A 71,380-nucleotide genomic window follows, 5' to 3' on the forward strand; every position below is an offset into this window, starting at 1 on the left:
AGACGACAAAGGACACGGGTGTGACCAGAGTTACCATATATGCTATCCAAGCCACCTTAGGTGTGACGGATGCGTCTGATTGCTCCTGCGATGCGCCTTGGACGGCATTCCTGGGAGTCCTTTCCAAACATGAAGTTCGAAGTAGACTTGTGATGTATTACAACAGCCACGCGTTTAGGATGGATGGATGGAAGGTAGGAGCGTCCCCATTTGAAACGGGGTGATGGCAGTTGCCACCACGCTCAGCTTCTTATTTTTGTTTAACTGTGTTGTAAGGTATTAAAATTAGCCATTTTCTTTAAAAACGTCTTCCTACAATTTTAACCTTATGTCACCTCTCTGATTTTGAGCCACCGATCCTCCGATCGCTTTTTGCTAATTTCCACCGCATATTTATTTACATTGTTATCTCTGAACCCTAGGGCCTCAAGAAGCGTGACTGTGCCCGTATCGACATCGGGATGGAGACAATCACATTTCAGTATGAGTGTTCTATTGTATCTACAGATTTGATGATGATGATGATGATGATGATGATGTCCTTGAGTTTGGCGCTTACCCACTCGCGGGGATTGGCCAAGAGTCGGGCAGAGTTTGCTTGTGTGTTCAGAAAAGGAGGTAAAAATTACCACACACACTACGTGCGTCTTCCTCTTCGTTAAATTTCTTTTTATAGCTGCGCGTTCTAAGACATCCTGACCTAGCTTCAAAGAGCAGGGCACTGCCTCTTGAGTTATCATAAAACGCTTCCTTCCTGACCTGTTGTTTCCGGTATCGATATAGTTCAACACTATGCTTCTTTTCCATTGAATTTATCCAATTTTTACCCTCCGCGATTTCACCCTGTCGTTCAATGCTCTGTCTTTCTCCGTCCTCGTGTCTGGCATACTTACTGGTTAGCTTCCTAGTTCTTTTCCGCCAGTGTGAGGCAACGCTCTTTCTGTATAGGTATTTAAATACCTTAGCTGCCCACCTGTTATCGTCCAATTTCCTCAGGCGTTTTTCGTATAGGATTTTACTCTGAAGTTCCCGTGCTTCGAACGATGCCCAGCCCCTATCCACCTGTACTGCTTCGTTTGTGATTATCCCGTGGGCACCTAGTGCTAATCTTCCAACAGCTATCTGATTTACTTCTAGCCTCGACTGAACTTCAGCCCTTAAGCACAGGACCGCATTCCCGAAAGGATTCCAGTGGCGCAACCCCACCTGTCGTGCACACCTTACTAGACCAAGATAATAGTACTCATTAATACGAAAAATGCAGAGAACAAAGAAAAAGAAACCAGAGCATTACCGGATTAAAAAAAATGACATATAGAGAAAAATTCACGAAACTAAAAATTGCTAAGAACTACGTAAAAATGTAAAAAAAGAAAAACTACGAAGCTTTGTTTCTGAGATATTCGTGCCGGTTTCCTTTAGGACTGAGGTTGAACAGAGCGAATAAAACAAGAACCCGAGGAAACAAATACCACAGACAAGTGCTGACTGCCAATTGGAAGTTTATTTGAAATTCTCCAGCCATTTGATACATTTTTTTCAGCATAGGCATGCGTACACCAGTCGCAAACACATCTGCAATCAACAACATCCTAATCTTTCATGCAAAAAAAGCTATTTCTTTTTCTAACAAGGCAAAATAGGAGCATTTGATACTGTTTTTTCAGCATAGGCATGCGTACACCAGTCGCAAACACATCTGCAATCAACAACATCCTAATCTTTCATGCAAAAAAAGCTATTTCTTTTTCTAACAAGGCAAAATAGGGAGCGCTTACACATATAGCTTCTACCTTTCTAATGTACTAAGCCTCTATTATTTCTCTTTTCCTCTTACCTTTTCTTTTCCCTATGATCTTTTTTTCAGATATGGGAGTGCAGGGACGCTTATTACAATGTCCTGCTAAATGACTCCCAAAGCCATTCTTTAGGTTACTTTTGTGCTGACGAGCTCTTTCATTGAGACACTGTGCCGTTTGACCTATACAAGTTTTTCCACAGCTCAGCGGTATCTGATAGATAACGTTGCGCCTGCAGTCAGTGAAACGAGATCTATGATTTATGGTGCACAGGGGCCTCTCGCGCGATTTCATACGATTACATATCGAGCAAAGATTGCACGGTGCACTGAAAAGCAAATTAACATTATTTCTATTGGAAACTGTTTAGATTGTGTGACAACTTTTGCAAGTATGGCACCACGTGCGCCGGTCTCTTGTCTTCATTCTTTTCTTTCAGTGCTGGTTCCGAAATTAATCTTTTTTTTTTTCTTTCTGCAAGATGGCTTCGCGTACTGAAGTGATGACAGAACGGGGAAAGCCTGCGTTCTGTAATTGGGTTATCTGATTTAAAAAACTTCGCTCGCACTCATGCTCACACGACTTAGTGTTGCCTTAATGCACGTGGTTGCTATGCCTCTCTTAATCAATTTAGAGTGTGCGCTGTCGTACCGCAACAAGGTTTTTCTTAGATCTGGGATGATACCCCCAGCATACATGCTCGTCCAAAAAAAAAAAAAAAGATTAATATCGATAAACTGGATGCAGTTGTTATTCATACGTGAACATAAGTCCTGCCGATGTAGCTTCGTGCTGCGTGTATAGAGGTGGATGTAAATTCTTACTTTCATGAGCTTTCCTCCACCTTGTGATATTCCGCAGAACTGACTCCGCAGAAAGATTGCCCAAATCATATAGGGTGTGCCATGCAGCTAATGTTAGCCAAGCTGTTGGGAAAAAAAAGGATTTAAAGAACGTGATGCAAGATACGATCTTAAAACTCCTGTATTCGGTCGTCAGACCTCCGAAATGTAACATCGCAAGTCGTATAACCGTATTTCGCGCCGTGATTTTTCTGAATTTTTTGGGATAACGTTAGCTGAGACACATCACAAGGCTCTTTCGCGAGGTCTTTAGCTGGAGCAACTCCTAAATAATCACCTTGTGAGGCGCCTTTTTTTAATTTTTTGCACGCATCACAACGATTGTAAATAACTATCGCAAGCTGGGCAAGTAGGAGGAGATTCATTTTGAAAAATGCGCAGAACACGAGAACGCTATACGATTGGACAGGCAAGGTTATAAGGACACAGCGCTCTTGCTGAATAGATACTTATTTCGGCGCAAAGTGACAATATAAAGAGGATGCATGCGGCACGTGCCGGCACTCTGCATGAGCAGCGCACGAGCGTTGCACTGCTGACATATAGAGGTCGCGGGTTCGACCCCGACCGCATTTCGACGGAGGCGAAATGCAAGAACGCGCGCTTTTAGATGTAGGGGCACGTTAAAAACCTCAGGCGGTCAAAATTAATCATGAATTCCTCGCTACGGTGGGCTTCATTATCAGATGGTGGTTTTGGCACGTAAAACCCCAGAATTTAACTGTTTGCCTCCATGATGAAACAGACAGCACCAAATTTAATCGCATAATTACACCCTAGATCTAAAGCTTTTTTTTCTTTTTTTTTTTGTAAACGCAATGGCAGACGGTCTGACACACTGGTCACCTCACTCATGAATATATAGGGAAGGTCTCCAAAGCCAAGATTTGTCACGACCAGACAATACCAGACCGGGGGCTAGGTTTCCAGACCTACAGTCATTCGGGAAATCTTTTTATTCAGCTAATACACATGACCTTCACGTTGTAGAACATTTCGAACGTGCCGCTATGTGCAGGAAGCAAGTTCCCGGGAGGAATGGTTCTGGAACCAATGACCAAATTTCCCGCCCGCTCAAAATAAATAAATAAGTAAATAAATAAATAAAATGGTGTAAGCCTAGACTGTTCCCCAAAATCGTTTCATGGGGTTAATTAATTATTCTAGTGTTCTAGCTGATTCTTACTGTTGTCCTAAATAATGTACACATATTAACATTATATACAGCCAGAAAAGCTAAGTGGATATATATTTTTTTTTATGGCGGTATCTAATTTATCTTATTGCACAGAAATGTGCTGGCGGAAGGATGTTGTAATTCAAGCGCAATGTATAATACGGATTATCATTTTGAAATTATTTTTGGCGTGTTAGCTTAGACGTTGATCATCGACGATCGTTAAAGCGTGGGTCAGCGGCTGCGCAACAAGTCGGGGGTTGATTTCAGTCGAGTCACGATGGTGGTGGAATGCAGAAAAGTCTTCATCGAGATCCCAGTAGCGAAAAAAGATCGGCTATCTACACAGAAATGGAGCTGCCACGCAAATTTGCCTCCCCCGCTGCATTGCAAATGGGTGTTTGCACACCCGATTGCAATGTATAGCGGGAAAGAAAGGAAGTCCATTTCGTCTCCGCAGAAACTTAAAATTATGCGGATCCCATGCACTGTGGGAATCGATGTAAGCGAAGCTTTCTGTGCTGTTCGCGTTGACTGACGATAATTAGCGGTGATGTCTACGGCGCATGCTTAATTTCTTCCAACTTTTAGTCCGACACGAGAGTGGTGAGTTGGTGTTAAACCTTGCGTGAACCACTGCTGTTTCTCTGCGTAGTACACAGAACGCACAGGAGGATGTGTTTGCTCAAGGCGCTGCTTTGCGCCATAGTTCCCAACCTCCGAGAGGGTTGAGCACGTTCGTTGCCTCACATAGCACATCGCATCGCGGCAGAAGTGTTAAAGTTTAATTGAATTACGGGGCTGCGTGTGCCAAAACCACAGTCAGATTATGAGACACGCCGTAGTGGCGGACTCGATCCTGGCTAATTTTGACACTGGGGTGTCCCTAAAGGCTAAATCTAAGTGCACGAGCGTATTTTTTTTCTTTTATTTTACTCCGTCGAAATGCGGCTGCAGCGGTGGGGATCAAACCCGCGACCTCCAGCAATGTCATAGTTGCAAAGCTGCAGTGGCGGGCACAGAGCCTCCCCCCTCCTCTCCTTGTATGGGAACTGCGAGCGATAAGTGGCAAGGCTGTTATTTACTCGTGTCTCGACGGCGTTTGTTCTACCCATTCCCTGCCTCCTCTTCCCCTCCTCTGCTTTTGGAGGTGGGGTGGGGGGCGGGTTCACGGATAATTACAGCTGTCAAGAGGCCAATATGGAGGCGCGTAGTCAGCTCCAGATGGCATTGTGTACATTCGACGCCATACAAAGGTTCAAACGAGTTTCTCTCTTCGCCTGTCGTCTCAGCGGCGCTCTTGTCATGTTTACACACGCTCTGAACCAGCTCCTGACGCGATGTGCCAAACGGTAACAGCTGCAATGGGACAGTCGAAGGAAGAGGCAAGGAAAGCTTCGCTTTAAAAACGAACTTGCCTAGAGTTGTGCTTGACGTCACATCCCAGGACCGAAGCAGAAAATGAGAGCGCGTCGACTGTTTCGTGTATATCCGTGCTATTGTAAAGCTCGAACGAAATACCCTCGACCACAGAGTGCAGTAGGACCAAGTATTACTCCGATTCTACAGCACCAAAACACTTCAATTTGTTGTACAATCTACTAAGGGTGGATCATATTGTCCCTGGTGGAATTTTGATTGCGAGCGAGATTTTTGACGTCGGAAAGCTGCGTGAAAAAAAAAACATTTACAAAATCAATGCCCTATTAATTGGGCTGATTATGCATATATAGGCACGGTATTTAAGCGAACAGTCTCAAAAGCTAAGGAGAATTATGATCTCAAACACTAAATATATATCTCGAAGTCTAGCAATAAAAAAGCCCTGTTTTAAGTTTCTTCGATGCCTTAATGTTATATCGGCGTCCGTGAATATCGACTTTGTCGTTCTATCAAAAAAAATAATTATGAGTCACTTGAGAAAATTGCTCAAGGACTTGCCGGACGTTTCAAGCATTAATTGCAGATAGGACTAAAGAAACCTCCCCCGGGAGACGACTGTGTAGAAGTAACAGCGACAGAGCTTGAGGGCATTACTAGATCATTACCGGCGTCAGCCCCAGGTCCATATGACATTACAACAGGAATGCTAAACGTTTTGTTTGGTTATGCGCCTACTAATTATAGTAAATTTCTCTCTCAAGCATTCATGAGTTCCAAGAGAGTGGAGAGTAGCTAAAATTATTCCACAATTGAAGAAATGAACAGCTGGAATTAGTCAACATAAGACCAATTTCTCTTAATATAAAGGGTTGTTCACCGCCTTATAACAAATTTTATGTAGGATGATACACTTCTCAGTCCTTATCAGATTGGATTTCGCTCCGCCCACTCCATATGGTGCGCCCATGCAGATTTAGAGAGCCGCATTAAACTTGTACTTACATCTTACAACTTCTCTTACAACACCTTACATCTCAGCTAAGGCTGTTTGCAGATGGGTGCGTGTTATATAGGGTGACTAACAGCATGGATGATGCCAGTCTGATTCAGGAAGACCTCAATCTAATTAGTGGATGGTGCACTAAGTGGCGCATGCAGATAAACCTAACCAAAACAGTCAACATGACATTCACTCGAAAGAAGAACTCTATAAATTTCTCTTACACCTTGAATAACAGTTTAATAGCTAAAGTAACACAGTTTAACTACCTAGGTGTTTGGTACACCCCAGAATTATCATGGCAGAAACAGGTTAACTATGTAACCGCTAAGGCAGGGAAAATGTTAGGTTTTCTTCGTAGGAACTCCAGAGCATTCAGCACGTCTACACGAGAGCTGCTATACAAAACGTACGTAAGGTCCGTCCTTGAGTACGCTTGTGTAGCATGGGATCCTCCGACGGCACGTGACATTGAAAAACCTGAGAGGGTACAGAATGTCGGTGTGCGATACGTGTCAGGTCGATACAAAGTTAATTTCAGAGTTACGAGTGCTAAGGAAGAGTTTAAATGGGATACCTTGGAGGTACGACGCAGAAGGCTGCGACTGAAGCTTTTCCATTCCATTATCTACGGTACAATTGGTATAGAAAGGGAAAAAATATATAATGCCGCCTCATTACCAATCGCAACGCGTGGACCATGCGCTAAAGGTACGAGAAGTTCAATGCAAGACAGAACTGTATAAGAATACATTTTTACCAAAAGCTATACAAGAATGGAATAGGTTACCTGCCAGTGTCGTCAAAGTCGTGTCAAATGATGTATTTTTTGCCCTGTTGAAGTGACTCAACTAGCCCGTTTCTTTTACCTTTAGGTTGAATTGCCCATGTATAACTTACCGTGTTTTGAAAATTCTGTAACTTCTGTTGAACTTTTGTTGCTTTTTCTCACGTCGGGTAAAAAAAAGATATTTTGTGAACGTTTATGACTGTTTGGTAACCCCCCCCCCCCCCCCCCACTATAATGCCTTTTGGCGCCTGTGGGTACTGAATAAATAAATAAATAAATGAATAAATAAATAAATAAATAAATAAATAAATAAATAAATAAATAAATCGCCGCATACGAGAGTGTGCAGCTTTGGTGACGCTAGATGTAGCAAAAGCGTACGATTGTGTAGAATATTGCATTCTATTCGATTAGCTTCAGTCCACGGAATTCCCGAAGTGTACAACCGCTTGGATCTATGAATTTATGAGGGATACGGAGTTTTATTGTTATCAACACGGTATTTCGACGTCTAAACACAAGCAGACAAAAGGTGTACCACAGGGTGCCGTTATTAGTCCCCAATAGTAATTAACAGTTTGCTTAGTTCAATTCCTTTGTCTCCGGAAGTACACATTTATGTTTATGCGGACGATATCGTATTCTATATCCGCAAATAATATACATCCTCTACACCAGTCGTTGCAGAATTACTTAGGAATGCTGAAGACATGGCTACAGGGGTTACGCATCTCGTTAAACATTAGCAAAAGTACGGTACTGGTCTTTCCGTTAAAGGGCCCCTGAAACGGTTCGGACAAATTTTGTAGACGTGTAGGGTACAGCTGAAGTTAATTATTCGCACCACAATTTGTGTGAAACGTCTCATATTAAGAGAGCTACGGACGATTACAAGTTACCCACCTCTGTTGTCATGCATTTTCTCCTCAACTCGTTCGCCGAGTCATCATCATCATCACGCGTTACCTAGCGACAAGCCAAGCTGGTTCTTTAACGAGCCCATGAACGAGCCCGTCCCAGAGAAAGAATGCCCGTCTGCTACGCTCACATGAGCGTTCGGCTGTTCGGCTTCCCGTTTGCCCCTTTTTTGGTATAGCTCGGGCTCTCAGCGTATGTTTGCGCACCCGTTGCACTTCTACACGGCAAGGTGAGAAATATTGTTTGACAGTCTGCGCTGCATTTCAAGCAATTCAGGCTTTAGGCGCGCTGGTCGCAGCTGTCGCTGTGACGCAAGGAAAAACAGCGTCGTGTATTGAAGCTCATTGTGACATGTTTGTGACGCTTTCTATGACCCCCCCAACGATATTATAGCTTATTTCGGTACTATTTGGGGTTGCAACCGCACCGGCCGCTGTGACGCAGACAGTTCGGCCGCTGTGGCGGAGTTTGGGAAGTTTGGCGCGTAGTGAATCTGGATCCTACTGGGGCATGTTTGTGACGCTTTCTCTGAGCCCGCCCCCCCCCCCCCTCCCCCCTATGTTATTGTAACTTATTTCATTACTTTTTGGAGTACGTTGGCAGCACCGGCGTTGTGAACGAGAAGCACCTCGGCCGTTGTGACGCAGTTTCGCGTGTATTGAATCTTACTGGGACATACATGTATGTGACGCTTTCTCCGACACCCAGCATTAGTGTAACTTATTATTTTTTTTTGAACTAAAGCTTTTCGTTAAAGCTAATTGTCCTTGTCGCCCGTACACCACTTTCGCACTTGTCGCGTCTTCAAGCGGTTTATATCCTGATGGCATATGCTTGTAATTTACGTTTTTCAACAGATGTCCACCTGTAGCGGTTCGTACGGCAACTACTGTTGTGTACCGTGGTGCCAAAACAACGGAAGAACGCAAAAGAAGCCTGGAACCTGCTTCTTTCGCATCCCACAGGACAGCAGGTTTGTTGTGTTACAAGTTTTTAGCGGAATGTTTCTCCTGCTTTAATGGGAATACCTAGCCATGTGGGGTATTTCCGCACTATAGTATAACCTTTATTAAACCGAAGCAATCGGATGAGAGGCATTACCTGTATATATACTCTTAAATTAGTTCGGGAGTTGGAAAATGTAATGAGCATTTCCAGGTGACAGCAAATTGACCATGTTATCGCAGAGCAATATAATGCAAGATTTTGTGTGGTATAAGCAGCTTGACCATTGCACATGTCAGTTACGTGTAGGTGCATGTTTTTGTTGGATTTCTTTTTATTGAAAAATCGCAAAATTTAAGCTTCTATCACTCGGACCCAGATGTCACGCAGGCTGCTACAGCTGTTCGGCAGTTTAAAAACTAGTGTACTCTTTCTTTTTATTAAGGAAGAACATACTGCTTCCTAAATTTCTGATGCATCATGCATGTATGCACTCATGTTGGGTTGCAATCGAATATTTATTGCTTATTGTTTGAGCGATACAATGACCTGCTGTTTTAAAACATGTGTGCAGGTCGACGGCATGGGTGACGTACTCCCGAAGGGCCGATCTTGTGGAAAAGCCAGTTAGCTTATTGTACACTTCATACAGAATCTGCAGTGACCATTTCACTGCACAAGATTTCATGAATCCAGGGCGCACACGGCTCAGAAAAACGGCTGTACCTACAGTACCCAGGTACCCAGGTATGCAATGTGACTGTAAGTTTCAGCACCGACTTGATGCTTGGTGCGTCTTTGCTGTAGCGTGTGTGTGTATGTCGCTATCCCTTCATAGAATTGTTAGTAGTACCAGTTTTGTTGTTTGGCAGCGTTTGTTCCTGCATGAACCAGCGTCAAGTAGACAACATTTTGATTTAACTCTTGCAGATTCTGCTGATGTGCCACCTGTTGGGGCCTTCGCAGATACATCACCTCAATACATAGTGCCAGAGGACCGTCCAGAAGAGGCTATATATACCAGCTCCTTTATGTCTGAAGACCCTGCTGTGCGAGGTGCTTGTAGTGCCTAGCGTTTGCTAGCGGCACTCTCACTAAAACGCAAATTTATAAATCTATGCAGGCTATGGCTATCCTGTAAGTGAGGAACAAGCTGGTGAGGACGTCCTAGAGGAAACATCCGAGAACGGCTCCCATGTTGTCGAAGGTAAGTTGGCATTATCTTTCATTTAACAAAGAATCTGCAGTGACCATTTTACTGCACAAGATTTCATGAATCCAGGGTGCATGCGGCTCACAAGAATGGCCGTATCTACAGTTTACTCAGGTATGCAGTGTGACACGAAGTTTCAGCACTGGCTTGGTGCGACTTCGCTGTAGTGTGTGTGTGTCTCAATCCCTTCATAGCATTGTTAGTGGTACCAGTGTTGTGGTACTTACTCCTGCATGAACCAGCATCAAGTGGACACCATTTATATTTATTTAACTATTGCAGATTCTGCTGATGTGCCGCCTGTCGGGGCCTTCGCAGATACATCACCTCAATACATAGTGCCAGAGGACCGTCCGGAAGAGTCTACATACATCAGCTGCTTTATGTCTGAAGACCCTGCTGTGCGAGGTGCTTGCAGTGTCCAGCGTTTGCTAGTGGCACTCTCACTAAGACGCAAATTTATAAATCCATGCAGGCTATGGCCATCCTGTAAGTGAGGAACAAGCTGGTAAGGATGTCCTAGAGGAAACAGCTGAGAAAGGCTCCCTCATGACGGAAAGCCATGTTGCCGAAGGTAAGTTGGCATTAAATTTCATTTAACAAAGTGGCAACGGCAGGCAATTTTGCAGGAAGCCTGCAAGGGATGTCTGGCTGCAACAGCCCCGTGAGGGAGCTAGGTGCTGCAGGATGCCAAGTGGACGTGTCTGGCAGTGATTCTACTGGAGCTGAGCATTGTGCTGTGCATGGTAACTATCACGTCAAGTGTTGCTATTGTTGACAATTACCTTTGAAAGGACAGTACGCATGCAGTAACTGCAAGGTCAAGATGCAATCTTTATGCAGTACTATATCCCACTGGACGTGTCGTCGCAATTTTGGCGCAGTCGCAAAGTACAAAATGTTCTTAAGGCAATCCTCCTTGTGGCGTAAATTTTGTCATATATTTTGCTATGAATCCATCTATATGTTGCATCATTGTGTGGCTGAGAACACATCTATACCTGTCTGTACCATCTGTAGCTGTTCACAGCAAATGTGCCGAAAGCTTGATAACAGGTACTGCTGCACATTATTTCCTGCTACTTCTCGTTATATCACAGACTAACAGAATTAATTAATGCATTTCTGCAGAAGCATGAGCTTTGTAAATGCATGGTGCTATTTCTGTTGAACAGCTTCTGTAAATACATGGCCTACAACCTATAAACTATGCAAGCTTTGCTTCGCTTTAAGAACACAGTGGTGGTAACTGCTGATGCTTTGAATTTGGCTGTGTGTCTTGCTCTGCAAGTTAAGAAATATTTGTCAACATGCCAGCTACCATTGCTTTGTACTGCCGTGCAGCTATATTGGGACTGGGTGAATGAAGTACCACAAAATTGTGCCAGACATGTTCTCCTTAGCATTGTAGCTCATGCACTGCACGTGATGCATAAGCTGTTGCATAAAGTGTTTCCACTGCAGTACGTTACCTGTATAATATTGTACTTCTCTGCCAGCAGGCTAAAATTATTTTGTACTTCTTGTTTGTGCAGATGCCGTGTCCAAGATGTTCGCAAGCACCAGCAGCTGTATTCGCACAGCTGCAAGCTCAGAAGGAGACTTTCCTGGTAAGTCGTTGGTTGAGGCAAAGCTAGTGAGTAGATCTGTACGTTTTCTTTGAGATAGTGGCTGTTATTTGGCTCATTGTAAAATGAAAAGTTTGGAAAACAGTGCAACTTCGTATTCTTTGATTTCCGTACTATATTATTGGGCACCTTCGTGAGGTAGTGCATGTGGCTTTGAGACGAAGAAATTTTCATCCAGTTCTAATTGGGGTCATGACGGCTCTGTTTACGAATACTATTTGTGAATCATGATGATTATATTTCTTTAAAAAATCTTAATGTTTTGCTTTGCACGTTTTGCAGTCTCATAATGCACTGTCGAGTATGAGGTAATCAGTAAATTAGTGTTGTATCAAGGACTTGTTGTACACTTACCTTTATTAATACATGTACTATATTTTTTGTCGGTTGCAGCTGCTTGCAATGGTGCAGCAAGGAAATTTCCTTCAAAAAAATTTAGGAAAACCTACCGATTCCAGTCCAAGGTGGCAACCTACCGGCGGACCATCACACGGTTATGGAAGCAGCAGCACAAGCTACCGCTGTCAACTTCAAAGACACTAAGCCTTATCCATTCGCGTGTGACAAAGGAGGTTTTTAAGCTTCTATGTGCACACATGCATCTTCAACAGAAGGACAAAGGCAAGCGGTTCCCTGTTCGGGTCAAGACATTTGCTTTGGATTTGAACTTTCGTGGACCACGAGCTTACTAGTTTTTGGCACTGATTTTCTCTATGCCTATACAGCATACAGGGTTTGCTGACTGTAGAATGACACAGGCATGATTAATAAAATTAGATTATAATGAGAGGAAAGGGCCTGATTTTTATTAGTCATATCATGAGAAACCAACAAACAGACACCAAGGGCAGCATAGGGGAAATTACATGTACTCATTAATTGAATTAAAAAATGAATTAATGGAAATGCAAATGGATGAAAAATAAATGGCACTAAGTTGGGCATGAACCCATGTCTTCGAATTACGCGTGTGGTGTTCATACCAGTTACTCATACCAGCTACTGCGGTGCTGTTTTTCCATCCGCTTTCAGGGGTATTTATGCTTATCTACTAGAACTAAGGCTGGGAGTGTTACCAAGTGCCGCACCTCGCGGCCTTGACGGCAGATGTCAAACATCCTTTTTTGTCGCAGGCGTCACGTGTATGTGATCTTTGATTGTTTGCTTCTCACAATATGACTAAAATTATTTAATATTTCAGCAAGCACTCAAGCATGAAATGAGTGCCATCGAGTGCACACCCTCATGTTTGTTAAAAAAAAGAAACTTGTCTTATGATGCGAGTCAAGAAGCTTGTGAAAATGTGTTGCTGGATACGTTAATGTTAGCATGTCTTATTTGTGGTTCCCTCTGGAGGTGCAACTGCACATCTGTTGAAGGGTGTCAAAATAGTCCTTTCAAGATGCTATTCATTGTGAACAAAACAACTGCTTGCAGGTTGAAAACTGCGTTTGTTTATAGCGCAGCTCTCGGGCGCCCATTCCTGCGACGAGTGTCGTCGGCATAACTCAGCGAACAAGTGCAGCGAAAGTTGAAAGAGCGAACGCTGAGTGGAATATGAAAGGTGCAAGCCGCGAACAGCGGAGACCAATGACAGTGGGCCCCTCAGTGACGTGCACGTGGGGAACGTGTCATGTGGACCTGCCCAACCGTTGAAGTGAACTTGTAACTGGTCTCAGCCATACCGCTTGTTTCGTACTATCTCCTGCTTATGTCATCTGTTGTTCGTGCTTGTTTTGTCATGGTTTGCGATTGTTTTGTAATGTGATTGTATGTATGGTGCGAATTATGTAGTACTTTCTGGAAGCCACGTGGTACCAGGGGATCTTGCAGAATGGACGTTGAGGGGGAGGGGCTGGGGGTGCGGATTTAAGTTCAAAGAGTGCGTAGACCTCTCGAGTTATTAGTTAACGAAGGACCAGTGGCGGTTCTGAAACGTCAAATCTGTTAAGACAAAAATATTCATTATTTATGCAGAAAGTGGCACAAATCTACTTGCCTAAATTTATTTTGCTTGAGCATAAAGTCTAGTCGGTTTTATTTTTTTCGTTTTTAAACTGAAATGTGCGATTCATTCCTACCAGGTCATGTATTGTGTCGATTGCCTAAAGGCGTTACTTTGGCAATGTCTTTCAGTTTGCTTGCAGTGCTTAAAATGGGTCGCGAATCTGTTTTGTACATTTATGATGTAAAATAAAGATTACTGTGTTTTCTCTGCAATTTTCTGTATTGCACTCGTCGCTTGATGTTTTATGTCTGCGCCAAATGGGAACTGTGTACAGTGTCGGTGTTGTTGTATTTTATAGAGTCAAATAAATATTCACTTGAAAGTTTATCTAGCATCTGTTTTCTGGAATGGCACTGTTGGACAAAGGCTGTGGGACAGCTGCGTTGATTGCTGGCAAAGAGCAATCGTATATTCGCACATTCTACAGAATGCAGCTTGCACCCCCCTAGTGCATAGGGTTAACAGTAGAAACAGCCGGTGACTGCAACCGGCGTAACACGTATTAGCTAGCGTTCAAAACGCGCGCGCCCGAACCCGAAAGAATTCGGCCGCTAGTGTCCGCTCTTGTTGAATGTGTTTCTATATCGCAGTAACATGGGAAAAAATGCCAAAAGACTGGACACACTGGAAATGTTCGTTTGTCTATGGTAGTAACATGTCACAAGAAAATGCCAACCGATTGGAAACACCAAAAACGCTATGGCTAGTGCATCACGAAAGGCAAAAATGGCTGCCAACGTAGCGACAGCGTTGTTTTGAAGCCCACAGAACCGAGGTGGTCACCTGCGCGAATTACCCGTGAAAAACAACGAAAAGGAGTGATGGGATCGTCTAAAAAACACAAGGACAAGGATCGTGAGCGGGATAGGGACAAGGAAAAGAGCAAGGACAAGAAGAAGTCTCGTCGTTCGCGCTCCAAATCGAGGGAGCGAGACGGCACCAAGGAAAAACATAGGCACCGCGACCGCAAACGCGCCCGTGCCACTGTTGACGATGAAGGACAGCCCGTCGAAAAGGTCCGCGTCAAAGAGGAACGCGAATTGTCGCCCAGACCTAAGCAAGAACAAAGCGGTTCGGAAAGTGAGTGACAATGTGTGCTGACTACTGCTGTACGCTGTCGTGACACACTTAGGGACTAATTTTAACGATGATCTTAAGCTCAATTGGTGTGACACCTAGCTACACACACGCTTTGTCGCACTTCAGCATGAAAACAATTCCATTCTGAGCCATATCTGCGGTAGTTAGCTGCGTGAAAAGCTTTGGGTTCGGTTACGCGAATCTTTCATGCCATGGTGTTTTCGATATTTTCTTAATGTGATTTTTACAAATAGCGGTTTTTCACAGAGTGTACCTAAACACGAGTCTAGTTACAGCACACAGTTCGGATATTAAAAAAAAGAATCGTGTTTTAGATAGAGCCTAGGATACGTAGTGTTTCAGGGAGGAACCTTCTCTGTCAGCTTCGATTCTTTGAAACAGAGTTGCGGAGTGGTAACTACGGAGTTAATTTGATTTCGGAATCATTCCACTTTTTTAAACACCCAAAATGGAATGATCGCACCCGTCGGACAGATGGAATGGGCTTGCACGTAGTCGTGAAACCCGAAATATTTATTTTGAGATAACCAAACTCGCAAACTTGCCATATAGACTAAACTAGACTTGTTATTCTACTGTTTCTTCTACCATCTACCTATCTGTTACTAGTACGACTGCTGCGGTAATTACGAACAACACTATATTATGCACATTCTACACTTCTGAATGCATAGAACCCTTTCTGTATTACAAGAATGAAGTGCCTTCAAAGACAGCAACTTCTAGTTCCTAAGAAATATGCTTCGCTTTAGCAAGAGCACATTTCACTTACGACAAAAGGATGGAGGCCAAATACTACGTCGCCAGTGATTGTACCTTGCACAAGTTCACAATAATTGAGAACGCACACCACATCTTTTGGCACACTGTCGAGTATCCAGAATGAGGGATGACAGCAAGTCGGAGAGGTGTCTTGTAAAAAAATTGGTCCCCATTAGCATGCCAGCAGACGTAAAACAAAAAGAGATCGCCTGGTAAACCTTATCAGTGTGTTTCACTTTTATGTTAGTTCTCAAACCTACAAAATACTGTAGCTGAATGCATGGTGCACACATTGGTGCAAAATTATTTTCTGCTTTGCCTTGCATGATTGAGTTTTGAATGAATAGCAGATTTTTGAGAACAGTGTATCTTTAGAACACAACCCTGCTTATGTCGCAGTGTGCAATGTGTTCATGAAATGCCTAACACATGTGCAGCTATAGTGAAGCAAACTTCAGTGGCCACAAGCTGGCAGCTGTAGACTATAGTACATAAAAAATCAGGGCCCCATAATGTCTGAAATTAGTGTCGAGTTTGAAGAAAACTGCGCAAACACGATGAGTCTAAATTTCACTTATGAACGCCTCGATTATAATTGCCAATTTTTGAAATAATGTTTTTTTTTTAAGAAGCCTAGAGAGTGAGCCTTCGCATTGTCTCCTTCCTATTTTCGGTGTGAGGAGGGAGGCACTTCGGAAAAGGGATCGCACTTCAGGCTGTTGCTTCAAACTGACTTGCTTCGAAATATATTGATTGCAAGAACTGAATATATTTTGCAATAAAATCACACATTTGTGATGACTTCTAACTCATGCAGCTAGCATGTTAGTTGACAATATTGGATAAGCACAACAATAAGGTTTTTGTCATTACGCTTTATGTATTTCTTTGTCTAGTCCTATGACACCTGTAATTATCTTAAGTGTGCATCTTCTATATGTGTTTGTGAAATAAGGTTCTTTACATATAGATAGTGTATTGACAAGGCATGTGCTCTACTATACAAGTGTTTGCACATTACTTCTTTCTTTTGAGGGCTGGTGATTCCTTTTGCAGCACATAGGCAGAGATTCTTGCAGAAACCAAAATTCAGAAAAGTCTTATTTTCAAGAAGGTATGCAGGTCCAACGTACACATTGGAATCTGTGTGAAGCAATGCTTTCAGGAAGTGGTTAATCAAATGCTATAAATTTGCACATTTCATTCCTGCATTGTTGGTGTAACTGAAACGGGCACATGCGCATGTGGTCTCGCGCAGCGCACCCGATCTACGCAATGTGACTAGCACCGATTGCCTTAAAAAGCTAGTTGGTGATGGCACAGTAGACGCATACGTGTGATTGTGGCCTAATGATGAAAGCATTGAGCTGCTCTGTAACGAATTTCAGTCTCCCAGACAGAGGTTTGATCCTGCCATTGGGCACATAATTCACTTTTTTTTCTTTTTTGATAGCTATGAACTACATGACAGGACATCAGCACATAGCCACTATCAGGAAAGTCTGAAAGGGTTTGGCAACAATGCACTGCAGAGATAACAGGCCACGAACATGTTGCTTGTGTGAAAAATATTGTACGTAACATTATTTGTAATGTCACTAAGACTTCAAAAATACATTTTTAGTTTCGAGGCATGCAAGGTCCAAGTAAAAAATTATAAAGGAATCATTTCATTTACTGGAGTTGGAGGAATGGAATAGATCGCCTCAGCCACACCAGTAGTGGGGATAGTCCAACTCTCACCATCTCAAGGAGTTAAAAGGAGTGGAATTAATGGGGATATGCACTCTTCGGAATGGAATGGGGAGCCCCCACTCCATAACTCTGCTTTGACCGTCTGGATTCGAATCGGGTGGACATGAAGCGCACCAAGTGCTGCCTTTAAATTAACATCTTGTGTGCCTATGAACATCACATTATTACTACAGTAAGCAATCTCCTACAAGCTACATAGCACATTTATGCAAACTATAACCGAACATTTGAAATCGGATATTTTTGTATACAATTACACAGCAAAAGGTATACATGATATGAAAATGTGGCTTACATACTGCATTGCTTTGTTAGCAGTCATTTCTGCTTTGTCAAAGAGTAGCCCTGTCTATTTAGCCTTCATAAATTGGTCTATCATGTTTGCCAGTCTTGTCAAAGGTGTAGAGCTACAAATTCTTTTTCTAATTCCTTTCTATTGGTCTGAGTGCCTCCTGTGTAATCAGAGTGAAGGTCTATAATACCTTAGCAGTCAACAAATGTGGTAATTTCTCGCCTCCTTTTTCAGGTGATACTGGACACCAAGACAAATCTTCTCTTAGCATTGACGAGACCAAGTAAGTTTCTTATACCGATTTTTAAGCTACCTTTGGCTAGACTGTCTGGTCGTTCGTTGACTGTACATAACTTTTCCTTTTCAGCAAGCTGCGAGCAAAACTTGGTCTGAAGCCTCTGCAAGTTGATGGAGGAGGAATCCCAGGTGCCGTTTTTTTCACTACCACCAACTTTCTTTTTCTGTGACGATGTCTTTCTACTTGAGGTTCACACAACCCAAATAGGACATGCAAATATTTCATACCTCGAATACAAATGATTAATTTTCTGGCATTTGGATCACGTTCAGTTACATGATCTTGTATTTCGAATGTTTTGATTATTCATTATATCTTTGTTTATAGCCAGGTATGGGAGCAAAGCACATGTTAACTGGGTCTTATGAGAGATAAATGTTACTGAAGGGCAGCAACACAAACACAGACACCGGAAGGAATAAAGAGTACAGCCCAAACACTATCAACTGAGAGGTCACTCAGTGGCATAAAAGAAGAAAGACTTGGGAACTTATCTGCCCACGCTCAAATTGAGGCAGCCCCAACCCGTCAATAATGAACACATGTGGGCACGCGTGAAAGATAATAATTGAGGGCTGACTTATGCATGCACTATTGCTATTAATGATATGCCAAGCCTCGACTGTAAAGCAAACTTCTTCATTTTGATGTTTGAACGAAACTATACAGTCTGCAAAATTTGAAGTGCACTTGCAGTCACAACAGTGTAACAGAAAGCTATACAGTGTTCCACCGGTCAGTCAATGTTAATACTCATTTAATCTCTGGCTGATGCAATGTGATTGATGTGGCATGAAGATTCATGCAAACTCTTAGTTTCATGAAATAGTTGTTTACTGGCTGCTAAAATGACCACTGTTAAGCCAGCTCAGCTGAAGATACTTCTGCTATCCTGTAGCCTCAGCACTAGGACAAACAAAATGCATGCCCTGCTTAAGGAGGTTCTTACAAGTTCAGGTTTGCTCAGTGCTCAAGAGTGAGTGGCCAGTTCCACTCAGTGGCCTAAACTGCTTAAGAGTTCAGGTTAATCTTAAGAGCGAGTGGTCCATTTAGCTAATGTGTGAAATAGAACATGATCTGCACATTACCTTGCACTGGCCTAAATAAGGATATCTTAACATTGTAGACTTACTATCTTGATTTGTATTAGTTAAAAGAGGCAGTGAAGCCAGGGAAAGCATAAGGGAAATTATTTGTTATGTTTAATTGAAGCCTAAATAATGATAATAAAAATGGAAATAGCCAAAAATAAGTCAACAAGAAAAAAAACTAGGGCTTTGGTTTTGGCAGCTTTGATGGCATGAGGTGGCGTACAATAATTTATTGGTCAGTTGCCTCTTCCTATGCTCGCATATTATGTGATGCCTTTGGTTAAAAAGACGTTCCACGTTCACTGCTGTTGCCATTAGTGATGCTGGCTAATGGCAATACAAAGTAATATTGTACCCGTACAGAAAGTCCCTCCCCCCCCCCTCAAAAAAAAAAAAAAGAATATAAGGAAAAAGAAAGAAAGTGGACGGGAGGATGGGGCTACTGCAGTATCTTAAGAGGAAGCTTTAGCTCGGGTGCTCCTATCTAAATACATGTAAAAGGAGAATTCGTTTTTCTCGGTAACCACTACACCAAATTTGACAGGGTTTGCTGCATTTAAAAGAAAAGCTTAAAATATAGTGACTGTTGGTTTCGAATTTTCGATTTAGGTCGTGAGATTTTTATAAAAATTTGGCAAAAATCGCAAATTTTAAGAAAACGAAACTATCAAGTTTACAACTGCGTAACTCCGCAAGAAAAAATGATATCGCAATTCTGTGAATTGTACCTGATAGCACATCTAAAGCGGACAAAATTGATATGTTACACATGAACCTCAAAAAATGGAGTAATGTGTAATTACAACTTTTGCAAAACCTTTGTAAACAACGTAACAAATTCACGTAAGATGTAAACTGAAATATCAAATTTGTCCGCTTTGAATGGTCTAATGGATGCCGTTTACAGAATCGCGATATCTGTTCTTGATGCAGAGCTATTATCTTGTAAACTTCGTGCTTCTATTTTTTTCTAACGTCTGAATTTATGAAAATCCGTTTAACAAAATGCAAGCCCTAAATCAAAATTCCGCTTCCAACAGTCACTAGAATTTAACTTTCTCTCTCAAATGCAACAAATTTCATTAAAATCGGTCCAGGGGTTATCTCAGAAAAACGTTTTTGCGTTTTTACATGTATTTGAATAGGCCGCGTCGGAGTTGGGCCCGAGCTAAAGCTTCCTCTTAAGTTGTAAAGCATCGCATACATAATGCAGAAGATGTCAGTTTGGCTCTCACCTGTGACAAGTTACCTTGTTATCAACTTTAATTTTCCTTTACCGTATTACTTCTACAATTAAAATTAGGTTAGTTTCCTATATGCCTTCTCTGGCTTCATTGTCTGCTTTCATCATATGGTTGTAACTAACAAGAAATCGAGTCCCTTGGAGCTCCTTATCCTTTCTGTATCTTTAATTATTATTTTTTATTATGTTGATTTATTTGCAGTGAGGTCTTTTCTCCTTGGTGGAGCTTGCCAAATTTGCATGACTATTAAAGTAAACTGCCTTGATATTGGGCTGCTTTCCTAAGCAATACAGCAGTAATTTGTAGTCTTGCATTAGCGTGTGGCCAGCCAAAATGTTAAGTGCAGTTGTTTTGTTCATTACAATCATTGTCATGATTAAAATTGTGGTGACCTTTGTTTCATTTCATTTATTATCACCTTGAAGGCCCAATGTGATTACACAAGGACGGGCAATGTTATGTGTTCTACAATTCAATAGAGTTCCATTGATTTCTATTGAATGGCACTATGTGTGTGTAGAGACACTGGTCATATCTCTTTGCTCATTGGCCATATCCAGCTTTCTTTTTCAGTTGTAAGAAATACTAAAAGAAAATTGTGATGTTCTTAGATATTTTTAAAAATTTTTTTGCGACCTTTGAGTATTCCAGATTATTTACTCAAGTATTTCTGCTCACTTTCAAAAATCACACAACTTGTATGGCTATATTCTTTATATTCTACCATGTTTTATTCAATGTATTGTGGAAAGGGGATATTTTCCACAATCTAATTCAGGCCTCAGTACACTGGCGCGCACATTGCTGATGTTTATATATAACTAGTGTCCAAGTCTTTAAATGTCTTGCACATTGTGCCGTCGAGCTCCTCGGTTCCCCTTCTTCTCTCGTTGCACATTGTGCCATCATTCTTCTCCATCATGTTTGTCTCATTCACAGTTCAGTGCCAGTTGTCCAATCTCTCCTTGTTATTAGCACTTTCTATATATGTTATTTTTAGCCACTATTACTGCCTGTCTCATGATACAATGCACTGAATAAATTACAAGTTTTAAGAGGAACCTTTTTCTGGGGGCTCCCATCTAAATACATGAGATTGAAGAGATTCTTTTTCTCGGCAACCACTGCACTGATATTGACGACATGTATTGCACTTAAAAGGAAGCATTAAGATATAGTGACTGTAGGAAGCACATTTTTTGCCCATCAATTTTTTTCAGAATATTGCTAGAAATTACAAAATTTCAAGAACTCTCCTATCACGTTTACAACTGTATAACTCAGCAATGAAAATTGCTATCACTTCTGTAAACTGCATCTAATACCATATCTAAAGTGGACAAAATTGATTATTACTTACTGCAATGAAATATGCCGCTTAAACTGTGCTAGTAGGACTTCTGCAAAATCCTCGTAGACATTGTAGGGATTTTACGTAAGCTGTAAATTAATTATGTAAGGTTTGTCCACTTTAGAAGCTCTAATGGCTGCAGCTTACAGAACTGTGATGTGTTTTTGGTGGCGAGTTGTGAATATTTATGAAATTTGATGCTTCCATTTTTATTGCACCCTACTAATTTTTAGAAATATTTGTTAAAAATTTACAAACACTAAATGAATATTCTGCTTCCTAGAGTCACTATAACTCAACCTTTTCTTTCAAATGCAACAAATTTAATTCAGATCGGTCTGGCAGTTGTCCCAATTTCTGCATTTTATATTTGATATAAATAAGGGAATCAGATTTGGCCCCGAGCTAAAGCTTCCTCTTGAAAAAAGTCAGGCCAGATAAAGTACCTAAGGTGCTGCACTCACTATAGGCACATTGGTTTAAACATTGATGATTGGTGGGGTTTAATTTGTCAAATAATGCAAGGGGTACATACAATGCCACAATGTAGAACGACTGACTGCTTGTAATCATTCAGAGTTCTTTGACATGGGCCGAAGTTTCTGTTCACTCGTCTTTTTGCTATGGTGCCACTGTCATAGTCATCTCTCGTCATGAATCACTCCTGTGGTCACCAGTCATGGTCTGTCGCACAACCTTTCTCAGTCGTTGGTGCGAGTGCGTCCTAACCAATTAATGCTTTAGGCTTCCTGTTTGTCCCACTAAAGAAGGTTGCTTTTGCATGGGGATATCAGTAATGCTCTTCATGTTTGTAGGTCTTGGAGACGTACCACTTGGTGATGCCAATGAGGATGAAGGCGAGAAACGAAAGGAGGTCTTTGTCAAGACTGAGAACATGCAAGAGAAGGTGGAGGCACAGAAGCTGAGGGAGAAGATCACGGCAAACCGAGAGAAGCGAAAAATTGCTGAGAAGTACAGGTGAGTGCAATTATCGGCCACTGGGTTCTCAAAGTTAAAGGGACTGACAACTGGCCAGAATGTGTTGTGAGACGTTGATGGAAATGAAATGACCATGATTTATAGCGATGGGGGGGGGGGGGGGGAATCCAGAATGCTGTTTATGATTTAAGTAGGAATTATAATTTTAAACTGGCAAAGAAAGTCTCGAAAACCAGGAAGTGGCAAGACCTAGCAGTGAAATCTTTGTACTTTGGTTGTATAGTCTATGAGATTACTGCACGTATGTCAGCTTTTATTAAGTACAACATAATTACTGCTTAAAATTGCAGTTGCAATATTATTGGACACTTGCACTTTATTCTACACTTCGGAAGTCAAAAGTGCACGCAAGGCTACGGCAACAAGCTGAACTGTGTATCATAATGTATCATGTGTAAAAGCGTCATATCATTTTCGATCTGATTGGTTGGACAGGAAACCATGAAAACATGTAGCTATTATCACAGAAATACTTTAAAACTTTGTGCCATGTCAGGCATCCAGGGACTGGGTGATGTAGACGTAACATTGAAGGAATGTTTATTCCTGCTGCTTGGCAGGCAGCAAGCAGGATACATACTGAGCGCGGTGGGCCCATGCAAGCGTTCTTTTAAAGCCAACACGGGCTATCACATCAGCAATAGCCGAAGAGTGCACATGGGCATAGAATACGCGCTAACAACACGTATACGTGGTTTCGAGCATATACAGCACTTCGGAAAACATGAATAGCAGGAATATGGATTTGATAAACAAAATACTTTCTCACAGTTACAGCCACACTTCTCGTCTGCCCCCCAGTAATGACGGCGTATAATTGCTGTTGCACTCGCCTATCACCGTTTTCAGCATGCTTCCAGTGAACGACTACATCACCACTGCAGATAAAAAAATTCTGATAAAAAATGTTCCACGGTGTTTTCCGTGTTACCACTTCATGATTAGTGACATCATAAGAAGCCAACAAACACTGACACAAAGGACAACATAGAGGACATTACTTGTGCTTAATGAAAAAAATAAACGATAAATTAATGGAAATTAAAGTCCACTTTCCATACACCTAATTCCACTTTAATCCACTTTCATTTTTATTAATTTATCGTTTCTTTATTTCATTAAGCACAAGTAATTTCCCCTATGTTGTCCTTGGTGTCAGTGTTTGTTGGCTTCTTATGATGTCACTAATAAAAATCGGGCCCCTCGGTTAACCCCCTTTCTGCTTGTTTATCACTTCATGATTAGACACTCTGACTGGTAAGCTTTCCAATCCATTAAAAGGGACCCTGAACCACTTTTTATCAAAGTGGAGAAAGGCATTTGAAGTGAAAATAGGCTAATTTAGAAATACTTTGCCGTAAAAAGTACTTCACTGCGTTCAGCAGAAGCGGAGTTATTGGCAATCAAACACAGCCTCTGCTGTGCTCCTGTTCCTTCTTCAATGCCTTGCACTGCGAAGGCTACGGTGTAGTGGGGCGTACTCACAACACTCTGCCTTCTATATGTCACCGTGGCGCGCAGTTCAAATTTCATTTTGGATAAAGCAGACACCATGACTTCCTCCTTTGGTGCCTACGATGCACTAAACATAAGCCAAACGTGGTTGCCATCAGCGAGCCGCAGTGCTCTTAGCCAGTGGGCTTCTGGCGACAACCCGCAGCGGCCGCAGTATCCATGCCATGTAACCGACCGCAGCTTGAAGTCAGCTATCGGCCAGCAGCAGCCATCTGAACAATTACAAAATGAAGCATCCGATGACGAAATAAAGTGTCCAGAAGAGAGTGAAGACAGGGCCCTCTGTTGAAAAGAGAGCATTTGAGAGAAAGGTGACTTCGCGATCCACTTGCGAGCTCCACACACTGTGTATGACAGCAAAACTTGGCTCAGGTCTTCACAGCAGCGTATGCTACCCGCAGACTGTGTTATTTCACCAAACCCGAAGGGTGGTTGAGGGCCCCGGTTGTCAATCCCTTAAACCTATTGGCTACCAAATATGATACGCACCGCACAGACCTCCATACAGATTTTTCCCCCGTTTCCGTGCTACGCAAACTTCCGTTGTCATGCTCGTTATGTGTATAGTACTCTACAGTAGTTAACACTGCAGAAATGCAAATCATTGTTTATATACAATATAAAGCAGCACTTTTCAGTTCAGAAACTTGACTTCTAGACACAGATTAATTTTTTTCGTGGGAAAGCTTGAAACACTTAGGCATGTGGGGAGCAACACCGCACTTTTGACACTCTTGCCTGTTGGCGTTCTTTCCCCCAACACTTATTGCATTGCGCACTTTGCACTGCTATGATGATTATTGTTTGCCAAGATTTGGCAGAGTAGGATGTGGAAAATGCGCCCAGTGCACTACTTCAAGGCACATGTGTCTGAACACGTGCTACACATGCGCAAATGTTCTACAAATATATATATATAAAGAAAATCAAATCACATCTTGATGTGCACACCTGGTGCCATCTATTGACAGCAACTCTAAACTTGTTCAGCGTAGTTTGGCTGTTGCCCCATCTATGAATAGCTCTTTCAACCAACATTACTACCGACCCGGCGAATCACTAGGTTTGGCAATAACGGCCCTTGTTCTTATGCCCGGCGATTCGCTGGCTTTGGAGGCCAATGAGTAGTATTTTTTTAAGTAAAAGGGCTATGCTATCTCCACTGATGCTGCTTGTATGGGTGGGCTACTCACTTTCGTGACTATGATGTTTGCAGAGCAGAGTCACCATATATGTTAACAAAATTTGAGGGGTGAGGGGAAGGGATTATAAACTAGCATCAAGGTGCATATTTTGTATATTTCAGTTTCTTTTTAATTTTAGTACTTATATTAAAAATAGTAAATTATTACCTTGATTCATACTCTTCGAGCAATTAGCTCTTCGAGCAATTATTTCTGCTTTACTTCCACTCAAAAAACCAATGATCAGGATACAATTTAATGTATCGTGGTATACGTTACAACTAATAAGTCATGAAATATGCATAAAAGCACCAAAAATGATCACATTTCTAGTGGTAAAGAAAGAGTTAAATGTGACTGCCCAGAGTGTGTTTCCTTGCTAGTGCACTGTCTTATCTATATCCAGACACTGTCACATTCTAGAGAGATGAAAGGCCTGGGGGACAGCGATGAGGATGACGATGCCTTGCAATGGGTTCGGAAAAGCCGCAAGCTTCAAGAAGAAAAAGAAAAGGCTGAGAAGAGAGTAAGTTCGATTTCATGCAGATTCCATGCCGGCATAAAATTTTCTTGGAGATACATTGGTGTTTAATGAGCCTTGTTTGTCCCACTCTGCTATGAAGGCTTTTTGTGTGAAAATATTAAATGAAGCAAATGGCATTTCTCTGCATGCTTAGGAAGAGGTAGTACTTCAAAAGAGATGGTAGCTTTTGTTTATTAAATGAAGAAAATTGGGAGGGACTGATCTAAGCCTCGAGTTTCATCACTTGTGCAGGGGAAGCACATATTCTAATGTAGTAAATTAACATTAATTAGTAGTTTTTATATGCTTAGATGATCACCTATTATCCCACATTTTATGATGCCCATCACTGCTCATAATAGCTGAAAATGCAATTTCTAGCATGCCTGAAGGCTTTCACATGTGTGGAAGTCATTTAGCGCATCATTCTTGGTGTCGTCAGAACTCAAAGGCATGCAGTATTGTATCATGATCATCAACAGAAAAAAAAAAAAACTGTGATTATGAATAAGGAAGGATATAAACAATGAGTGCACTGTAAGTATGGACTGAAATAAATTATTTTCTAGTACTGCAAATGGCTTTTTTTTTCAGTGTTGAGGTTTACCGCTTGGTGCTGTTTAGCTAGGTTTTCAAGTACAGCCTTCAGTTCAGTGTAACCTCATCAAGTTGTTGATATATTTATTCAATAATTTGCGTGGTAATGTGCACAATACAGCCAGGGCCACAGCAGTAAGAATGAAGCTGTGTAACTTCCACAAAGCACAGGTTTGTACAATGGCGCTTCATTGCCATGAAGCCATAATAATGACAGATACTAGTAGGTGGTAAGAGGACATAAAAGTTATATCAGCATGTAAGAGAGTGAGAAACTTTATTTTTGAACAACTTTTGCCTCTCTTAAAGTTCAGCTGGGTTCCTGGTCATGGTGCCAAGTCTGAACTCCTTGACGTGTTTTGTCTGGGCCACCAGCAGTGGCTGTAGTGTCATGCATAGCTCTTGAGGTGGAGTGGTACAGCCCTCCCAGGTTTACTGGAGGGAGAGCGGGTTGTGTGAGCAAGATTTTATAAAATGTGGAGTCCTCTGGGGCATTCTCAGTAAGCATGAACTGCATTGGGGTATTTGCTACACAATGCTAGTTTGCTTGGTCTGTTCTCAAAGAGGTGTCGAATAGCACTGCTACATAGGGTATGTGTTTGTTCTTGGTATATTAGTAAAGTGTCCTCTCTTGGTGTTTGTAATGGGGGCAGTAAGAGGAGTCTGTTGCTTTTGGATTTCTTGAGCTCACTGCGGTGTAGGTAACTATTAAAAAAGAAATCATGGAATGCTTCCAGTTAGGCGACAATCTGCAAATGTACATATGATGGGGGGTTGGTGATGAAAGAAACTGATAAACAATTTGTGACCTTTTCTTTCTCTTTTAGGCAAAGATGTTGGAAGAGATGGATGAGGAGTTTGGCGTGGGAAAGATTGTTGAGGAAGAACTTAAGCCTGTCAGGGTAAGTTTAGACTACTGTGAGCTGATGTTTGACGCTTTGAGACATGCACTCCTTCTCTCTCTCAGGAGTACACAGCCAAGCACCTTAAGGGACTTGAAGTGTTGCACAGCACAGAACGGTTCAAGGAAGGCCAGTCTGTCATATTGACATTGAAGGATCAAGGTAACAACAAATGTTTCTCATTTGAGGACAGCTGTTATTGGAACAGAAGAACATAAGGTTATTGCTGCCACTGACATTGATGATTTCAAAGCATTAATTAAAGTTTGCATTCAATGTTTTTTAGTCATGGAGGCATAATTTGACAATGGTAGGCATTAAAAAGTGGAAATGTTTTCATGCTGTTAGATGGTTGAAGCAGTACATTAGTGGTGTGTGTTTGATTTGGCAATAGGGTCATTCCATGAAAAACATACCAGACCCCAAAAGTGAATATCGCCAATTCTCTTGGAAAAAATTGGGCTAGTTGCTGAATGTGTTAATGAGGTTTGACCAAAGTATTTTTCTAGAAAAACATTTTTTTGCTGATCCGTGAAGAAAAAAAAAAGTTGGTCGAAGGTAAATATTTTTTTAACCAAGTACAGAACTAGGTACAATGACAAATATTATTTTAGAATCTTCTACTGACGTGGTTCTTTCGTGTAATGTCTAGATGTACATATTTATAAATTTTTTGCAATTTATTGGCTCATTAAAAAAGACAAAAGAATTGTGTATATTCAGAAATATTGTGCATAAAGATCGGTTACGTTTCAGCAACAATATTTCTTGCTATTTCTTCCACTTGCTATAGTTCGTGCTAAAAATATTGATTGACTATGAAATCAAGTACTTTTCCAGAAAATTACTACCAAATCTGGCAAAAATTCACTTTTTGACGATGTTGTGACCTGAATGAAGCATTAAGGCTCTCCAGATTAAACTGCATGAAATAGCTTGTTAAACGCACCAACCCTTCAGCTTTTGACCCAGAAATCTTAATCTGAGTGAATTTTGCTTGAGGCGTGAAAAAAAGTTTTCTCATTTGTGGGGTTGCGCGACCCTCGCGCCTCCCCTGATGTTTTTCCCGCATAGCGCGTCTCCTGTAGTGCGGCTTCGCCGCACACGCGGCGGTCCGAGTGGTACAGGCGCAGTCCGAGAGATGGCGCTAGTGTTGCGCGGCTGCGGGGTTACCCTCGGCGGGAGAGACAAGGCGCGCTCTCTTGGGTTGGAGACAGCAAGCAGCACGGACGTGCCGTGCCGCGGGTGGAGCGAACCTTTTTCCCGGCGGGTCGGGGGACAGCGTGGACGTCCCGCGCGCCGCCGACCCATGCTTCTGCGAGACCGCCTCGCGTGGCCGCCTTGGAACGCGCCACCGTCCGCGTGACCGTACACGCGAATGACCAGGCGTTGGGATCCAGCATGGGGTTCGCTCGCCATGCGGTCGCGGTAAGTCGAACTTCTAGATGTGGGAGATACGGGTTCTCCTCCGTACTCTTGGGACAAAGGAACGACAACACAGTAGTGCAAACAATCACAAGGGCATTTATTGCGCCTTTCATAGATCAATGCCAGCTAGCCGAGTTGCTATCCCCAAAACATGCCGATGGGCGCGCGACAAATCTAGAAGTTCGACTTACCGCGACCGCATGGCGAGCGAATATGTTCGCCCCATGCTGGATCCCAACGCCTGGTCATTCGCGTGTACGGTCACGCGGACGGTGGCGCGTTCCAAGGCGGCCACGCGAGGCGGTCTCGCAGAAGCATGGGTCGGCGGCGCGCGGGACGTCCACGCTGTCCCCCGACCCGCCGGGAAAAAGGGTCGCTCCACCCGCGGCACGGCACGTCCGTGCTGCTTGCTGTCTCCAACCCAAGAGAGCGCGCCTTGTCTCTCCCGCCGAGGGCAACCCCGCAGCCGCGCAACACTAGCGCCATCTCTCGGACTGCGCCTGTACCACTCGGACCGCCGCGTGTGCGGCGAAGCCGCACTACAGGAGACGCGCTATGCGGGAAAAACATCAGGGGAGGCGCGAGGGTCGCGCAACCCCACATCCCCCCAACCTTAAATCACTTCTTATTCCGGCGAAACATGTGACACGGTCTAACATCAACACGTGCTTCGCGAACAAGGTGGTACATGCAACAGTGGCCGCGCCGGGGAAATGTCCACACGCTGTCCATAACATGCGAGCCGACTGTCCTTGGGTACACCGCTGGCGTCCGCCGGTCACAGCAGCAGCTTTGCGACTCGACGGCACGATCCCAGGCCAGGACTCCGGAGACGACGACGCAGCAGTCGGTACGAGCAAGCGTCGCTCGCGCCGACGCGCCCTGCTGGCAAGAGCCGCCGTAGCTGTCGGTGACCGCTGGCTCCTTTGTCCGCCGCCGAGGGTTGTGAGCTGGATGCAGGAGGCCGCCGAAGTCGCTGCGCCGAACTGGCCACAGCATCACCATCGCCCGGGGTGACTCCAATGACGCTGCGTAGACTCAACACACTCGGCAAACACTACAGTAGTGCAAGGGAGAGGAATTCTGCATGCGCATCGCCCACGTGGTACGATGTTCAACTCGGCTAGCAAAAGATCGGGCAGCTACTCAGATGCTAAGTTCACGTGAACGAAGCTCGCTTTCTTGAGTCGAACGAGTAATTTCAATTCGTGTGAGGCTACCTAGAATGAGGGAAGCAAATTGCAACGCCTCAACGCCACGGTCCACCAGGTTGTGTCCCTCCACGTGCGACAGGCAGCTTCGTCAAGCCTTAGGCCTAAATCGTCGCTACCCTGACAACAACCGGCATCCAAAAACAACACCCAAAATGGGCGCAGAACAGGCAGCCGCGAGGAGACGTTAGCTCTGTGAGGTGGTCCTACTCCGCTCGGTGCACACAGCATCCGAGTTGACGGCGCCCACCGTCCCAGACGGTGTCGGAGCGCCCGGTGCCAGGCCGCAATACCAGTCAGCCCGTCGTGGCACCCGTGGCCCGCGGCCACCCGGCTCCCTGAGCCGCGACTTCATCCGAGTCAAAGAGATAGAAGAAGCTATTTACATAAGAAATTCGGACCACCCACGAGGCTTCCGTACTCACTCGCTTCAGGCTTGCCACTGCTCCGCGGGCACTCAGCCTCGCTCTCCCAGGATGCAGACCACGTGGCTCTCGTACCGACGAATGTCATTAAAAAAAAAAAAAAACACTTGCGAAAAGGCTTAGCATGCTGATAAGTTATAACACACTACAGCCACCGTCGCCTCGCTCAAGAAAGCACGCCGCCGACGCTAGCGATCAAAATCCACGCTAGGCCTACGCTTCGGTTCAAACAAAGGTCTTGAACGAAGCAACACTTAAAATTATCGTCCGATGCCCCAAGAGGTCCACGTTGGGCAGCCAGATGTGGGAGATACAGGGTTTCTCCTCCGTACTCTTGGGACAAAGGAACGACAACACAGTAGTGCAAACAGTCACAAGGGCATTTATTGCACCTTTCATAGATCCATGCCTGCTAGCCGAGTGGCTATCCACAAAACATGCCGATGGGCGCGCGACAAATCTAGAAGTCCGACTCACCGCGAGCGAGCGAATATGTTCGCCCCATGCTGGATCCCAACGCCTGGTCGTTCGCGTGTTCGGTCACGCCAACGGAGGCGCGCTCGAAGGCCGCCACGCGAGGCGGTCTCGCAGAAGCATGGGTCGCCGCGCGCGCGTGGGACGTCCACGCCGTGCGCCCGACCCGCCGGGAAAAAGGGTCGCTCCACCCGCGGCACGGCACGTCCGTGCTGCTTGCTGTCTCCAACCCAAGAGAGCGCGCCTTGTCTCTCCCGCCGAGGGTAACCCCGCAGCCGCGCAACACTAGCGCCATCTCTCGGACTGCGCCTGTACCACTCGGACCGCCGCGTGTGCGGCGAAGCCGCACTACAGGAGACGCGCTATGCGGGAAAAACATCAGGGGAGGCGCGAGGGTCGCGCAACCCCACACATTTCACATTTTCTCTCACATTGGCCAGACATAATTCTACAGCAAAAGGCATCTGGAACTGTAATCATGGTCATCTTGGTGCACGGAGACTCACATTCGCAAGTGGCACAGCTCATATTGCCCTGGCCAACAAACAGCTATAAACACTTTTCTTTCATTCGACTGCAGATATCATTGTGATACACTGAACAGTATTGCCTATCTGAATTTTGATGGAGGTGAAACGCAGAAATGTTTGTGTACACTGATTTCAGTTTGCATTAAGAAACCCCAGGTGGTCAGTATTAACCTAAAGCCCCCCACTAAGGCATCCCTCATCAGCTATTGTGTAGTTTTGGGACATTAAACATAGCTGTTTAATGATATAGAATGTAAGTTAGTTGACTTCGTTCTCACTGCCTCCATCTCTTCATTCTTATGAGCCATATTATCTCTTTCATGCTTAAAACATTGTTTGAGTGCAAAAGTGAAGGTTACTCCGTTCTTGTAACTCTGTTTTGAGACTATTTTTCCATGTGGCGACCCGGATGAATAAAAAGAAAAAAAAGTTTGTCTACCTTTGTCTGTTTTAACAGGGCTGTTTGCGGTCACTTTGCTACCTTGTCTACCTTGTAGGTGTCCTTGACGAAGGAGATGATGTGCTCGAAAATGTCAATTTAGTGGAAGCCGAAAAAGCAGAGCGAAATGTGGAAAACCGCAAGGGCAAGCCTGGTTATCAACCTTACGATGACACTGAAGTTGATGAGTTCGGAATTGTAAGTTTGTGAAATCACTTTTGTATACCTAGAACTTGTTAAAAAAAGGCCGTGTTGTTTCATGTGTTTGTACCCATTATTGAAAGGATTATTTGTCTAAACTACCTGTGCTTATTAAGTCAGGGCGAATGCAGGTGCGACGGTTCTACCACATTGAAAAATAATTTTTGGCTTCTTCTACTGTTAGAAAAACGTATGCCCTTTTTGCGTGACTGTACTCTTACCCATAAAAAAAGTTAGGGCAAAGTTTTAACCATAAAGTTGACTTGAGAAAATTAAGATGCGGGCATTCTGAGCATCTGGACCATTTGGCACACAACTGTTAGAGTCTGAGGTAGATAAACTTGCCCACAGTTGTATCTCTCTTCTTTCAACTTCACAGCGTAGTACAACATGACAGATATTTTTCAAACTTTTATTTTCTGGTAATCGTTGCATCCTTGTGAAATGTTTGCAGTACAAGCTAAATTTTCTTTTTGTGGGTTACAATATTGGTTGTTTTTCATGTCTAGCGTGCACCCCTTTGCGTACACAAAGTTGTATAGCGGTGACAAAAGTTCGCATCCGAGCTTATCAATGTGTGCATGTATATCCCCCACCTTCCTCTTAACAGGGAAGGGAGTCTTGAAACGCAAGCAGTCAGTTGTGTGCTTTTTGAAAGCTATAATATTTACAGTCAAAGCGTCCCAGCTGTATAAAGCTGTGCAGAAGTTAGAGGAAAAGAAGTTATTCCGAATTAGTCATTTCAGATTATTACTGTGTAAAAAAGTCTGCGCAATACTGTACGCTACATTAAAGAACAAAAGTGTACAAGGTACATTAAGCTAAAAAGTAGTTGTCAAAAGAAGAAACATGGCTTTTACCAGTGCCAGAAGTATTGCAATATTTATTAAGAACAATGGCCTTTGGAGGCACATTGTGATAGGGAATTGCACCCGAAAAATGCTATTTATCCTTGTAATCCTAGCCTTGCTTGATACGGAAGCTTCTTGAATCACTGTGCACTGTCGATGATTGAGCTCTTTCAAATAGGAGTCTACCTTTTTCTATAGTTCGCTTCTTATCCTGCACTTAGGTAAAGAAGAAATCTCTTCTGTACAAGTATGATGAAGAGATTGAAGGCGTCAAGCAGGAAAAGTTCTCCATTGGTAAGTTTTCACACTTGCAAGTGCAGTTTGTCTTGAAATGATGTTGTTCTGTAGTGGAAAGGTTATGTGACATTGTGGTTGTTCTCCTTCAGGTGCGGGTCCAACTGAGGCAGATAAAGAAAAGGAGCTGCAGATGGTGCGGATGAAGCTGAAGCAGAAGCAGAAGGCAAGTATGATGCATACAAAAGGGTGTTCCAGACGTGGCGGCCGCATTTTGATGGGGGTGAAATGTAAAAATGGTTGTGTGCTTCAGATTTAGGGGCACGTTAAAGAACCCCAGGTGGTCAAAATTAATCCAGAGCCCTTGCCGCTATGGTGTGCCCATAATCAGAATCGTCGTCCTAGCATGTAAAACCCTAGAATTTAATATATATTTCATTCAATATTTAGGGTGGTGTAGTAAAGGCGCGGAAGATAAGGAAAGTGCAACAGTTGAGCAATTTCATCCGGATTGATTTTACCACAGAGACATTTTAATGTGACTCGAAGTAGCTATTATAAGTAATGGAGAAAATTATACTAATCTTTAACTGAAAGAGTTGTACAATTGGCCCTAATGCAATACTCAGAGTCTGCCATCCGAGAAATTCATAACCAGTTCCAGACATTCGACAAGCGAATGTTGCTAATTTCTGCAACGCAAATGAATTCTGGCCAGTTTCACCCATAAAACTGAAGCAGCCCCCGATGAGCACAACTGTTACGTCCTTGTACCATCTTGTACAGGCCCTCTCTGTGTGACTCTGTGTTACCATTTTACAATATCTCTCTGCATTGTTTTACTCTTTAGTTGGCAATGCTGTGGAAGCTAGAGTAACCTTTCACACTGCCTGCACTCATGACATATAGTGGAATCTCGTTAATTAGAACTTGCTTAATCCGAATTTCAGGTTTTTCCGAACACTGTGGTCCTGTCACAATTATGTGTATTACAATGTGTGAAAATGGCCAGTAATTCGAACACCTGAGCATTTGTGACGGCTAATTTGAACATGCCATGCTGCCGATCGTGCTCTCAGCTATTATGCCGACTCCTGTGGGAAATTGTGGAATTTCCAACTGCTCTGTAAAAAAATTGCACCTTGCTGGAAAAAAAAATGACCCTAGTAAAACGGACATTTAAATGAAACTTATGTTGACTTTGCCTAAAAGCTCCGTTTCAGTGACAGGACTTTCCTAATAGATTATGCTTCTTCCACAAACATGGCATGTAGGGTAGGAAAGTCCTGGTTGTTTTTGCATAGTATCATATCCTCTCTCCTCCCATTGTTTTTAAAGCGAATAGGTTTCTTTGCTTCTTTTACCCATTTTTCGTGGTAGGTGGTGGTAGCATTTTCACTGCTGATGAAAGGTGCTGATTTAAAGGGTGCGGGCTCAGGGTACGTTCGTCGCCGATTGCCTTCTATTATAGCCGTTCAAGACGCACTTGCCGTGCGCACGGTTACTACCACTACAGATGTTCTGGTTCACGACTCTGCTCTATATGAAATTACGCAATCCGCCAACAAACAATACCGAATTGTACTCACTGCAACAAATATGCGGATTCAAGTGCATCATTTTCTTAAAAAGTTATTAGCTTTCTAGAAGCGTTTCGCTGTCTGCTTACATTGACAGTTATCATCGCTTGTTCCTGCGCAATTATTTTTTTTGTAGATTCATCAGGAAACTTGTTATAGTTGCAATTCGACAAAAAGCGCCTCTAAAGCTTGCCAATTATTTCGGTCATGGAAACTTTGCTTAAATAACTGGCAGAAACCTGGGAAGCTTGGGTAATTAACAAAAAAATTATTTTCTATGTGACCTGTTTCAGTTTCATTAATGCAGTCAGCACACTCATCTGAATGAGCAGTGACTGTCGCCTTCCCAGAGGTACGTTAGAGTTCAGAATCAGTACAAGACATTGAAGTTTATAGCTAATTGGTTAGGCTGTCAAATACATTGTATATAGGTCTACGAATGCATAGTTTAATAGTGGCGTGAAGAAGTGTGGGCCCCATGTTTTGAAGCCTGTGCATCTGTATTCTTTATTTGGTCATAGTTTGACCGCATTCACTATGCTTCACTCTGTAGGACAGCCTGGTCATGCCTGCCCCTCAGATTGCCACTGAGTACCTCACTCCTGATGAGATGGTAAGCAATCTATTGTTTTCTTTTCTCCAGCTGTTGTCATGTCAAACATTGTGTTGCGATGAGTTTCACTGTGATCTGATATTATGCCTACAGGAGCTTGGTCTCAGGGCAAAATTTAAAAAGTCTGTATTGATAGAGTTGTGATGCTGAAAACTTGCAGATATGTGTAATTTTATGTGCTTACAACTGAATTTGAAGCCCTATTTTATTATCTCATTTGGTTCAAATTTTATGCTAGCTTGCTCTCCTTGTTCGACTCTCAGCAGAATGTTTTTCTGGAAGACTTCTTCGAAGTATCGCAACTCTTGTTCTAAGCTATACGGAGCATTAAGGTTGGCCTTATTGGATTCCTTGAATCATGTAGAAGCCACTGATAGCTCTGTTTTGCAAAATCTGAGGAACTTATTTTTTTTACATACATTTTCGGAAAATGAAGTAAAGGAAGCTGGTATGTCTAATCAACACCACTATCAATTAACGCCCCTATGCCTAATTGCCCATATGCTTTTCTTGGCTTCATTGCCTGCTGGCTTTACAGTGTTGTGGTTAACAGAAATCGAACCCCTCGGTTTTCCTTCTCGTTCAGCGTATGTAGACACTCCAACTCTATAATTGTGTTTGCTAGCTTGTTTTGGGATGCTTTGTGCGCTGAGCTCTCTGTCCTAGAATAAGTGCTGTGTACTTTTACCCCAGGCAACATTTAAGAAGACAAAGAAGAAAGTGAGGAAAACGCGCAAACGTGAGACCTTCAAGGTGGATGACCTTGCTCCACTCCCTGGACACGAAGATGACAGAAAGGACCACGGTTCACGGTAGTGTGCTTCTGAGTTTTCTTGCATTTGAGGCAGTCAAGTTTTGTGTATAATGTAGTTTCAGCTTTTTTACATATTAGACCACCTATAATGTAACCGTTTATAGTGAATAACTGGCTATAATACGGCCTTTTCTGACTCCCGATTTACCCTCCATGTTATGCTTACTGCTTGTAGTGCAGCTGCGCGATGCAAAATACCTGTTATAATGCGGCTTCTGCGGGCAGGAAAATCCCACAGACAAGTGTGTTAATGAGCGTGCTTTTCAACAGGGTGCACTGGCTGATGAGAGGGGAGGCAACGCGGGTGAGAATGAGACGTGGAGCAAATGAACAAGAGACCAAAAAAGAAAGAAGAAGCTTAGGCAGCGCGATGTGGACTAATGGTGGTTGCCTAGACAGCAGAGAACCTTTTTCTCGGCCAAGCAGCGCGCGCTTTGCACTGAACACGGCTTCAGTTTCTGTGCGCCTGTTCGTGATGGTTGTCTTCTGCAAGTGCAGCTATCGTGCGTGCAACATTGACCATTGTAAGTTAAAATGGTGTTCCACAAATTTAGTTTGGGGCTTTTAGGTCCACATGCGAGCTTCCTCCTTTCCTACCAGTATGCGCACATACAAACTTCATAAGTGTTTGCAGTAGTTGCCGTGGCTGGTCACCCAGAAAGCAAACTTTGCTTCACATGTGCTGCTGTCAGTTCAGCCCGTGTGCAGGATTGCATACCCAATCTCTGTGTAATCGTCTACGGGTACAAACATATCAAGGGGGAGCTTCCCGCGATGGCAAGCTGCCCGACACCCCCACTGGCTAGGCCTAACCAGCACGCCTTATCAGAAGCCGGCGGCTAAAGTTGCGGTTTGGTGCCAAGTCAATGAAGCGTGTCGCAGTGGCTGCACAGCACTGTGGAAAGCGGAGGAACCACCTTGATAACAAAAGTGAGGGCATGAGTGGCACATGCAATGCTTGAATAGCGGCAACTTGGTCTGTGGTCACCATGTTTTCGACATTGTCGAAACATGGTGACTATGGCGAGACGTTGTTGACAGTCCGAGAAATCAAACGAGACACCATACGGTGTCCAAGATTTCACTGTGGAGTAGGCGGCAGTGCCGCGGGGAATTTCCAATAATTGAGCAGGTTTCTTCTCTGTCTCTTTTTTCTTGTACAGTCGGATCTCGTTAATTCGAACTCGAAGGGGCCCAGAAATTCGTTCGAATTAAAGACGTTCGATTTATTAAAAAAGGGCTTGTTCTTGTAGTATTAGTGCGCCGCAACACGATGCACGAACGGTGCGAGTCGGGAAATATTGTGGCATGCAAGCACACAACGAACGAGGGCCACAAAACTGCCCACGCCGGGAAATGCTCGCTTTGCAATAAAGGCACAATACAAAACTTTGGGGAGCGGGCTAAGCTGGTGCCGGTGCGGAGACCGTCGAACATGAGGGAGTTATGAGGAGTTGAGAGGCAGGGTGAGGGGAGCGTAGTTGTGAGGAAGGGGGTGGAAAGTTGATTTGCTTTCTTGCCAGCTTGATGGATGGCACAAATTACCTCTGCCACCGGAGCAGCACACTTGCCTAGGCCAGACTGGGCCTCTGCCACTGCTTCCCTCTGCAAGCATGCTCTCATGCTTTTTCTTTCATCTGCTGACAAGTTGGCGCTGTGTTTATGTTCTTCGCCCTGCATTCTTAATGTGAGTCATGTCTTATCAAGATGAAGAAATTGTTGCCACCGATCGTTATCATCTTGGTGTACTCCCTTCTGAAATGCAAACGAGACCAAACCAAGCTAACTAAAACAAGAACGAACGAGAGCTGATGCGAGCAGATGAGAGTGCAAAACAAGCAATCTGGCTGAACCAGACGCTAGTACGAATGGAGTGGTCGGTTGGGTCCACATGATACCAGTTTCCTGCGCGTGCGTCACTCTAGGGGCCAGTCTCTCATTAGTCTCCGCTCGCGGTTCGCTTACCACTGCGGCGAGTCGTGAAATATCAGTCCAGGGCTGATCCCTCCTGCGGCGCGCGTTTTGCCGCTAGTGTGACTGGGATATTATGGTGCAACGCAGAAACAGTGACCTTGCCATTTGAGAGAGGGTGAAATTTCCACCACATTTGTTTTTCTTTTCTCCTCTCTCTCCTAAGAGGGGTCTCTCCTAAGCTTTTTCTTTACGGCGGGGTCAGAGCAATGCTGGTTGGCGGTGCTGCCATGTGATTTGGCGTGCTACTGAAAGCATTGTCTGAGCACGGTATGCTTGAATTAACCGTTGCTAATGCTTGCATGTTCGAATTACTGGGCGTTTTCGCCCATTGGAATACATATAACTGATGGAACCACAGCGTCAGTATGAATAAACCAGAAATTCGAACTAAGTTTGTTCAATTTAATGAGATTCGACTGTACTTTGTCTGTTTGATGCGTAGACAGCGAGCCCTTGGACATTAATCTTTCGATGCTCGTAAGTTTAAATAGACGCAAGCATTCCGGTCGCATGCTTCATCTTTTAGATATGCATGGCTGCTTGGTCTACATGCATTGCACATCTGCAGCCTTTAAAGGGACGTTAAAGGCAAATACTAAGTCGATGTGGACTGTTTGAATACTATTCCAGCAATCTCGCAACGCTTGTTTCTTGCCAAGAAGAGATTTAGTTTACGAGAAAATTGCATCTGAAGGGTCTGAATACCTTTTTCGAAATTCAAATCTCTCGCCACCCAACCGGGGGAGTGGTGACGTTGCATGCGCCATCACCGCCCTTTGCTGTCGTAGGTGAGTAAAATGGCGCTCGACAGACGGTAGCACCGAGCCACGACAGAGCAGCGGATTCGCCACTGCAGCTTCTTTTCGGTGAAGTGGCGCAGACTGTTCGGGCATCCCGTGACATCGCATGGAAGTTGAATTCTCTGCTACTTGCAGTTTGTCCGAGTTTTGTGAGCCAGCAGAAATAGTGCAGCACTATGCGATAATTACTGAAACGCGAAAGCGTGGGCGATGCGGAATGGAGCATAAACGAAACCTTTCGACCACCCGCATCGTTGTCGAGGGAAATTTCAATGAGTTGTTTTCTAAATGTAAAACAGAACTGGACAAGTAGCATTTTATTTCGTCTTATAATACAATACAAGGATGTTCTGTGGAACAAGTGGTTAAGTACTAGTGACAGAATTTAACTGAGGGGTGCTTTCGTCATCGGGCAAGTACTTGAATGTCCAGAATGAGTCTCTAATCATATCCTGCATTTACCTCAATTTCTCTATTATTAAGGCTCTGTTCGCGATAATATTGACGCCTTAGAGATTCTTGAGCTCTAATCTATTACAGCTTGGCTTAATATGTGCCTTTAGCATGCCTTTAAATAATTATTTTTGGTTATAGTGCGGATATTCCCGACTACGGCAACTTACGCTACAAGTGGTCTGTGGTTTACTCTGGAATGTAGTGGTAAAATAAAGGTATCCCTTGTACAGCTATGTACATAGAAGAATGGGTTACCTTAGCATATTATTTGCCCCTGTGAGGGTCACATTTGGTCATTGAGGTATGCTGGCATGCTTTTGCCTTGTGCTGTTTGTATTGACATGGTTTACAAGTTGCAGACAGCAGCTGTATGCATAAGGTGCATGTTTCTAAATATAGAGAGCACTGTGACATATGGTTGAAAATAGTACAAGTTATCAAGCATGTACAAAAGATCGAGCATCTGAAAAATTGCTCGTTTATGTACTCACATTTGACTCACTTTTGTTTCCGCTGCCGTACATCTATGCTGGGGACCATCAAAAGGTCCTCCATTGATTTAGTGGCATGGTGATTGTGACAGACACTTTATCCACTTATAGCTGGTTACAAAAATGTACACTCAGGATTTTTGTATCTTCAAGAACAGCTGACTGCGGCAGACCTTTACTTTAATTCACTTGTTGCCACTTACCAGCAGAAAAATTCATGCAGGTAATTTAAAAAAAATTAAAGAAAAATGTAGGTATCTTCTGGTCACATTTCAATTTATGCTGGTGGTTCCTTGTCACATGTACCATTAACCTTGTCACATGTATATAAGGGCTGCTGCTGTTGTAAGCCAATTTAACCTGCCTGTTTACAGCAATAGTTATGATCAAAGATTTGTTGAATAATAATGAAGCACGAGTCTGATGTTTTATTCTAAGTGAGGTCATAAGGAACGCTGATAGGTGATTTTCATCATGCATAGTGTTCTGACAACACTAACTGCCATAGTGTTCAGACAACACTAACTGCATCCGCTGTCTTTCAGACAGGGCAGTTGCGAGACAGTTGTACGTTGACAGACTCAGCCATCATGGCCATGCAGCTTTTTGGGCCTTTGAAATGGAAGAAATTACCTTCATCGTGTAGTTATTAATGAACAGCAACATTCATTGTATTGCTGTGAATCAGTGAAGACTCAGCACATTCTTATGCTCTAAATTATTCGTCTGGACGGCAGCCTTAAGTGGTGCACTGCTTTGAACTTGAAACATATGCCGAGCCACCTTTCGCACTGACATGTGCTTTGGACCTGTGCTTAGTGCCTGAAAAATTGCTAATTCACTTTCGAATTTTTGCGTCAGGCTTCTGGAACGACCTTGCATTGGAATACAATGAACCAGGTTCATTTCATCCTCAAGAAAATGTGTTACATGTGTGTAACTAAATCGATGCTCCATGCACGCAACTGATGAGAACTGTGGCTGCTTTGCTCATATTAGGTGCTCACTCCAAGTGTGCGAACTTAAATTGTGCATGACAAATTGCACAAGCATGTCCTGTGAAGATGGAGGACAAAAGTGACTGGCATGTTGATTGTCAAGTTTTGTGTGTCACTTTCAGTTGCTGCAGCCGGTGCCCACACGATGGGATGAAAAATATCTTTATGTTTTACGTCATACAAGTGTGCCTGTGGCATAGGCACATTGTGCATGTCTTTCCTCGCTCGTGTTTTTGGGCAGTGCTTAATTTTCACATTACTCTTGTGCTTTTGGTGTATGTTAGTAGAAGACTTCACGGTTTACAGTTGCTCTGGCAGGACGCACCAGTGCAACAGTGTGAGTGGCTCTGCGAATGCGTGGCTTCTCCTTGGCATGATGTCTCAATACTAGAGCTGAACACCGAGAAGCACAAAGTAATTAAGTGTCGAAAGGAAATTTGAGAAACACATGGGACTAAGCAGCGTTTTGCACGGTGAAGCAGCAATAGCTTGAGGATAGAGTGTGTGGACAAGGCCTTGTTTATCTTTACTGCTGATACGCTGTTGTGAAGATGTACAGTAGCAATGCGCACCAACATCGTAACATCTCTTCCAATTTTTAACCTCCCACACTTGACAAAACTTGCTTCAAATAATCTTCGCTGTCATAAATCTTCATCGAATAAATGGTAGTAACAAACACTCCATGTGTTTGCCCATACTAATGTGCCAGAATGCATTTGTGTTTCTGTATGAACCGAAGTGCAATTTCCGTGGACATTGATCTCGGAAGTTTTCATTTTTTATCCATTCAGTGGAAGTTTCACTGGAGGTTGACTGTGCCGATTTTGGATAACGACCATTGTTTAGGGGCTTCAAGTTATGCTGAGGAGCCTTTCTCCATGTTCTAGTTTGACAAAATGACAGTTACGCATTGCTCTCTTTTCTTGTCGTAGACGGCGCCGTGAGAACAACTTCACAGAGCCCGTCTTCGTGAACCCCCAGAGCCAGCAGTTCTTTGATGAGGCCAGAAAGCCTCCTGAGGAGGATGGTGAGTGTATTTGTTGGCCGCTGTGTGTGCAAAAGAAGTATTTTGCTTTGCTAAAATTTACACGTTTCTCACGTTTGCACGTCTCTTTAGACATGATTGGACCTGACGAAGACTTGACCGGTGTGGCAGTAGAAGAGGATGACACCGATCAAGCTCTGGAAGCTGCATTAACGAAAGCGCGGCGGTTGCGCCTTGCCGAGGGCAGCTCTTTGCAGAAGGTGGGTGTGCCCTCATCACAGCATGGTAGTTGTGTCTTGCCGCCGCTTGTTGTTAAACAAGTACCGACACATATTCGCATTTGCAGAAAAATAATGTACCACAGGCATCTCGCATGTGAAAGGATCTCGCTGAGCGTGTATGACAATTGGGAAACACAAAATATTTTGATTTGATACTAAAGTTGTCTGGTGTCATCAACATTATTGTCAATTTATGACAGAGCAAAATGTGCTGACGTTGTGTATGGTGTTGCTCACAAAAAGTGGGCATACAATAGAACTGAAAACCGGGCTAGTTGGTAATGACTGATTATGAGTATGATAGGGCAGTATGAGATGAACACATTGTGTATTATTTTCTTGTCAGAATTACAAAGAACTTAACACATACACGTGTGCAGAAATTGCCAAACATTCACGGCAGGTTAACATGTTGTTGGCACCAGAGGTCGCTTGTTGTGATGCCGAGTTATCTTGTCATCGGCAGTTAAAGGGCTTAAGCAGGCTGAAACATGCTTTTTGCTCACTGCTGTTTATTGTTCACTGGGGTTTATGATGTAGTGCGGGTGTTATCTGTTGCTTAATTAGATTGTTCGGAGTCCACGAGTTTTTATTGAATGCTGGTTGTTGCATCAGGGAAGGTATGTCAGGCTAGTAACTGTCCATGGCCATTGTGATTTGATTTTGTCTGATCTCGCTGTTATAGACAGACATGCTAATTTAATGCACTCGTGCAACATCCAAGGCATTTACTAGACTTTCGTGCTTTCAGTTCATTTTTTGGACATCAGTCAAGTTATTATTACAGCTCATTAGCCCACTGTTGAGATTGTCTGTAGTTTACACTCACTGTATTTACTTGAAAATGGGTCGAGCATGAATATAGGGCGACCCTTGTATATTGAGCTTGCCAAGAGATAAAAGAAATGATTCAAATATAGCTCAACCCATAGTTTATTAGAAAAGTGAAAAGCTTTGAACATGACACACTCTTATTTACCATAAGCTCGAGCCGCTAGACTGCGCTAGTCGACGCCACAAGCTGCATCCTTGTTGGAACTGCCAGAGAAGTTTTCCTTGGCACCCCAAATGATGTTGTCCTCAGTGTCATTGAGTGCATTGGATATGCAACATTTCTTGAAGCCAGACTGGCCTTGTGGCGGAGGAACTCTGTTAGCTTGGTACTTTTGCGAGGTTTCTTCACGCATATAGGTTGAAATTCTTTGTTTGGTCACGAATATAGGTCTATAGCTCAATTTGGGTGGCACTTTCTAAAAAAGAAAGGAAAGGTTTATCTATATTCAAATAAATACTGCAATTCTCTGTTGTCGCTGTTGAAGTCACATGACATGCTTGTAAAGGCATATGTAATACCATGTTGTATGTGGTCATATAAATATGTGCTGTTTGTATTGCCTTAGGTGGGTTGAAAAGAATCGGGAAAGAATAAAGCTCTTGTATGGACATATCAAGGGGTCATGGCAGCAACTGAAGGAAACAAAGTAGCAGCTGGGGCTTTCTTGAAACTGAAATTAAGTGTTTTCTTAGCTTTATGAGTGGCCAAGTGCATTGCATGCTCGATACCTTGGTTTTGTGGCCAAAGTTAAATTTAAAAAAGATAAAAAGGGCTCCTGCATTAGCTTAGCGTAGTAAATTGAATTTGCAAGCTGTAGGCACCATAAGTATTCCTAAAGTGTCATTTTGCTTTTTTAGTGGCATTCTGTGCTGTATTTCAAGTGTCGGATGTATGCTCACAGCTGTTCGTAACAATGAGTGTATGTTCTTTGCTCTCCTGAACAGATAGCGGAGTCCGCGCGACTGGCACGTGACCAGGATGACAGCGAAGGCAACGCAAACTCGGCAAAAGCCATTGTGCTTAACTCCACAGCTGAATTCTGTCGAACTCTCGGCGACATCCCCACGTACGGCATGTCTGGAAATCGTGAGGAGGAGGCTGAGGAACTTTTGGCACGTAAACCCTTCGTATCTGGCTTTCGTAATGTGTGGATTGCACTGTCCCAAACTAGGCTGTCCGAAGTGTGGCAAGTGGCCTTTCCTTTCTGATAAAAGGCGTGACTTTCTTGCAGGACATGGACATAGAAAATGAGGAAGAAGATCAGGGTGCTGGCGATGCGGCGAATCGTGGTGCTTGGAACGAAGTAGACATTGAAGAAAAACCCGTGGAAATCAAGGTCCCACATTTCATTCCCATCTTTGATCCATTTGCCGTTAGTTTGAGCTGAGAGCGTATTCACTATGGGGAAAGTGCTGTGTGTGGGGAGTGTCTGGAAAGCCAGTGCCTATCTATAATTTATTATAACTTCAGAAATGATGCTTATGTTTGAGTGAAACAAATTTTATCATGACCAAGAGAACCTAAGAATCCTGTCTGCAGATAGTTGCAGATGACAGCAAAAAACATGGTCAAGATTAGGCCTCATTCACCCAGCTGTTGGTTGCTCCTTCTTGTCACCATTATAACGTTGTATTCTGTCAAGGAATTTGGTTTTCACGCCAGTCTCTCCACTAAACGAGGTAGACTACCACATAGTCACTCCGTATTTAGGTTGGTGAACTGGTGACAGAGCCCCGCCCAATCAGAAACAGACTGATTGGTGAACTCCTGGACGCTGCCAACTACTGCTGAGAGCCCCTGTCATCACCTGTTCGAACTCTCTCGAGCATGTTGCCAGCAGAATTTTTTTCTTGGGACAGCACTGGGACTTCACAGACAACAGCTGTGTGAATAAGGCCTTGCTGAGTCTCAAACTAGCTTGATGATTTGGAGTGTGCAGATGTGTTCTACAAGATGCTGCGGCCCCAATTTGCCACCATGCAACCATTCCTTGTGGGAGTGGCCGAGTTAACAAGCTTTGTTAAAACAAGAAACAGACAGTGAATCATGAAAGGCGTTAATGCAAAATGTCCTTGCAAGTGGCCTGTGGCATTTTTTGTGAAAATTCAAGGATGTTGTACATAAAATTTTGCACAGACTTGTGAGCACTGTGGAGCTTACATAAAATTTTATATGTGACATGACATGAAAATTAATGCTTTTATGTGAGAAGAAATCTTGTGTGCCAGTATATATTGCACATTGAGTTTTACTTAGAATTTTGCAAGTCATTAGAATAGTAATGGCACTGTGGCAGCATTGCATGGACGAAAACATAAGGCTAGAGGTTACAGGACATGCATTGACTTCTTGCCAAACATCTTTGTGTGTACTGCTGCGACACCACCGTGAGCATTCACCAAATTGCCCAGTTTTCCATTCTACTAGAATATTTATATGTGTGCTTATCTTCCAGACACCCTACATACGTAGCGGGACTTGTACAGTGACATGTGGCCTAAGCATGATGCCCTTTGGTCGTGAATATTATTTCTGCTGTCTCTTTTTAGGATCGTGAGAAAGAGCCCATTTTAGAAGAGGAGCCTGACCTCTCAGTTGGCATCTCGGGCGCACTAAGGCTGGCAGTAAAGAAGGGTAAGGTTGTCAAAAGTGAATCGCACTGGGCTGCTTTCTGTAAGGTGTACTTGACGTTCCGCATCTCTTGGGATGTCTCTGGTTAGACCTGTGATACTCACAGGAGCTGCACCTGTATGTGAACTGCTCAGTCTGACTTCTGCAAAGAGTGACGGGGTTGCTCGAAAAGTCACTCACATGAAACGGGTCAGACAGCACTGTCAGTACCATGGTTGTGTGAAGCTGGGCTCATTTCATTAGATTTTTCAACCCTAAGTTTCCGAAAGTGGGCATTTCATTGAGAAGGACATAATTGGAATTCCAAAAAAGAATAAATAAAATAAAAAATAAATAAAATAAGCAGACTTCAGCTGTAAAGCAACCGAGTTTGAAGGCTTGGAAACATCACTTTTCACTTTCTAGGAGAGTAACATTGATTAAAGTACAAGAATTTACCTCTTGTTGCAGTTATGACAGTAAGGTGTAGGGCTTGAAAATTGATACCACAGAGGTATACTTTGTGATTTCTTGGTTCTGCCAAAGACAGGTTGAACTTTACATGCTCAATGAGTACAAGATGAAATGTGAATGTGAGAGTGATGTGGCTACAGAGGTATAAGGAGTAGGGAAAGTCAGATTGTCAATTTTTCTGTTCCTGGAAAGAGGTTGATTCTATAGGATATGCTCTGCATATCTATGTGCTCCCCACATATGTGAAGTGATTTCTTCTGGCACACCCACAATGCAAGCTGTTGGCTCTGTTGCAATGCCTTTCGTGCATTGCTTCACTGGTGACTAATAGCATGTGATCTTGCGTGGTTACCCATCCTTCCCTGGGGAAAAAAGTGTGCAGAGTTCAGACATGATGTGATTTGTCTACGAAAGCTTGGAAGCATGAGTAACTCATGCAGTGATTCAGTGTGACAGAAAACACATTAGCAGATGGCATGCAGCTTTAGAAGCCCAAGGCACACCTGACGGCCACTGGGTAAGTCCAGGGCTGGTAAGCCTACAAGAACAGGGATTGACTTAAAATGGTGGTTAAGGAAGAGTTCAGATAATTGGTAAAATGAGATTTTCGCTGCTATTCAGACTGAAGTGAAAAAAAAAAAAATCATCCAGCCGACTATAGCACGAAGCTACAAAGGAAACCCAAATGGTTCCTTTTCAAGAAGCCTTGTTCACCTTGTGGGTTGCTGCAGAACTGATTTGCCATATTCATTGTCCTTTTGCTTCGAGATTTTGGTGAATTCTGCCTCACTCTGTGATCAGCTAGCCTCTTGGTTAGCTTGGTTGGTAGATTGGCTGCCCCGGAAAGATCTTGGTCCCAAATGCGATCCACAAACTGGGACGAATTTTCTTCAACTTCAAAGCCTTCTTTCTGTGAAATCCTATTGTGTTTCTTTTGGATTTTGTGCTATACATTCAGGTGGATGAAAGCTTTCTCTTTCATGCACCTCTCTCCACCTTGTGGGCTTCTGCCGAACTGATTTGCCACTACTGTGAATTTGTCACCTGCTGCCTCAGTCAAAGCATTGAGGTTGATCTTATTTTCTTTAGATAACAGTAAGCATTTAGAAAGAGAGTAAGTAAAAGTGGCCAAAAAACAATAAAGAGCCGCTTGTGCAATCACTGATATAAACATATGGCTACTCTTGAACCTTCCCTCGCATATACTATGTCTTATCTTGTTATAACAAAGTCACATCGAACACGCGAATATCTCTGTTATATCCTATATTTGTTATATATTTATGTATATATATGTTAATTACATGCCGATATCAGTGAGAAACATTTAAAATTTACTTCATTATATCCGATAATTTGTTAGATCACTGTTCGTTACATCAAGGTTCGACTGCACTGAGGACTTATGAACTCAACTGGAATGCCTCCTTGAGGAAACCTTTTTTAGATTATACCTTGTCTGTTGTAGCTAATATTTTGCTTTAGCAGTGCATAACAAAGACTTGCCACAACGCTCTTTACTCGTCACTGTAGCATTTGTGTTGACGAAATGAGATGTCCCCACAGGCTACATCGAGACAGGGGAGAAGAAGATTGTGGAAAGCAAGAAGCACAGTGACCTGCATGCACAGTCGTACACCATTGAGGAGAAGTTCTAGTAAGTACTCTGTTCAATCTTATTAATATTGGGATGGCTACTCCCCACCCAACCTAAGCCCTTACCTGCTGAAGCCCTTATCACTGTGACACGCCGTCACCACCTTAGCATGCACTGGGACAGTGCTTTTCTTTCTGGGGATTGTGTTGCGGCTACTCAGGACCATTGCAATTATCCTAAAGGGACTAGGAAGATGACAACAACTGACTGAACATTTGAGCTGTTTTGAAGCCTGTGCTTTTGCTCCGTGTAGTTTAACCAGTGGTGACAAGCTACTGACGCCTAAATACTCGTAACAATATTTGAAATGGCATCAATGGTTGCAAACAAGACAGGCTGCTTGGGAAGCGAAAGGAGAGTACACAAAGCACAGACTTCAAACCTCATTGATAAAATCAACAGCAAACCTATGCCGGGTGTCCCAGCTAACATGGAGCAAGCATAAATCAAAACAAAACAAAGCCTTCTGTGTGGATGAAACTATGTGTTGTTAGCAACCTAATAAGTAAGCCTTCACTATCTCTTGTGTTCTTATTAAACAAGTAACCAGTACTGATTAATTTTACTCTAACAATGTCAACATAAGGTTTGTAGAGCACAGTTGAAATCATCGCTGTCAAATGTTTCTAATGTGCTGCCTTTTGTGTAGCTCTTTTCTTTCTGCATTTAAATGAAAGCGACTGGTGTGCAAGCAATTGGCTGACGCAAGTTTTTAAGCATTTTGTGAGCTTTTCTTTACGCTTGGAAAGAAGTGACACAGACAGTAAATATTACAAGCAGCTGAGAGGGATGTTTCCAATGTGCTGCACAAACCTTCTTTGGTATTGTGGCCATAATGTTAATAACTGAATGTTTATTTAATAATTCATGCTAATTACTGAATAAAAATACAGTAAAATACTGAAGCCTTCTTTAGAAGGTTGCTAACGACAAACAGTTGGTTTCATCTGTGCAAACCTGACAGACCGCGTTTCTATTCCTTTGGAGCTCCGCTCCATCTTTGTAGCCCGAAAATCTTTTCTCTGACGGGACATACGGTATTCCTATGAAGTTTACATGCCTTGAGCACTGATTAGCTTCACTCGTCCATTTTCAACATGTACAAATGAGTAAATGATATGATTGAAATGGTAATTAGGCAGTATATCTTAAGAGGTTGCTTATGGATAACCTGTCAATGTTGCGTGAGACATCCGGTTTGGCACTGTTCACAGTAAGCTTTTGCATAGGCTGTGAGCTTTTGAAAGTATGACCCCTGCCACGTTTCTATGGCCATGCAAGGAACAAAAAGGTGACCATTTTACTTAGAGCAATGTTGTAGGCAGCCTTAACTAGTATTTCGCTTGATTTACATGATTAGTTGGAATGCGAGAACAAAGTACGGGGCAGCTCGTTTTATGGTGAATACCATAGAATGTAAGCTCTTTATTTTGTTCGTGTATCGGCTACTACCGCCACATTTTTCACAACCGTGAACCATCTCATGGAGTCACCTTCCCTGCTTTCTTTCTTTTTTAATTGCAAGTAAATTAAGTTTTGTTCATTAAAGCTACCATTTAGCTGCGTTTGTATATTTAAGTCACTTGCATAACTTTAATCATGGCACGTGCGCAGAATCTTACTGTGCAAAGCTGCGCATGTGGCGCATAAAATTCAGATTTCGCGCGTTGTGCATCGCCACTGCTCGTAGCGCCCCCTCGCGTATTTGAAGACCTATGCGACGGCGTCGATTCCGCTTAGTTTTTACTATTTGTAGGTGTATTTTGTATTGCTAAACATTTGTACATGGTGTGCGAGAGGCTGGATACGAGTTCTCGATTTTCGGCACGACTGCGACATAACTGCTGTAACAGCGATGACTACGCATCGCTCTTTGTATAGGCGGCTTGCATGATACGCACACGCATTTCGGCAGAAATACGTTGCAAAAAAAATGTGGTTAAGTGCCGCGAAGTAGGCGGCTGTGCCTTAACCGTATGTGTGTTGAGGCCCAGAGGCCATTCCGTCCTTATCAAGGGGAGTGCTAACCGTCTCTCCTTTTATACAACACGTTAGGAAGGCGTCGTTTGCAGGTATATATAGCACCCGTATTGCGACCGCCCGATAATCGACCTCGTGTTCGTTGTGGTGAAATCAAAGTGAAGTTACGGAAACCATGCGGAGCTTATGATGCTGCACAGATTTGTGCGAGTTCTGTGCATCGATCTGTTAATAGAAAATTACGATGACTGCTCGTTAAGTGCCACACACAAAAATAGCAGCTTTTGGGGGGAGGCCTGTCCGCGTGAATTATGAAAGCGCGTTTACCAGGTTGGGCATTGAACTAAATAGAGAATGCACTGCTTGTACTGCTATGACATATTGGGTTTGTTAAATGATCTTTAAACTGAATGGCATAGCCATGTTATAGCTGGTGGCGTCTTTTTTTTCTTTTTTTTTTTAGGTGTGCGACTGTGATGCGCAGGTAGAGCGACCCACACACTAGCGCAGGGCTAGGCAGCAGATGCACCGCGCGTGGATAAGACGAGCGTCATATTGTTTCAAATCTTGTTTCATGTCGGTTAATTGCCTTATGAAAAGCTTATATTTGCCTGATTATTAATAAATAACTTGACCATTTGCGAAGGCTGCAGGGCATAGTGACTAAGTTACTAAACTAGTTTCGGCGGTTCCCAATGCGTCGCCAAAAGCGCGAAATTTAAATATTGCCTGGTTTGAACATGTATACTTACTTTACGGCCCTACCTCTTGGTCGTTAGCACTGTGGACGAGTTCGCGCAACTGCAGCCCTTGTTTCTTGAACGTTATACATTAGGAAAAGAAAGCATTACAAATAAGCATACTCCGCCAGATAATAAGGGATAATGCCGATGTTGTGATCACAGGCAGCCAACAGGCAAAACCCGAGGAAAGCATAAGGCAAATTAACTGTATATTTAACTGTTTAATTAATCACTTTACTGCTTTAAATTTCCATTTTATTTATTAAGATGAACCTGTAGCCCTGGGGCTCCCATGGAAACACGCGGAAACCGCGAAACCGTTTTTCTCAGCAACCACTGCACGAAATTTGATGAGCTTGTTGCATTTAAAAGGATAAGTTAATATCAAGGACTATTGTAAGTGAAATTTTGGGTTAGGCCGGATATTTGTCATAAACATTCTTGAAAATCGCAAATTTTCAGAAAATGAAACTATTAAGTTTACTACTCTAGCTCAGCAATGAAAAAAATAATACCACAAGTCTGTAAACTGCATCAATAGTAAATCTAAAGCAGACAAAATTGATGTATTATAAATGGCTCTCATGTACACCACTATTATGTGAGCAAGATTTTTGCAAAATCCTCGCAAACATTGTAACAAAATAACCTAAGATATGAATTGATATATCAAATTTGTCAACTATAGATGCTCTAACGGATGAAGTTTACTGAACTGCGACATCATTTTTTCTTGCAGAGTTACGGATTTGTAAACATTGTGCTTCTGGTTCCAATTCTTGCCACTTAACTTACCAATTCTTGGCAGAATATGAAAAGTTTATGGCCCTAAATCAAATTTCTGCTTCCCACAGTTGCTAGAATTAACTTTCTCTTATAGATGCAAAAAAATTTCATTCAAATCGATGCAGTCCTGTAAGAGCATTTCTGTGTTGTACATGTACTTGAATAGATGGTGTCAGAGTTTGGCCTGAGCTAAAGCTTCCTCTTAAGGGTATTAAGCTTATTGTTAATCTAACATGTTCTTTAGTTACACAAATATCCAAAAATAATAAAGCAGATAATTGCCCCTATCCTTCCCTGGGCTGCGGTGACTTCCTACGATTGCTACTCAAGGTCCAGTCCTTTGGTCCCCTTTATTCTTCTTAGTGAGTATAATTTGTTTCTTAACTTGTGAACAATCCCTGCCGTAGCACAACACCCTCTTCTTGTTTTCCGATATTGCAGGCATAAGGTCAGCATTTGGATTAAGAAGAGCTGAATGCCCGACTTGTTGTGCACAATGGTCATTTTCTTTGTCTTGCTTTTTTTGTGTCCATACAGTGATGACGACAAAGCGAGCCGCCGAGAGCGTTACTGTGGCCCTGTATCAGACTTCAAGGAAAAGGATTCATACAAGCCGGATGTGAAGCTTGAGTACATTGATGATGGCGGGCGGATACTGAATGCAAAGGAGGCCTTCCGCTATCTGTCGCACAAGTTCCATGGCAAGGGCTCAGGAAAGAACAAGGTCGACAAGCGGGCAAAGAAAGTCGACCAGGCTGTGGTATGGCACTCTGTGCTGTGTTACTTTTTTGTGTGTGAGCTTTCTCAAGAAAAGCTTGATATCTGCCCACATGTTCAAAACTGAATTGTGGCAAGCAGCAGCTGGCATAGCTGCATTAAAGGGGCGCTAAAGGAAAATATTACGAAGTTAAAATTGATTCGATAGCTTATCTGTCCAGAAGTCTGTCATAATTGTTTCCTGGGTGCCAATCTGTTGCCATTATTGTGCTAACATGACTTAGGTTGTATAGAAAACTGCCACTGAACATCCTGAACCGCCTGCCTCCTGCCTCGGCTCCATCATCCGGCTAGCGGGCGGCACCAGTTGCCAGGTGCCCTGACGTCACATCGTGCATTACACGAGAGAGGTACCATACCCCAACATAGGTGACGCCATTCTGAGTTTTCATTTTTGTCATTTTCTCAATTACAAAAGCTGTGTTCTCACTACGAGTGATGAACCCTTTTTTAAAGAAGCTTAATATTTCATTCTAGCTCGATGTAATATTGCCCTTTAGTGCCCCTTTAGTGCCCCTGCACGCAGTGGCCACAGTTTGAATAGAAAGTGTTTATGTTGCCAAGGTAAGGCCCATACCAAAAAGGAAATGTTGCAAAACATTAAAATATTCCATGAAGTTGTAACATTGGCATGATGTTCTTTCCCTTGTGTTTTGCTTATTTGAAGCTTCTTGTAAACTTGCATTTGGTGAACGTTTAAGGGCAGTCTTATCTTTCCTGCACTAAAATCTGCTGAAGAATGTAGGTTGTCATTGCTCTTACTGTCAGATTTCGCATATTATTTCCTTGTTAACTTTATAATGGTTACACTTTACCTTCTCTTTGTTCATTGCATCTATCAGGTCTTTGCTGATATTGTAGATGAATGGAATTTTTATTATGTTATGGAATGCATTATTACTGTATTTACTCGCATAATGACCGCACTTTCTTATCAGGAAAATTGATGCAAAATCAGGGGTGCGATCATTATGCGGGTTAAATTTCCAGTGAAAAGAAAAAAAAATTTTTTTCTGCCCACATTTGCTGCGGGACACCAAAACAAAAATGGCGGCCAGCGGAGCAAGCCAAACGCGCCGAATGCGATTTTGTTCTTCTCATGAGTACATTACGTGCATTGAAACAGTTTCTTCCGTATCAGTAATTAATAATATCGTTAATATTGGCAAGTTTGCGGAAATAACGTAGCCATGTCCACTCTGAGGGGACAGAAACAGATGGGCGTGCTTAGCTGCCAGTGACATAGAAACACATGGCCGGCATGCTGTGGAAACTGCGGCATCTGTCTTCACTACTATCCCAATATGGCACGTTTCCGCTAAGGGTGGGTGAATAACTTAGCTGTGTTACAATCGTCGGCGTATGAATAGGGTACACTTTTAACGTATCAGTGTAAACGTGGCTACTATCGTTGCCGCTCGCGATTTATTGCATGCCCACGAGTGCAGATGAGAAAAATCGGAAGGCACCTTTTTTGTTGTTGTTGACCACAGCCATTATAAAGCCTACACATAGTAAAGGCGAGTTTAGTTGTAGCCTTTTTTTTTTTTTTTTGTCGTGGAAGTGCGGAAAGTGATGAAAGGAATGAAATGGGGCACCTGCTTGAGAATGGTTGGTGCGTGCAGACGGCTTGGTTTGTCTTGAAGAGTCGTTCGCATAGCATTCGACAGATAGCGCGATCATTATTAGCTAGACTTGGCACACGACATATCGCTGCGGCAAGTTCGGGGTGTGATCATTACACGGGAAATAAAAAAGAGCGGATTTTGATGACAAAATTCAGGGGTGCGATCATTACGCGAGTGCGATCATTATGCAAGTAAATACGGTATTACACTTGTCGTTCGCTACTGCTTATAATTTTGAAACATATTGTGATGTCTATGGCCATATGAATCCAGCAGACAGTGAAGCCAAGGTAAGCATAGAAGAAAAGCAGCTTTTTTTATCATGGGACTGTACAATTAGTTACAGATGTGGGTTAACCAAATGGTAAATCTCCTATTGTTTATCGAAGAAAAGACAACTTTGCCATTGGTGGGAGCCAAACACAATCTCAGTTAAACCCCCTCCCTACCTTCCATGCACACAAAAAGAAAAAAGAAATGTAAGAAAGAGAATAAATTCTTTTTTGCTTTCCATGATTTCCATCTGTGTTGGCTTCATATGGTTGTTGCTAAAGAAAACAAGCCTCCAATTTCACTGTGTTCTTCTCACTTGTGATATGCTGAATCTATTCTTCACATCAATGCCTCCTGCAGAAATTGAAGCAGATGAGCTCAACTGACACCCCTCTGAACACACTCAAGTTACTTCAAGAGAAGCAGAAAGAGTTGCAAAGTCCGTACATTCTGCTAAGTGGAGGATCGAAAGCTTTAAACCAGTGAGTCTCCTTTGATGCACAAGAAAGTTTCTTTCAGTTGACGTGTCCAAGTGTAGACAATGCTAATGTAAATCTCTTTCCTTTCTTCTTTTTGCAGGAGCTCCCTGATGAAGCCAAAGTAACAGCCTGGATCAGTTTTATTCCTTTCATTGTAAATAAAGGACCATAAAACATGAGTTGTCTGTACTATTAAATAGAGGCTGAACATCTGGATGTTTCCTTGATAAGGGACTTATTTTATGCATACATTTTGTACATACAATCGACCTTGTCCGAGGGCCAAGCTAAGATAGTAGTATGTGCTACTGAAGCAATCATGGCAAAGCTGCATGACAGGTAATTATTTTATTTTATTATTAGCAGCCTTAGCCCCTATGCAGATGGCACGTTCACTGGGTGGTTAGTGGATGTGACGCAAGTCCCAGCCTCCAAAATTTTTCAACACACTAGGCAGATGGGGCAATGCCTGGTCTTGGAGTTCATGCAGAGAAGCTGTATTTTGAGCTGGGTGTCACTTCTGGTGAGCGGTAATGGTGTTCTTTAATTTGAATATTGAAAGCATCTACTGTTCTTAGCTTTAGTGATTCATCCTCTCATATCTCAAATGTACAATTTTGCATGGAGACTGCTGTATGTCTAGACTACATGAAATGGCTTTCTTGGTGGCCCAAAATTTTGCTGCAGTTGGCTTTTAATCATAAAAAAAATGTTACTCCAGTTCATGGCACATGCGACTTTCTTATTAAGAGTGATTTTTGTCAGTGCCAGCAGGAGCAAATTGAAGTTGCACAATATTAAAAAAATATATTCAAAAGCGATTTTAATGAAAAGTGAGATAAATGGTCAGGCTTCTGCTGTACATTGTGGGTGTAATTTAACTATATAACAAGAGTTTGCAGGAATCTCCACTGAGAAGGGGTGCATGCATGTTCCAACACAGCAACCAGTATGCAATTGGACATGTCTGTGCACATTACTGTGTGATCCCTGGTGATCAGCCTGCAAAAGTAGCCTGCAAGCCGAGCCTGGGGATGCATCCTTTGGTAGGCGTTAATTGTGCAGTCTGTGACAGTTGAGCCGAAATAAAGTGTCTTGTTTGGGGAGACTGGCCTATGTTTCACGTGCTTGCGAGTAGCAAAGAGGCATACACCTATTACAAGCTTTTAAACCAAGGCCACTGTGAAGCAAAGTGTGCAAGAATGGTTGTGCTCTGCATTTTATTGTGAAGGCATTTATTTTTTCCAAGACAAACCAGTTTTTCGTATCGTTTTTATGTGTCAACGAGCACACAACTTGCCCGTTGAGTGAGCAGTGTCGATGCGCAGTCTTGAACATGACCGAGCTCACTCAACACTCTTGCTCAACGACATATAGGGCAGCATCGCTGGTTGAGTAGTGGTGGAAAATAGCATGGAAGAGATTGATGCGACCGGATCCATTACAGGCCAGCACAGGTAGCAGTAGAAGGTAAAGAAGTTTTGAGAAAGAGAAAAAAAGGTTGAGGCGATGTATGCAAAAATGCTAGAATGAAAAGCATGTATAGCTTGCCTGATTAACGTGAGCAGGGTAGATGACGATGTGTCACTGCCCCGTTTCAAGGGGGATGCCAATAGAGCTTCAACAGCGTGACAGCTCAGGGTAAGAACTCTCGCCTCTCCTCTGCTACAGTTTGGGCGGTACCCAGCACCTCCTGCAGTGTTTCCGTTTGTTCACTTTCGTTCCACTTGCTAGGGCACTTATGACAGTCCATTCAATATATTTTTGTGATGTCTTCATTCCTCAAAATTTATTCAAACAGCTCATTTCCTTGATAACGATATATTTATCAAAGGCAGCATTGGAGCTCAGCCCAGAGCGGTGCAGGTATTTCATGCGTGGTTGTGCACTCTGCAGACATAGCTCACTTGCATAATAAAAACGCAAGCATGTAACGAACGCTGGCTATACCAGTGTTTCTGCGATGACTTTAACAAATAAAAAAAATAATAACCCTGGGATACTGTTTTGAAAATAAACGTTTATTCCTCATCCTCCTCCCCTGGCAGATAGACATGTATAGTCCTTGAGTTGGATTTCTGAAGCAGGCGAACATTACACACATAAAAAAAGTTTACCCCCCCTTTGGGTCTCATTTTGTCCCCCAACACTCAGCAAAATTTATACCCTTTGAGGCTTATCTTGTCCCACAGTTATAATTGTCATCTGTCTTGCCTGTGTTTCTTTCTTTAACGCTGCGAGCTCGGTACTTCCCGCGTTATCAGTGTGACACAGCATTCTGGACAAGAAAGTAGCGAGCGCCGAGTTTTCAAGAAAGGAAATGCAAGCAAGGCAGATGACGATTATTGTTGTGGGACAAATATACACCCCAAAGGGTGCAACCGTTTTAAGAATGAACAATAATTGTGTGCCTGCGTTTCCTTGAAAACTTGGCGCTCGCTACTTTCCTGCCGAGGATGCTGATAACATACATGCAAGTCGTTTGTGATTTGGAAGTACCAGGTTCGCAGCGTTAAAGAAATGCGGGCAAGACAGACGACGATTATTGGTGTGGGACAAGATATGGTCCAGAGTGTGTAAACTATTTAAGAGTGCACTTGCACAAGGAATCGAAATGCATATTCGACTAATTCACAAAAATAAGTAATGAACTTTTTAATTACTTTATGGCACATATTGCAATTTACTAATTGTAGCCAGGCAGTTCGCCAAGGAACAAATTTTCAGGATGACACCGGTTTCGAGATATTCCCGAAGTTGGCGACGAAATACATGGGCATCCTAGTTACATTTGTGCTTCAATGCATAAAATGACGTTTTCATAAGGAAAGGAATTGGAATGGCAGTGCATTTTTACCTCACATTTGATTGCGCATATCTCGAAACCGGTGCCATACTTAGTATTCGCTCCAAGTGGATATGCCTTGCAAACTCATTGGCTACAATTCACAAATTACAAGATATACCGTAAACTAAATAAATCAAATGATAATTAGTGATTTTTCTGTTAATTAGTCAATTATGAATTTTGATTTTCCGGGTGAGTAATGTCCGCCTCTTCGAGTGGACTAGCTCAAGGACTAGAATTGTTCTACCTACCACAGGCGATTTGCTCAAGGTCTTCACAGAAACACCTGGCGTACGACTTCTACAACATTTATCTTGATGTTAACCCACCAGAACTCATTTGCTCATGGCAAGTAGTTCGTGGTAAAATATCGAATTGTTTTTGCATTTATTTCACAGAAATGTTCGGCATTGTCTGGTAGTGGTAATCGCAATTTATGAGGGGCTTTCAAGCAGTAGTGATTCCAATGTGCTTTGACCAGCTCATGTTTAAAGTTATGGCTACTCATATGGAGCCACGCACTGCTTAAAAACAACATTGAGGTGTTCACAAAGCAATCTACATGGATATAATTAGCATCTGAACACATTTCTGTCCATTTCAAGCCATCTTCCATTGGAGATTTGTCAAACAAAAGGCAGCCTTCTACAAAAAACTGACAATAATTAGTGCATTCTGCACAAAAGTCATTAACGATAATACAAGAAAACAGCACAGAAAGACTGGAACACGGGCGCAGTAATGCACTCATATTGTCTAATCTTGTACCATCTTTTCGCACTATTCCCAGGTAGTTTTGTAGATGTGAAGCGCAGTTTTCAACCTTTCTGTCATTACCGATAACAATATGGGTGGCCTGGGACACGGAATCCTGCTTTATCGTCTCTCCATTTCATTCAGCTCGCTCTTGTGGATGATTCGAGGTGTGCACTTTGATCGTTACACTACAGGGCGTTATAGACCATTCACATAACCATGGGCGTCGTCATTATTTGGTCACGTGAGAGTGCCCGCCATAGAGTCTTATGGGCGTTTGCCGGCGTTTGCACGGTGGCCGCAGGTACAGCTAGGAGAGCTGTTTTTTTTTTACCACCACGGTGAGCAGTGAGCGGGTAGGCGATAAAAGACCTTGTCTGTAGACTCGTGTAAATGTGTACCTTTAATTTGTCCGCTCTCTCAACATTCCTATTTTATATAGTACTGTGCAAGCATCCCGGCTGATCACCACGAATGTAGCAGCCTGATGTTTGTTTTTACCCTTTACAGAGTCTAGTCTTAACAGCCGTAGGCTTGTATGGTTGTTACAGCCGTGCGCTATTGTCGTCTTTAGCTGTATACGTACAACTTCGTTCGGGAATAGGCGTGAGCGTGCCTGTGCTCCGACCACGCGGTGTAGGTTTGGACCGCGTCATTTTTATCGCCGACGCAGATTACTTGCAGCGCTGATTAAGATGTGTTCGTGTGCGCCTGGACAAAAATATTACAAGAGGCAGGCCGATTGCTAGCCTGCTGCTTGATTCCCGGCGAAAGAAAAAAAAAGTTCGCAGTGCCCGCTTGTTATGTTATGTTATGTTCAGTTGGCAGCAGCGGTTACGGCTACGTGCACGCATATTGAACCACTTCTTTCCGCCTGTACAGATCACAGCTGCAAGGAACTGCCGGCAAGAAGACTTCATCTACCCAGGCTGCGCCGCTTATCGCCCCAAGAAAAGCATCCTGACAGTGGCCGTGACTGCCGCCTACCGTCTACCGCAGCGCGCCTGCGCGGGACCTCAAGCCCCTTGGTTTAAAAGCCCTGCAAGAAGCCCGTTCGCATCAGTTGGCAGCAGCGGTTACGGCTACGTGCACGCATATTGAACCACTTCTTTCCGCCTGTACAGATCACAGCTGCAAGGAACTGCCGGCAAGAAGACTTCGTCTACCCAGGCTGCGCCGCTTATCGCCCCAAGAAAAGCATCCTGACAGTGGCCGTGACTGCCGCCTACCGTCTACCGCAGCGCGCCTGCGCGGGACCTCAAGCCCCTTGGTTTAAAAGCCCTGCAAGAAGCCCGTTCGCATCAGTTGGCAGCAGCGGTTACGGCTACGTGCACGCATATTGAACCACTTCTTTCCGCCTGTACAGGTTGGTGATTTTTATGCCCCTCCTAAATAGTGGGATGCACATTCGGCCGTAGCGCTGCTGCCACATTCCTGTTCATGCCACATTGCTGCCACATTCCTGTTACTGTTATTTCCGTTATTTATCTCGCGTTCTTGTTCGCTTATCTCCGTTTTGTCCCGCGCTCTGGTAGCAATGACAGGCAAGCAAGAGCTATCTAAACTTTTCGAAGAACTTAAACGCGAGTTGAAGAATGAATTTAGAGAACTGCGCGAATGCCTGGAAAGAGACTTAAGGAAAGAAATTAGAGAAATGAAGGGATTCCTGGAATTTGCGAACAAGAACTATGAGGAAATGAAAACATCTGTGAGTGAGCTGAAAAATGTAAACTCTGATCTAAGGAACACAGTAGAGGGTCTGGAAAAGGACCGAGATGCCCTGCTCGCAAAACTCAAGGATCATGAAGTAAGGCTCATGCAAAATGAACAGCATACCAGGTGTTTCAACATAGAAATCAAAGGTGTACCAACGAAGCCAAAAGAAAACACCCTGGATATAACCAGAAAACTTGCAGGTGCACTTGATGTACCTTTCGAGGATTCTGATGTTGAAGTTTCCCACCGAGTTAGGACAAGCGGTGACGCTAATTGCCCTAATATTGTGGTGCAGTTCAGACACAGGGCCAAGCGCGATTCTTTCCTAGAGAAAGCAAGGAAAAAACAGCTGACAACAGAAGATATTCAGCTGGAGCCCAGCACTCCGATTTATATCAATGAACACTTATCTCCTCCCATGAAACGCTTGTTTGGAGCAGTGAACAGCAAAAAGAAAGAACTCGGCTGGAAATATGCCTGGTATCGTAATGGCAAGATTTTTGCCCGGAAATCGGACGGCAGCCCCATTGTCCCCATTTGCCATCTTGATGACTTGCAGAAGATGACGTAGGAACAACAGTTGGGTCCATTTTTTTTTTTTTTCTGGTAGCTTCTTATCTAAAATATGGGTTATGTACCATCCGAGGTAAAGGATCTTATATCAAATAAGCAACCAGCAATGACATTTTTTCATCAAAATGTTCGATCGCTCGCAAGTAAGACTGATGAACTTACCATGTTAATACACAGCTTCGGAATACCGATTACTGTCATAATGTTAACCGAAACGTGGTTAACGCCCACATCACAATTGTTCCAGTTATCTGGTTATCAGTCGTTCTTCTGTAGTCGACAGGATAAGCGAGGGGGCGGTGTAGCGCTTTTGCTCAAAGATAATATTTTTGCTGAACCAGTCGACAATTTCACTGGTATAACTTCCGATTATGAGGTACTGACACTACAAAACCATACAAACTTGTTCTCTGTTGTGTACAGACCACCATCAGGTGATGCGACCCGCTTTCTTGCTTTCGTTGAAAAGCTTTTCAGTTATGCAACAGAAGAAAAAATGAATCTTGTTTTAGGTGGTGACGTGAATATAAACATGCTGTCATCTTCTCCGCTGCAAAATGATTTCCAGACTCTAATTACCACTTGCGGTTTTTCAAATACAATTTCTACAGCAACACGCATAACTGTTGACAGTGCCTCCTTATTAGATGTGTTCATATCAAATATAAATATTCATTCATTAGAGGCCGACGTTCTGTACACCGATATCAGTGACCATCTAGGCATTATTCTGCTAGTGAGTAAAATCAATCGTGTGACTCAAAAGACTAAGGAACCAGTTTATATTCAATCAATTACGCCATCAAATCTGGAGGCTTTTCGCCATGCCATTGCTCAGCAAACTTGGGACAGCGTTTATTGTGCACAAGACAGCGACTCTGCATATTCCGCTTTTATTAATATCTTTAAACCGTTGTATGATACGCATTTTCCATGCAAAAAAATTACGAGGCCACCTAAAGCGCGGAAACCTTGGCTGACCCCTGAGCTTCTTGACATGATTAAACAAAAACATGTTTTATATGCCAAATTTGTGAAATCTAGGGATGAAGCCTTGCTTAAGGTGTTTAAGAAATACAGAAACAGTTTAACAAATAAACTTAGAACTGCCAAAAATGCTTATTTTTTTAGGAATATTTAGTGACCCTGCTAACCAACGAAGTGATGTACTTTGGCGCAAATTGAATGCCTTGTTACAGCCTAACTCTTACTCAGCTATTCCTGATATATTGGAACATGATGGGCAACAAATTTCTGGAGATGCATGTACCAAACTCATTTAATGAAGTCTTTACTCTAGCACCGCAACAGGACCTAGAACATAGCCTAACTAACTACGCTCAGTTTCTACCAGTAAACAGGAATGGAGCATCGCTTTTCCTTGCTCCAACTACTCCCCCTGAAGTTTTTTCGTGTATCAGAGCTACAAGCAACAGCAAGTCACTAGACGCCGACGGTATTCAGATTCGCCCAATAAAGTATGTGCTCGATATTATAAGCCCTATTCTAGCCCATGTTTATAACTTAATATTATCAACAGGTGCCTTTCCTAAGAGAATGCAAATTACCCGCGTTGTTCCCGTCTTTAAGCGCGGTGATAAAACAGCATTAAATAATTATCGGCCAATATCAATAATTCCAGTATTTTCTAAGGGCATTGAGAAAATAATGCATGCGCGATTACTCTCATTCTTTAACCGTCACCATTTGATTGCAGACTTTCAACATGGTTTTAGAAAGCACCGCTCTACGGAAACAGCCCTCCTGAGCCAAAAAGAAATAATTTTAGATGCATTCAGCCGGAAGCATATGGCACTAGGCATATACATAGATTTCTCTAAGGCTTTTGATTTAATTAATCATTCCATCCTTCTTAACAAATTAGAAATGTATGGTGTACGTGGAACCGCCCACTCGCTTATGACATCTTATCTGTCCCACAGATCACAGTTCGTAGATGCCAGTAACTCAATATCTTCAAGAAAGCCAGTTATCACTGGTGTGCCGCAAGGAAGCATTTTGGGCCCACTTTTATTTTTGATTTATATAAACGACATTGTACGCTGTACAGATAACGCTACATTCGTTTCGTATGCCGATGACACAACCGTTTTTATTACAGGCAACGTGGGAACGGATATAGAAATAAAGGCTAATAAGACGCTGTCTGACTTAGAACGGTGGTCCGTGATAAACTGCTTAAAAATCAACCCTAAGAAAACAAAAGTTATCTTGTACGCGCCTAGAGGAAAGTTGTTGACAACTAATATGAATTTGAGTCTGGGCAGTGAGCAGTTAGAGATAGTGGATACCGTTAATATCCTTGGGGTGCGTTTTACAAAGCACCTTACCTGGAATGAGCATGTTGATCATCTCCAATCTAAATTGTCATCTGCCATTGGTGTTATTGCTAGTCTGCGTCACTTACTCCCGACCAAGGTAAAAATAATGCTATACAATGCTCTGGTGGTATCTGTCATGCAGTACTGCGTCATGGTGTGGGGTACAACTGGTGTAACAAACTTGCACAAACTACATTTGCTACAAAAAAGAGTTGTGCGTTACATAGCTGATGTCCATTATACGCACTCCACAGAACCACTTTTTTCTAAATATGAAATTCTTCCTGTATTTTGTTTTTACAATTATAGGTTGATGTTGTGCTACAAAAATTTCGTAAAATTTGGCATTGATACAATTCATCTGGCAAAACATCGAGAAAATACAAATATTCGACAGACCCGACATAAAGAAATGTGGTTCGTACCCACCCCAAGAACCTCCTATGATGAGCAATCTTTATCTCATACATTACCTTCGCTTTTAAACCTATTAGACCGACAAAAGTTTGATCCCTCCAGAAACCGAAACTCTCGCATTAAACGTTTTTGTCAACTTATTTATTTGCAAGACTAGACCATGCCTTCTAATTCTCCTAATTTTGTTCCCCACTGTTATTTATGAGTGTTGATCATTTCTTGCCGTCTTGTTTCACTCTGTATTACCCGTTACATTGTGATGCTTTTTTTCATTTCTTGTGTATGACTGGCTGTCATCTTGCTGTTATGCCAACTTACAAGGGGTCGGGACCTCGTCAAGCTGTCCGAGCTTTTAGTCCTGTACTCCTCCTTCTTTAAGGAAATAAAATGATTGATTGATTGATTATTCCATGCACGTTTGGCTTCGTTGCTATATGGGATTACAACGAAGGCGCCAAATAAAACAACGGACGTAGGAAGGAGACACGAGACAACCACATAGGCGCACTAACAACTGAGCGTTTTATTTCTTGAAACAGGAATAAATACCTGCTGTCAAGGATCAAAACAACAAGAGAAAACAGGGCCGTCATTTGCATCGCACAAGGAAACCACAACACAGAACAACTTCTAAGTGCCGCTCCCAAGATAGGCCAGTTCCTTTGTCGAAAGAGAAACTGAGGCTTCACTGATGCAATCATCACCACGCTTTTTGATCTCAAGCGCTTCCAATATCTCCCTTGTCAGTTGATCATCAGCTCTGTTCAAAACACAGGTTCTATCAAAATCTGTAATACACTTGCGAGCCTTACAATGCGCACTTATTTGACCGGAGAGCTGGTTTTCCATCTTATATCGATGCTCATGCAATCTATCATTCAGACATCTGCCCGTTTGGCCCACATATGATGAACCACACGACAAGGGAACCGAATAAACTACTTTCTTTACACATCCGACATGCTTCTGCTCATGTTTTTTTGTGCACACCTGTTTATTTTCCCGATGACCTGCATTCACCTTGGCACCCATCAAAGCATGACGTTTCGGGGCGGAAAATAAAACCCGAACACCTGCTCGTTTGCCTACTTTTTTCAAATTGTGAGATATGCCGTGGACATATGAAATGATGGCACACCTGGTTTCAGAATGTTCACAAATTTAGACCACCTGGGATTCTTTAACGTGCACTTAAATCTAAGTACACGGGTGTTTTCACATTTCGCCCCCATCGAAATGCGGCCGCTATTACTTCTACGAAGAATCTAAATGCTTAATTGAATAATTGACATAATTAAGCGGATTAATGTTTTAGTTAAGCGCTTCAATCTGCAAACTGTAGCGTGAGTTCGTTAGGCACATCCACTTGGAACGAATTCTCAGGACTCCACCAGTTTCGAAATAAAAATTTTCAAAGTGTCCGAGGAAATACGTGGGCGTTTCAGTTGCTTTTGTGCTTCAATGCAAAGACCAGCATTTTCCTAAAAAAAGTAAGTGGAACAGTGCATTTTTACCGCAGCAATGACGGCGCATATATATCGAAACTAGTGCCATCCTCAGAATTCATTATAAGTTGATATGCCTTCCAATCTCACGAGCTACAATTGATAGATTGAAATATGTGCAGTAAAGTAATTGTTTAAAGTCAATTAGTGTGATTATATTTTATTCAATTAAGTATTTTTATTTATCGTAGTAGTAGTGGTCGCCTCATTGAGTAATTTAGATGATGAGTTAGAATCATGCTATTCGCCAGATGCAATATCAAAAATTTGGTGCCGCTGAAAAAAAGAAACGCCCTATATACGATAATTCGCTATATCCGTGGCCTTGGCGAGATCTCAGAGGCCATAGGAGGATTTAGTTCATTCGCAGTGTGATTGAGAGCAGCTTTGCAGCGACGCACAAGCGGGAAGCCGGGTCGGCTTTTTAAATACGAACAGCTTAATTTGGAACTTTCGCGCGTGTGCGTGATCGGCGGCTGTATGCATTCTCCGCCGAGAGAACGAGGAGGGAGTAGCGCCGTAGGGAGCAAGAGAGTAGAATTGCTTTAACCATGGCTTTAACTGACAGTAACTCTAGAACAGAGGGCTGCCACGGAGGCTTGGCCAGCGGCATGAGTAGGTCACCGGGGGAGAGTGATAGCCGCCGGTGTCTCCGGACTTCGCTGGTTGGTCGGAGAGGCGCTGACGGCCTGCCAGAGGTTAATGAACCTTGTAGGGCAGCGAAGCGGCGGTTCAGAGTGCTGCTACGATGTCTGTGGAAGAAGGGGAAGAGAACTAGGAAAAGCGACGTTTGGCCTCGGCGTCGATGGGAGGCCACCACGAGCGCCGAGGAACGAGAAGAAACGTTGAGTCAACAGTGGATTCAGAAGCTATTCGCTTATTATTGCGATAGCCATTATGTGAACACTCCAGGCGCATATCTGCCGTCGGCGTCGCCGTGAGGTTCCATATAAAGCCCTAGAGCAACAACATAGTCGCCGCGCGCCGTATGCTGTATGTATCGAGCCGGCGATCGTGGATCAATCGCGCACGCAAGCGAGGGAAGCGGGGAGGAAGGGCTGCCACGCGCGCCCGCCCGGGCCGCTGTGTCTTGAAAGCCATCTGTGACGGGGGCAGTGTCCGGCCAATCACTGTGTTTTCGCGACTTAGCTCGCGTTGATGCGAGAGGCAGCACGAAGGTCAAATCGCTCGCTGCTGTTGCCGCGCTTCCTCGTTCTATTGCGTTCTGACAGCGAGTTTCTGCGGTCATCGAGTGAGATGTGTAAATGTTTGCTTGTGCTCGCTTGACGCCATGCTTGTTAATTTATTAAGGGGCCTATGTTTGCAAGTTTATGCGGCGGATGGAACTACAATACTTCGTATAGCTAGTTGTCTACCAATTTACTTTCGCAATCAATGCTTCACCTTTCGGGCGAAACTACGACTTTTTTGACAGTCATGTTCGATATCTTCGTTGGTTTCTGTATATATTTTTTTATAATTCCAGGACTTTCTTTTAAATAATTTTTTTTATAGTTCCAGGACTTTCTTTTAAATCATTTTTTTAAAATAATTCCAGGTCTTTCTTTTAAATGCAGAAAAAGGTGCCACGTGAGAGACATAGCATGCTGCAAATAATTGATCTAATGTTTTCGAGTATATATGTTATAAAACACTGTTCACTCACCTGCTATAAGTATATCAAGTAAATGCTTAAATAATCATTACAAAAACCAGTTAATTTGGAGCCACCCAAAATAGGATGGGCGCTTTAGGTTGCTGCTAACCACGTACTGTCACTTTCATCCTCATGAAAGGCTTAGCCTTGTTCTAAAATAATTGCGCTTGGTAGCTGGGACACCTCTGACCCCCTCTCCACGCACACACACTACGGAGCAGGGGTTGTAATTTGTGAAAGTGCTTTATAAACCTTGTAATAAGGTTTGGGTCTGCTGACTATTTTCATGACACGGTCGTCCAACTATTCTCATTTTATCATTAAAGAACTCATTTATTGTTATAACAGCTAGAGCTTAGAGGGACAATACAATCATAAAAAAGGAAAGGTTTCTTTTCACAAATTCTAACTCGGAATTTCAATTTGAAATCGCTCCCTCTAAGCGCCTTCCACATGCAGCAACCGCCATTTTGGCATGGCTTGTGTGACGTCAGGAAGTGCGGGGTCACCGTTGTGTCGTCTGGTACGAAACAGTCCGAAACCATAACGGACGTCTTGTTCTGCGCGATCTGGCGCTCAACGGTGCAGCAAGGGCGTCGCCGTTGAATTGTGCCCGCAAGTCTTTCACTCGTGCGATAGGGGCAGCACAAACTAGAGAACTCTTGCAGAAACTATGCCGAGCTGACCAACATAGTTTCCGCAGAACGCCACAACCAAAGAAAGCTTCGCAACTGGCGACATCAAATTATGATTATTGTTGTTGTTGCTTCCTATCACGTATGTGCACGGGCTCCTAACCACTATGATGGAGAGTCGGTCAAGAAATGGATGGATTATTCTAATTTATAATGAATGAGTTTCCGAATACCATTTTGGTATGGTTTCGTGCCTTGAGTTATGGCTCAACTCACTACGGGGGATAGGCAATGAATCGGGCGGTAGTAGGGAAAAAAAGAAGAAAACTAAAAGAGAATAATGCAAATTAAAGAACTTTGTAAAGGATAATAATCGTCGTTAATGTGAATTTTACGGATATAATAAAGAGGTACTCTTATTGTTGGCATTTATAAAAAAGACACAAAGAAAATTAGCGTGGCGGCCTCTTTGTTTCACTTATAAACACTAAATATGGCCTTACATACGTTCCTATTGCAGTAAACTATAATGCCGACGCCCCACATGAGAGCACATCAAGAAGCGTAAGCCCCAGCCCAATGATGATGATGATGATGAAAACGTCGGAATAAAAAATTGGTGGTTAGTCTGTCTATTCCGAGAATCTGCTAAATCTCCAAGTTGGCGAACATAAAAGTGAACTGCAACAACCTGACGGCGAAAACACAGAGAACACTAAGGATTAAATTCTTACATGCGGTTGACCCGCATTTACACTGTCTACATTGCCAGCTAGACAGACCATCAACTCTTACGACGCATCGACACACTTTTACATCGTCTCCGCCTCGGAATTGCTTACACCGAGCACGTATTATTTTGAATCAAGCGTGCAACCTTTCCAACATGTGCATGCTCGACTGACCCAACCACACCTCACATAGACAGCGCCCTGAACGAGAACCGAGCTCACTTGACTCGCATAGGCCTTTCTCTCATTTGCATCTCTCTCTCTCTCTAGGCCTTTGCCCTTCAAAAGTGCATCACAAAGCTGTGAAAGAACTTCAACGCTTCTTTGAAGACGCTGGCATTTATGACGATGTTTGACTCGATACTGCGTCGTGAATAATTGTCTCATCCGTGCATTTAAAACACGTGCTCACGGACTTACACGGACCTGTGCAAATGAGAATTTCTCGAAAGAGACTATCACTATCAGTGTCTTAGACGCCTCTTACTTTCTTAATTATTATTTTTGGAGCATTACCTAATGCACGCATTTATGTTTACTGAACTTTTTAATACTATATGTTATTAATCAAGCGAAAAGGGATAGCCGTCGCCAGCAAACGGCGACAACTACTGCCCTGCTTATTTTAGTCTCAATAAATAGAGACGCGTGATGAATGGCTTCGCAAATTATCATCATTGCCATTTGCGCGAGAGAGCGTGACAGAGCGTGAGAGAAGGGCGCGAGAGGGCGTGGCGAACGAACGCGTGAGAGCGTCACAGAAGAAGATCAAGCGAAGAAGCTCAATGATCGCGTAGCCCGACTCTCCTGTTACCACCGCCATGGCTGTCCGGACACCGATGATCCTGCTCCTCGGCGTCTGCGCGGTGGTGGTTTGCCAAGGTATATATGTGAACAGTCTTCTTTCATGCGACGTTCGCAACGTGTTGTTACAACGTCTCGACCGTGCGGTCAATATGCCGGCTGGACACGCTCTTGCTCGCAATGGCATCGTTGACTCCTTGAATTCATGTTCGCAGAGAGGAGCCGCAGGTATTACACCGCAAACGCTGGTGTGGCGCCAGCGCTTGCGGTGCTCGTGTCTCCTCTTTGTGTCCGGTCTCATTTTGAGGCCGTAGCACGAATCAAGAATCGAGCAACAAACTAGCCCGTCTAACAGCTGTACTTCCAGCATGGAGGAAAAAATAAACTAGGAGGGAGCGTCGCGTGACAATCTTGAAGTCTAGTCATAAAATGTATACAGGAGAAATAGGCCTTCGTCATGTAATAGGCAAGCGGTAGTGCATCTAGCCGTTTACCTTTGGACGCGAAGAGTTTTGGTGCCATCTGTCGCAAAAGAAAACACTTGTAATGTATGGCCTTTGAGATCTAGCAGCTGTACACATGGCTTCCTACGGATGGCTGATGGCGCCGTAAAACGGAGGTCATGTCCAGCTATTGTGAAGCCTATAGCGGGCCAAGAAACCGACCGCGGATCTCGAAAACAACGCCCTTTTAGCACTAATACTTAACTGCCGAAGCATTATGACTCAAATCTAAAGCAAATAAAAGCATATCTGTTGAGAACGATAGGGCAGATTAGTGCGTGACGACGACTTGATAGATACGAAGCGGGAGGCCGCCGCTTCGTAAAAGCACGCGTAAATGTTACCGCAAACCCTGTAATCGTATTGAATGCTCCGGCAACCTTGTGGGCGTATTCGTTCCCGGGAGCCACCGCACACATGGAGACCCCGGGGTGCTATTCTGGGTTACTATCATGGGTACTATTCTGGACCATATGTCTGGACATCGCCCAAATCCGCCATGTTGTCGAATCTGGTAATGGCCGCATTTGGAGCCAATCAGAAGGGCTCTCTGGCTCTAAATGCCGCCGTTACCAAATTCAACATGGCCGAATGCGATGTCCAGAATATAGTACTACCGGAGAGAAAGGCGGCGTCAGATGAGGTTGGCTTGCCGGGGCACACTGAGTGACATTATGCTCCCCCCTGTTTTTTTCTCCTCCTCCATGACTTGCGGCACCACTGGCGTTTTATTGTGACGTCAATTAGACGGACACTCGAGGGACATTGGCCCAATATACTTATTAGCACACTATAACGCGTTCCTTCCGAGCTGTTTTGTGTGTGTGCAGAGGTCTGAGCGAAACGGACAGTAATAATGAAGCTAATGTACTAATACTATTGCTATAGCAATCATACAGACGCTCGAGACGCGTTAATTTGCTCCATCGAGGTTCGCGTTGTCGTGCTGTCACGGTATGGACGTTCATGCGCGACCCGTGTGTAGGGTTAGAAAGCCGCTATAGGGACGTGCACGGCGTTCTCCAAGCTATTCACCTGCATAAAATGCATGAATGAAAAGTTGTCTGTTCATGGTTGTACGAGAGACGTTTCGAATGCCCTGCTTCTTCGCACATCTGCTGACAGCAGGGCGGTGAGTGACTATCCTAACAATTTTCGGTATGAGTATGGAAGGTCTTCGTTTACTTCTTCCCGTCACACGGAAACCCGTCACACGAATCTGAGTATATCGACAGGCGAAATTTCCTTTATTCCTTTCATTACGCACAAAAAATTCACTGACGATTAGGATACTCCCGAATGCGAAATTTGAGCGCAGCTCTATATGTTATCATTTCGCGATATAGGCTGGCGAAGACGATCTGCCTCGTCCGGCACGTTTCGAATGGAGTGAAGTGTGGCGCGTCTGCCTCGCTAATCAGGAGATCGCGCGAGGCAGCTCGTGGGTGACATAGTGGGCGCGATCCACAGCAGCCGCCGCAGACAGACCTCCGCTCATGCAGGGCTTTGTTTCCATACAGACGGCGCAACTCTTGCGCGATATCGTAGCCATCGTCTCTGCAAAAGCCCGTTTTGCGCGGCACTACGCTTTTCTTCTCACGCTTTCGTTCCACTAACGAAAAGAGCCGCCCTTCGTCGAGGGGAAGTTGTTTCACCAGTGGTCAGCGGTGATAACACCCAAGGGAGCGTCACATCGAGCCTTACTCCTAGCCGCTCGAGCAGTGGTCGTCGTCACACACGCGTTTACCGCGGACTGTCCACAGCAGTAGACGCCACGGACGACCGCACCCCTCCCCGTGCGCTCAAACCATGGTACACTAGAGCTTTTGCATTCCGCATCCATCGAAATGCAGCCGGGATCGAACCCGCCACCTCGTGCTAAGCAGCGCAATTCCATAGCCACCGAGCCACCACGAAGGGTAACTGTTGAGATATTCTGCAGAATTGTGGCGCGCTAACAAGGGCTCGCAGCGAAGCACAATTTCGCTGTAATTATTCGTAATGGCAGTGGCTTTCAGCGTTCTACAAATGTAATAACCGACCCATGGAAACCCTTTCGTTTACCCGCTCGTCAGACGCGGCGCATCACAGCACATGCATGCGAACCCGCAGCGACGTCAGGTGCATACCGCAAGGGATGCGTCACTCGTGTCGCTGAGACACGGCATCGGAGCTTTGACGTTTGAAACACAAGCAGTTAATTTTGACACGCTACAGTTCCTCACTCAAGCTCGGGCAATTATCGCCTGCAGCCTTCAACCTGCATTTTCGTTTCTGTCTTATTGTTCGCCTCCAGGAGCGGCAGGCAGTGGGGAGCGCCCGTCGTTGGATGTTTGGTACCTGGGCAGCCTGGACTCCGGCTTGCACGGCATCCAAGGGAGGGTCTATGCTGCCTCTGCGGACACGCTGCTGCTGCGGAGCTTCAGCTACGATGGGCGAGCACCGAGTATGTGAATACACACGTTGCAGGACATGCGTGTTGGCCTCACGCACTTCTATACCTCTTGCCCGTCTGTACACATACA

The 71,380-nt window shown here is 43.4% G+C and overlaps 3 protein-coding genes and 1 non-coding gene across 12 annotated transcripts in view; 3 read left to right on the forward strand and 1 right to left on the reverse strand.

Moving 5' to 3' along the window:
• Nucleotides 1-8,006: 8,006 nt before the first annotated feature.
• Nucleotides 8,007-14,051, forward strand: LOC126533145 (uncharacterized). 8 transcript variants are annotated; one of them, XM_055071589.2, is made up of 12 exons: nucleotides 8,007-8,159; nucleotides 8,788-8,903; nucleotides 9,450-9,637; nucleotides 9,806-9,931; nucleotides 9,999-10,082; nucleotides 10,158-10,202; nucleotides 10,371-10,496; nucleotides 10,564-10,662; nucleotides 10,718-10,834; nucleotides 11,624-11,698; nucleotides 12,110-12,337; nucleotides 13,183-14,051. In XM_055071589.2, exons 2-12 carry the CDS (start codon nucleotides 8,788-8,790, stop codon nucleotides 13,221-13,223), a joined length of 1,245 nt encoding a protein of 414 aa, XP_054927564.1. In that variant the 5' UTR covers nucleotides 8,007-8,159; the 3' UTR covers nucleotides 13,224-14,051. The 8 variants fall into 8 exon arrangements, with proteins under 8 accessions (XP_054927564.1, XP_054927565.1, XP_054927563.1 ...); XM_055071590.1 differs by having other exon boundaries at nucleotides 8,008-8,159; nucleotides 10,407-10,496; nucleotides 13,178-14,051; XM_055071588.1 differs by having other exon boundaries at nucleotides 8,008-8,159; nucleotides 9,450-9,622; nucleotides 13,178-14,051.
• Nucleotides 14,052-14,432: 381 nt separating this feature from the next.
• On the forward strand, nucleotides 14,433-54,547 carry LOC126533152 (U4/U6.U5 tri-snRNP-associated protein 1). The gene is made up of 21 exons (XM_055071866.2): nucleotides 14,433-14,804; nucleotides 17,869-17,917; nucleotides 18,002-18,060; nucleotides 22,434-22,596; nucleotides 25,740-25,842; nucleotides 27,264-27,338; nucleotides 27,404-27,500; nucleotides 31,904-32,043; nucleotides 33,119-33,191; nucleotides 33,284-33,357; nucleotides 35,265-35,324; nucleotides 36,018-36,136; nucleotides 41,793-41,887; nucleotides 41,978-42,105; nucleotides 43,906-44,073; nucleotides 44,193-44,297; nucleotides 45,511-45,595; nucleotides 47,612-47,702; nucleotides 51,749-51,971; nucleotides 54,250-54,371; nucleotides 54,469-54,547. The coding sequence occupies exons 1-21, from the start codon at nucleotides 14,546-14,548 to the stop codon at nucleotides 54,491-54,493; spliced, it is 2,313 nt and encodes a 770-aa protein (XP_054927841.1). The 5' UTR covers nucleotides 14,433-14,545; the 3' UTR covers nucleotides 54,494-54,547.
• On the reverse strand, nucleotides 49,630-49,752 carry LOC126533336 (U6atac minor spliceosomal RNA). The gene has a single exon (XR_007599992.1). It is a non-coding gene; the product is annotated as a U6atac minor spliceosomal RNA (small nuclear RNA).
• Nucleotides 54,548-68,273: 13,726 nt separating the features above from the next.
• LOC126533314 (protein Skeletor, isoforms B/C-like) overlaps nucleotides 68,274-71,380 on the forward strand; it is a 45,353-nt gene continuing 42,246 nt past the window's right edge. For both annotated transcript variants that reach the window (XM_050180569.2, XM_055071865.1), the window contains exons 1-2: nucleotides 68,274-68,430; nucleotides 71,152-71,301. In XM_050180569.2, coding sequence (XP_050036526.1) covers nucleotides 68,370-68,430; nucleotides 71,152-71,301 — 211 coding nt within the window. In that variant the 5' untranslated portion in view covers nucleotides 68,274-68,369. The remainder of the gene's footprint in view (nucleotides 68,431-71,151; nucleotides 71,302-71,380) is intronic.

The sequence above is a fragment of the Dermacentor andersoni genome, chromosome 7 (assembly GCF_023375885.2).
Source record: "Dermacentor andersoni chromosome 7, qqDerAnde1_hic_scaffold, whole genome shotgun sequence".
NCBI lineage: Eukaryota > Metazoa > Arthropoda > Arachnida > Ixodida > Ixodidae > Dermacentor > Dermacentor andersoni.

What these genes read in the sequence shown, in the direction of transcription:
- LOC126533152 (XM_055071866.2), top strand. Translation starts at nt 14,546, where the DNA reads ATGGGATCGTCTAAAAAACACAAGGACAAGGATCGTGAGCGGGATAGG. An exon ending in AGAAAGGACCACGGTTCACG is followed by an intron (nt 36,137 to 41,792) that starts GTAGTGTGCTTC and finishes TTCTTGTCGTAG; the next exon opens with ACGGCGCCGTGAGAACAACT. An exon ending in AGAAAGTCGACCAGGCTGTG is followed by an intron (nt 51,972 to 54,249) that starts GTATGGCACTCT and finishes TGCCTCCTGCAG; the next exon opens with AAATTGAAGCAGATGAGCTC.
- LOC126533145 (XM_055071587.2), top strand. Translation starts at nt 8,788, where the DNA reads ATGTCCACCTGTAGCGGTTCGTACGGCAACTACTGTTGTGTACCGTGG. An exon ending in CCCAGGTATGCAATGTGACT is followed by an intron (nt 9,638 to 9,805) that starts GTAAGTTTCAGC and finishes TAACTCTTGCAG; the next exon opens with ATTCTGCTGATGTGCCACCT. An exon ending in TCTTCAACAGAAGGACAAAG is followed by an intron (nt 12,338 to 13,177) that starts GCAAGCGGTTCC and finishes GTTTGTTTATAG; the next exon opens with CGCAGCTCTCGGGCGCCCAT.